The 72,089-nt window shown below is 33.6% G+C and overlaps 3 protein-coding genes across 3 annotated transcripts; 1 reads left to right on the top strand and 2 right to left on the bottom strand.

Annotated features, from left to right (window-relative positions):
- Positions 1 to 7,705: 7,705 nt before the first annotated feature.
- On the bottom strand, positions 7,706 to 9,163 carry LOC123692600. The gene has a single exon (XM_045637363.1). The coding sequence runs from the start codon at positions 9,161 to 9,163 to the stop codon at positions 7,706 to 7,708; it is 1,458 nt and encodes a 485-aa protein (XP_045493319.1).
- Positions 9,164 to 21,573: 12,410 nt separating this feature from the next.
- Positions 21,574 to 27,354, bottom strand: LOC123692601. The gene has a single exon (XM_045637364.1). The coding sequence runs from the start codon at positions 27,352 to 27,354 to the stop codon at positions 21,574 to 21,576; it is 5,781 nt and encodes a 1,926-aa protein (XP_045493320.1).
- A 21,339-nt stretch (positions 27,355 to 48,693) lies between these two features.
- Positions 48,694 to 61,697, top strand: LOC123692476 (netrin receptor unc-5-like). The gene is made up of 10 exons (XM_045637231.1): positions 48,694 to 48,886; positions 49,870 to 50,322; positions 55,789 to 55,967; positions 56,428 to 56,506; positions 56,995 to 57,165; positions 57,644 to 57,784; positions 58,832 to 58,963; positions 59,408 to 59,528; positions 59,983 to 60,083; positions 60,513 to 61,697. The coding sequence occupies exons 1-10, from the start codon at positions 48,802 to 48,804 to the stop codon at positions 60,662 to 60,664; spliced, it is 1,614 nt and encodes a 537-aa protein (XP_045493187.1). The 5' UTR covers positions 48,694 to 48,801; the 3' UTR covers positions 60,665 to 61,697.
- The last annotated feature ends 10,392 nt before the right edge of the window (positions 61,698 to 72,089 follow it).

Genomic DNA, 72,089 nt, shown 5'->3' on the forward strand with positions numbered 1-72,089 from the left:
CTACGTCGTTTATTTTATTTTTGAAGTGAAACTTCTTTAGGCGCGTTGAGAGTAAAATTTTTAGGTCGCGTCATGGCAATACCGTCACATCATGCAGTAAGGCGACGAATTTGATATCTTTGAATCTTGCCAAAGAAGTTTCACTTTTGACACGTGTGGTCGGCACACGCGCTCGTTTTTGTATGTCTCAGGTTATTTTGTTAAGTTAATCTAAATAAATAAATTATAACAATATTGTATTGTATTATAAATGTAATTTAGTGTAAAGTAACCATCGTCTGTTTTACTGAATAGGCAGATGGCGCCCAGCTTCAGAGAATTAAGTCGAATTTATTGCTTCTTATTAACAATTTTATGTATTATTCGAGAAATGCTCAGTTTTCATAAATATTCATTAACTGGATATAATGAACGTATTTTGAGAAATCAATGAAACTCTTCTTCTTATATGCGTTGGTTGGAAGATATTGTTAAAATAATTTTCTAAAATTATAATTACATCTTTTGCTTGACTAATAATTGTACCTACTCAATAAATTTATAAAGAATAGAAAAAAATCGATCACGAGGCGGGATTCGAACCCGCTAATACTCTACGTAATAATTGTAGGTACTCTAGGTACTTTATCTAGTCACTAGTGAATGTACATATTTATAAAGAATTTATAAAGAATAGGAAAAAATCGATCACGAGGCGGGATTCGAACCCGCTAATACTCTACGTAATAATTGTACTCTAGGTACTTTATCTAGTCACTAGTGAATGTACATATTTATATCTTATTTACGATTTCATTAATTTCCATTAATATTTCGAGAAATTTACAATAAAAAAGATGCTAAAATACCTACAAAATATCTACTTGTTTTTTTATATTAATTCCACAAAACACACCGTTACAATTTTGTAACAAAACTGGTAAATAGTTCTGGTGCCTTTGTTAAATATTTCCCGCATTATCCCGTGTAATATGTAAGGATATTACAAAATTATACTAACCCTCAAACAAGGTTATTAATAAGACGGTTTGGAGGAAACAGGCTTAGTTTTCATGTACCTACATTGTGAGGAACAAAAGGTAATAAATACTGTTACGACAAAACTTATATGGATCCGGTGTGCGTAGAAAGGGACCCATCTTTTGTTCAGTAACTATTGTAGCAGGTTAATATAGACTTGTATATTATTTTATTTATATTGTAATATAGAAGTAATGTTAAACGGATGTGTGAGATACTCCATTTGAAGCTATATATAGGTAAATTATGATAAACTTGGTTTGTATTAGTTTTATAGCATACCTAAGTTTTTAATACATAATATAAAAATATTACATACTTTTTTGTGTTTCTATAAAATACAGATTGTATGTAGGTACAACGTTGTTGATAAGGGCTTATAGTTTTTGAATAAACCATTTATTGAAACTCTATATTTTTTTTCTACCAGAATATCGACGGACGAGTTAAATACATTTTTAAAATCACGCTTCAAATATTATGTTTTGTTCCATCTATCCTTCTGTTGAGTTGATCATCAAATTGCTGTTACCGAAATAAAATACAAAGATCATTATCCAAACGAGCATATTTTAGAAAATAAGAGGCAACATATCATACGTTATCAAGCAAATACAAATGTATATTCAAGTAACGTCACATAAAACTGGAGCCGAGATAGGAGTAAAATATCGACACTCGATGGAGCAAAAAGATAGCTGCGGAAAATATGCACGAATGCGAAGCTGTAATTTCTGCGCCAATGCTTTTATGGTATGAAACATATTTTAACTTGATTTTTTGTGCTAACACATTATTCTAAGGTCACAACCTTTAGTAATTACCAAGTAATTTTATAAAGTGCTTGGGCCTGAGGGTATGCAAGGGCATAAACCTTCCGGTAGAATGATCCTAGTTGTTTTATTAAACTCAAAATGTCATTCCCACCATGCACCTAAATAATATATTTTCACAAAAAGATGTGTTGCTGCTTTTGCATGGGATTTGGCTGAAATTTAAGACACAAATTATAATTTGTATCGATGTTAAAATAGAAAACATATGGCACCTACTGATAAAATATTAGAAATTAGAAAACATGAAGGCTTATTTTTTGTATCGTATGAATAAAAATTAAAATATTATGGATTAAAATACACCAATGAAAATGACTTATGCTATTTTAAAGCTCGAGAAAAAATTATATCCCAGAGTGGCAAATATACATATATTTTCACGATTAAAAATACACTTATTGGAGGAAGCTTAATAAATTTGGAGGAGATATCGCAAATACTATAAACAAAAATTGAGTTCAAATTTTCAAATAACAACGCAGTAAAGATCTTCTATTTAGCATATGAATTAAATACAATGAAATATGGTTCAAATTAATATGGATGTATGCCGCCGCTCCGGGTATTATGTCTTATTCTACTTGTAACCCTAAAACTTAAAAATAATAATATACTTAGTTGAATAAAAATAAATATTCGAAATGTACAACTAACTACAATAAATAGTAATCTTTGTTTGTTTTAATTTTTCAAATTTTATTTACGTTTATGGAAAATGGAACTTTTACTTGTGTGTGTGTTTATTTTTGAAGTGAAAACTTCTTTAGCGGCGTTGAGCACTTTTTCTGTAATGGGTATAAAATTCGCGTCAGGAGACGTGACCTGATCGAAAAAGCGTAAGACGGATGGAGAGTAAACTGCTATCCCCTCTCTACTATGCGCGTTTTCACTTCTGCGGGCACTCCCGGAGTGCAACCCGTCTTTTTTTTAATACGAAGGTGGGAACGGCCTAATATAATAATAATAAGTAAATAAAAATAAAAATCATCGAGAATAATATATAGCTTCCTACGGATGAAACAAAATATCATAACTTTCCTCTTTATAATATTAGTGTAGTTGAATTAAAGTACCAAGTAGAACAAACCTTCAAGTACTCGTAAGTCGAAATACAAAGGTAATGAACGGTGCCACCAATATTCAAGGAATATATTATTTTCCCTTACTTTGCACTTTACGTTTAATATGACGAAACAAAACCTGTTTAACTAAATTTTTGTATTAAAAATTACGTAAGCGTCCGTTAACAGTTTTGTATTTAATTACAAGTAAAAAAATAAAGTAGGTACCTAAGTAATTTCATTATGCTGTCTTTTTCGTATAAATTTTAATTCTATAATGTTAGTGAAAAATGAACAAGTTTCGTTCGAACAAGAACGGGAAGGGAACGGGTAGACTGATTCAGTGATTCCTATCACACTTCCTAATTTATAATTTTCTAAGAGACCAGAACATCAAATATCTACCATAAACTAGGCAATACATCTGTCTATATATAAAAAATGCTCATGTCACAATGTGAGTTACCATACTCCTCCGAAACGGTTGGACCGATTCTTTTGAAATATTGTGTGCCTATTGGGTAGAATCGGCCAACATCTATTTTTCATACCCTAAATGATAAGAGTAAGGCGGAACAACGTTTGCTGGGACAGCTAGTTGCATATAATATAAGAACTAAGACAATAAATTGGTACAATATAAGGAATAAGGCAATAAATTACATATAATACATGAAATAAGGCAATAAATTGCTATAATATAAGAAATAAGGCAATAATTCAGCTCGGGCGCGGTCACCGAGACCAATGTTTTCCGTCTGCTTGCCTCGCACATTGTCTTGTGCCCTATGTCGAGCCAGGAAACATTATTAGCCATTGTTTGGAATTAACACATTTCGCTATGTTAGTGTTTTGGCAAGGATTTAATGTAGCTGTTGTAATTTGCATCCTGCTTTTTCATTGGAATAGTACGTTATTTTTCTTTGGAAGAGTCAGGTTCGATTTACCACTTGCTGGTGAAAAAAGCTGAAGATGTTAAATATAACACTTTTTAAGTAATTTTACATAAGCTATATTATGTCATTGTTACTAGAAGAAAAGATAAATAAAACATACCAAGAAGATGTATACCAACCAACACTGCATTTAAAAAAAAATCTGAAACAAATATAGTGTCACTATCACGATATGATTCAAAGAGCTTCACGTCCATATACATTATTAATATGATCGACAAGAAAACATTGAAATACTTTTTCAGTAAAACAAAACTCTATCAGTAACCAAGTTAATTTAATTAACAATTATCTTATAGATCTCACACTAAAATCACTCAAACTCGATATCAACCCCCGCCAAGACAACTAAACGACACACTTAATTCAATCACACCGATCGCTATCAAGCACGCCTGGTTATCTCACCCTCACCTATTTACATACAAATACATACAAATCTCCGCCATAATCGGTTCCGGGTCACGTGCCTAGCGCGTCCAATGTTTCCTTCACGCTTAATAAAGCCACAATCTTCTCACAATACAAAACAGGCTGAAAAGAAAAAAGAGGGTAGCAGATTCCAAATTTGAATTTGATTATCGAAGTGTGCGGACTATTTATCATTTGTAATGACGCAGCGGAGGACGGCGGACGCGTAATATTGTAAATGCGTTCGGATATACATTATTTATGTCTGTGATGGCATTCCAATTGAAAATGTTTAGATTTTGATGGGATTAGTAATGCGGAGATGATTGTAGCGGTGGTCGATATTTTGAAAGTTAATTTCTTTCTCTCTGTTTAAAGAATCACGCTGTTTAGAAACCTAGTCATTATATTTTAATATAGGTATCATAAAATTCTTAGATACATAGATGTAACTTTTATTTACATACCGGAAGTACTAAACTCTGAATTCCTACAGCTTCCATAAAAAACTTTTATAATACATAGTAGTATACGTTTCCCTTACATAAACAGTTTCCAGTGTAAGCAGTGAACAGTGAACAATATTCAAATATATCTCTGTATTACGGAACACATTCGTCAAGAGGAGTTGCAAACATGTTCTCTATGTACAGGGTGTTGTTTTGTGAGCATCTAATCAGATTATATTATAATTAATTTGCAAGATATATATAATTTGAGGACCAGTCAAATTGTGTTCCAATTTCATGCTTTAATATACTTATCCAGAAGTTGTGAAACTGGTTATAAAAGTTATTAGTCGCAACTTCCTGTAGCATCTCTATTCCAATACTGTTGAAAATTCGTTGAATACTCGTAGATTGTTGTTTATACAAACTCCGTAATAGCAAATTTTACTTAATTTTAATTGTCGTTTTACTAACCATCCCCTAATTAGACCAGTTAAAATCTACCCGTATTTTGTAGCCATACAAACATCAAAAAACAGCACCCTGTATCACATAGGGTAGCAGTGTCCCCAATATGAATATTTTCTATTGAATTATTCACAGCTCGGCGAGCCAGCGCGAATATTGTTCGTCTAGCATTTATCGGGACCGCGAACTTTGCCCATTCTCGACTCCGTGACCTGTGTTTATGATTGTACCTGTTTTTCTTTTAAAGTTGTAGCTGTTTTTGTATTTCTTTAAAGTTTTCTTTTCGGTTTCTTCTCGTACCTCAGTCCCTGATATTATATCCCATCTGATAATGTTCTTTCAATGTTCAGTCATCATTTATAAAGTATTTTAATTTTTATCTTCTTTGATGAAAAGAAAATATGTTTTTATGAACGTTGAAGTAGCAATCCGATTGCCTTTCTTCTGTGGAAATTTCCGTCAGTAAGAAGACAAATATTATATAATTTATCTAATAATGTTTGTGACTAGATTTTAAGAAGCTTTTTTTTTCAGAAGTTTATATTTCAATTGTAACTGTTAGTATGTATATAGGTCACATTTCACAAGTAAAACCTTCTTTGGCAATAAAAGTATATAAACCTAACTACACGTATTTCTTTGTACCCATTAGTTATTCTAAATCTAATTACATCATGTACATCCTAAGAATTATCAAATTATATTCACCAACAAATCAGTTCTGCTATATTATTTTCGACTAATCGAATGTATCATAATTGATTCATCCCTACAGCGTATCCAAGGGCATGACGAAAGGCTTGCGAACAAATCTGTTCACAGGATTTGGACTGTAAGGTCCATTTGAGTTTTGGTCGTAGAGAATTGTGGTGGGAAATAGATTATGACCACATATTTATATGTTCATGTTGATTTTTAAACATCTGAATGAAGATTTAAAAGAACCTTCAAATGAAGCATTAGACATGAAAAACTAAATTGATACAATTTTTTGCAAATTGGTGTAAAATAATACGAGCAAGCAAAAGTTTGTTTTATCAGACAGAAGATAGTATCTATACATTACATTTTCTTAAAAATATTATTATAAATTGTGTAGATTCCAAGTCAAATGTCCAACCTATATTATCTTTACTTTTCTACATTACCTATTGGTAGCTATTCTTATATTCCCACCACTTGTCTATCTCATCACATTCGACTTTTGATTAAATCACAAATCAAAATGTTTTAATTAATAACAACTTCTATATTATACTACTTCCTAGTTCCTATGAATCCATCATCGCGTTATTAGTTGATAGATCTCTTTTCAAAGACTCCCTGGGACTATTAGATCCCTTGTTACATTCATAACATATTAGAATTGATATTCTCAACGAGATGATAGCTTCATTCATCCCCTAGTTAATGATTAGCAACGCTACGGTATATTTCTGTTTCTATGGGTGCCTATTAGCGTGCTGAACAGCGTGACGTGTCGTGCCATTGGAGCGTGCCATGCATGGGAAAATGTATGCTAGTTAACGGATTCATCAACATTATGGATGTCAAAGAGATGTTATCGGAGATGGGTGGTTATAGTGTAAAGCGACTTTGGTTTATACTAATATGTATCTACTAATAATGTAGGTGCGAAGATTATGACTCTATCATGCCTGAAACGGCTATTTCAATGATGTTTTCTACTTTGCAATTTTCTATGATTATATGATATTATGTCTAGACTTTAGAACTACTTAGGATTTTTTTTCTAATGAGGCATTCATTAAATTTTAATCTGGTTATCAATTATATAATGATCAGTCTTTATAAGAATTAAATGAGATAGGTAGTAGGAAATAATATTTCACGTTTTGAAGAATCAAAGTTGTCTTTGTAAGTTTGTATTTATTATATCGCATTAATTAAATTTGTAGGTGTGTATATAAAATTATGTTTATCATCTCATCCCGTCCATGACTATAATCACAGTCGAGTCTCGGAGATGAATATTGTTTCAAAATCTAATGAAGTTACTCTATTATAAAAGGAAATGTTGTATAATATCATATAGGTAGATAGAACAATAACCACGTTAATTAATACAAAAATTACAAAACGATTTCAATATTTTTACTTCTGCTACTAACTTTTCTCTTTAGAAAATACCTATATACCTACCTAAATTCGAGAGTTCACTTAAAAAATTAATGTGTCACAAACTTAACCATTGCAATAACTTTTACTGACCTATATAAATATTAAATATCTATTAGGTAATACAAAGGCTGAAGAAAGTCAATGAAAAACAGAAATAATTCATACGATTTATTTATATTCCATCTAAATAAACTATTTACAAAATAAATACTTACAACTAATATTGCACAAGAGTGATTTGATAACAATAACAACACTGACTGATCGATTAACAGGCATCGGAAGAAATCTCGATACGTACTAGAATTGAATTACGAATATCGATTTCAAAATATCATGAAATAACATTGAAATTTGTAACACTACTTCTGGTGAATGCCGTTGTGGGGATAAAACTGTTTGCTCTTCTTGTAAGACTGAGACGGCGATATCTCGTCCATATCTCCCTCCTTGTCCTGGTGCGCTGTCATGTGCCTCGTCAAGTGATGCCGCTCCCGAAAACTCTCGTTACACACAGGACATTTTAACTTTTCCTCCCTCTTTCTTCTATTTGGATCCACGGTCGACTCACTCTTGTGATGTGTTCGCATATGATACACAAGGTCTGAAGTCATTCTAAAACTTATGCTACATTTCGCGCAGACATTTTGCGCTGGCAACGAAAATGCAGCTAACGTTGATGGGAGTAAAGTACTTAATATAGCCGCGGCCGGATTGGCTATTAAAGGATTAACTGGCTCTCGGGGAGGTGCCGAGAATTTCATAAAATCTGGGCTCGGTTGTTGGAAATTCTGAACGCCAAAAGGGTAAGATGAACCTGCGGGGAGGTACGGCAGCTCGGGCCTGAATGGTAGAAAATTCATTTTATTCGGTGACATTTGAAGTTTTGCATCACCTTTGCCGTGAAAATCTACATTCTTAATCGGCACGGTTGGTCTTTGCGGCATATGACTAGATTCCGGATAACTCGGAGATGATGAAGGCATATTTTGCGATTTGAAGAAATTATGTCCATTTAACAGATGAGCGGGAGTCAATAGATTGCTAAATCCAGCTTTATTGAAGTTATTCACCGGCGGCGAAGTAGCCAGCGGTGGACTAATAGAATTTTGATACATTAAACTGTCAGGGCTGACCGATGGATTCGGAATCGGTGATCTTAATCCAAAATTCGATACTTTTGTAAAAGCGCTCTTTGGTGAAACCTCAGGTTGTTTAGCAAAAAATCTATTTTCATACCTTGCTCTTGTTTGCACACTGATTAAAGTCGGATCATCAAAAATCTTATTCTTGTACTCCGGCAAAAATTTCGGCGGGCGTGCGGCACTTTCGTTGGAGTTTGGCCGGCTGCGTGATTTGTCAGATGAATCAGAATCACTTGCATATGTAGTCTTACTTGGGTATTCATCGGTGCCAACATCTATGTTGACGTCGGAACCGAAACCGGGTGATATGTTGTTATTTATTCGAACTCTATCTTCATCCTGGTCTTTGGAGTCAAGCGTATTATCATTGGAACATTCACTGTGTTTGTAAATTTCTGACACTCTTTTTGTAGACTGCTCCCATTCTTCTGTATTGAATAACTGCTTGGATACTCGCAGCTGCTTCTCGGGTGGTGGATGCCGGGGTTTCTCATCAGGCATCATCAAAAAAGCCACATCGAAGGACCTTTTAGCGGCCTTCGCCTTTAACACTGTAGACTGCATGTCGGGTTTTAATTGTGACGTTCGCGCACTTTCTATGTTCAAATTCGATTCTTTTGAATCAGGGGATTGCTCTTTATAACTTTGATAATTATTTTGAATGTCCATTGTCATTGTTTCTTCATTTAATATATGGCACTCGGAACGAAAACTTTGCTCACTTATATCGTAGTCGTGGTATAAAGACGCGTGCGTACTGCCCGCTCGTAACTTTGCGAATGCGAGCGTACATTTAGGGTGAAAAATACGTGAGCGGGGCGCGAACTACCCTTAATGAAGTCTTTGAAGTTGGGAGGCGTGGTTATTTGACCAATGGGAGTAGAGAATGGGGCGGAGCTTCGATTGTTCGACCAATGAGATGCGAGGATTGATAGTGAGCAAGAGAGCTCTATCCGGTTCAAGATAATAATTGCCGCGAATTGTGAGCGCATGGAATTGTGGTAGGGTCAGCTTGACAAAGACAGTATGATGTTGAGAACTGAAAGCCGATTTTGCATCTGTATCTTCTTAGTATCTATAAGAACTTCGTGTTGCAGGTTTTTTGAAATTCAAGTGTTATAAGCTGGATATTATTAGAAAAATTATATGGAAAATCGATCCTATAGATATTTAGAAAGTTTTAAATAAGTTTATACCATAACGGACCAAAATTCATTAAATTAAATATTTTTTTGAAATGAATAATTGTAAAAAAAAACTATTCTTCAAAGTATTAGGTACTTTAATATTATTTATTTGTTATTTTTCTATTCCTATACAAACAAATGCGATAACTTTCAGAACAATATGAAGATAAAACTAAAATATAAGGCACTAAAAGTTACTTTGATCATTATCCTCTGTTTATCTCACAAAACACGGTGCTAGAAAAAACTCCAACGATTATGATTGCAATAAATATGTTTTATATGTGGCATAAAAAATGATACCTTCAGAGTCGGCGTAACCCTCGAGTGTATGGATGAGATTGCGAATAATGCTATTAACACAGACGCTTCTTCTCAAATTGATATCCTTAACGTTGGAACTGGAACTGAAAACGAACTCTATGTACAAGCCAATAAAGTTGCAAATAGAATGAAAACTACAGAAGCTAATACTCCTGCTCGTGGTAAAGAAAAATCTACTTTAGTGGACATGGATAAGGTTGATGTTAGTTTGCAAATAGTGGTTAATAGAAATGAAAAGAAGTCTCAAATGAGGTCTGTTCAGTAGTGGGTAACGATAATAAGATGGGCGCAGACGTTAAAGGAAAGCCATTTGTCAGATTTTTACCATTTTTTTGGCCATTCGTTTTCGCTTCATGAAAATCTGTTCCATTTATTTTCGGCGAGCGTTAATGAGATTCTTTTTTTATTTAATGAGCATAATCCGTAACGAAATTATTGTCTTTAGACTTGTAGGAGGTGAAATGTGATGAATAAATCGTTAAATAATTATTATCTAGTATCATTTGAAAATAATAATGAAAGAATGTTCAATACGTTGAAAGAAAAAAAAATACATAGGTATGAAAAGATTTGAAAACCTTAGAATTGCCTTTATTTTATTGCATTGTTTTGTTTTGTAGGTATTTTTAGGTAAATGGACAACATTAAAAAACGTCTTTCCAATATTACATATCTGTAAAGGTACAAGTCCGAGACGGGCCGCAGACCACAAACTGCAACAGAAAACTGCAAGCGACACCACTTGTTTCTATGAACATCTATGAAATTGATTCAGCGCGGCGACACTGCTGCCTGCAGTCGCAACGCGCAGCGATTCATAGATGTTCATAGAAACAAGTGTTGTCGCTTGCAGTTTGCGGTCTGCGGCCCGTCTCGGAATTGTACCTCTTTATATTCATTCAAAATTATTGATTCTAAGAAATGAATATATTCTAATAGGATTACTTTCAAATTAAAGCAAGCCAATTTATACCACTCATAGTGACTAACGTTACAACCTAATAAGTTCCCAATACATTCTCAACTATTCAAATTTTTAACTCAATTTCAATATAAATCGGTTATCACAATAAATTGTTCTTATCAGTGATGTTTAGTGATAAGTAATTGGTGGCGCGTGTTTCGGTTTATCGAACACGTGACTGAGGGTTGATAATTTCGCAATACTGAGTTATTGGAACGTATTTGGTATAAGTTATCTGTATAAATAGTGTAACATTTAACTATACTTATCCTATATTTGAATAATTACAGAAAGTCCTTATTCATAACATCTTCAAGACCAAAATTCCATCCAAAATTAGCAGTCTCAATACTTCTTTCTTGCAAGGCTCTTACCATTTGTTGTTACTACTAGAACAATAACAATCAGAACAGTCAAAGCTGTAACAAGTTACTCCGTGACTGATGATGCCAAGTCAAGGGTCACATCTGCAACTTTGATTGGCGTGTCTATCGGTTGCCGTGACAACGGAGACAGATTAGTTGCGAGTTAATATTCTTTAGTGTCTGGGGACAGTAGTTGATTGAGTTCCTAGTATGGATGGGTTGGCGTTCACAGTTGTAGTGCTTTGTTTTGTGAAAGTTTGTCTTTTGTGTATTGTGGAAGATTGAAGTTACAGGAGGAACGATAGTGTTAATTAATTTTTATTTTGAATAACAGAGATATTTATGGAGGTATAGTTTTTTGGAAATAATGGAAAAAAAATTGAAAATTCTTGAAAGGCCTATAAATTCCCGTCGCAATTTCCATTCCACGTATAGCTTCCGCTTTATACCTGTTTAATTCCATCTTCCCCCTTATCCTATTCTGGTAGGCAAAAACCATAACTCCTGCTATGGTCAATGGGCGAGGAAAGTGCGGTGCGTGAGCTCGATTGCCTCCCTATAACATAAAAAAAAATAGTTTTACTGCGGCTTAAAATTTCTAACCTACATTACTTATGGCTCCTTTCATTTAGTTTTGTCTATCTGATGTTTCTATCTTAAATTTCGTGTTGTGATAAAGAAGTATTTCTTGTGACTGATAAAAACTAAGACAAAGCATGCATTGCCTCATCATCATGTTTAAATTACATCAGGATCACAGTAGCGTCGATTTTATAAATGATGTTCAAATATTAAAAAATAGAGTGTTTAAAACCAAACTTACGTAGCACGATTAAAATTTTGTGTATCTACACGATACAATAAAACAAATATGTTGCAAACTAACCAAAACTATGTAGGTAGCCCATTTAACATTACATAACATTACATTTTTTTTACAACCAGTAAAGTAACATAGTCAACATCAAAAACCATTATTAATCTGTTAATCCACAATACCACCTGCATTAACATCATATTAAAATATGTTTAGCCTAACCATAAATGTATTGAAAACTAATACCGAAATACCATATGTCGTGTTGATTTTAACAATACTTGTATTGTCCATCTAAATGCCCTTTTATAACGTTTCTTGATTTGCAATTTTTATCTCTATCATCCTTGTCATAGGAATTAAATTCGTCTAACTTTTGCATGGTATTGGTTTGTTGCACTATTGAATTGAGATAATCATTCCCTTTCAATTCTGGATCAGCTATCCAGTTAATCGTTCATAATTGTGCTACACGACATTGGACTTTATGAGATTACTGTCAATGTTCAAAATTGATTTTCATCGCATTTACAATTTTTGTATGTAGTTTGCAATATTTTAAAGTTTGATTCAAATGGATGTAATTCAATTTTAAACTGTATGCTCTGTACATAGAATTTAATTTATATTACAGTGATCATTTTGTATTTGGGGTAGTTCTAGGATTTTGCACCTATTTGCATTGATATACAGTTCAAAGTTATTTATTTAAAGACATGGATAAAGCTGTATTTATATTTTTTTGGTTTTTATGGCATTCAAATGCTTTATAAATATAAATTTATAAAGAATAGAAAAAATTCGATCACGAGGCGGGACTTGAACCCGCATCCTTCGCGCCATTCCGGGGCGGATGCCTAACCAACTCAGCCACTCGTGACCCGCCTGTGCAATCGAATTTATTCTATCCTTTCAGTTTTATGTGTCTTAAGGGACACACCGCGCGCCATCTATTGAGATGATTTAACAACCATTTCAACCAATATGAAGCACTTTTCAGTGAATACAATATTGTAACGATGGAACACGACCTTTTCTTGAATTTATATTTTTTTGGTTTTTATGGCATTCAAATGCTTTATAAATATAAATTTATAAAGAATAGAAAAAATTCGATCACGAGGCGGGACTTGAACCCGCATCCTTCGCGCCATTCCGGGGCGGATGCCTAACCAACTCAGCCACTCGTGACCCGCCTGTGCAATCGAATTTATTCTATCCTTTCAGTTTTATGTGTCTTAAGGGACACACCGCGCGCCATCTATTGAGATGATTTAACAACCATTTCAACCAATATGAAGCACTTTTCAGTGAATACAATATTGTAACGATGGAACACGACCTTTTCTTGAATTTATATTTTTTTGGTTTTTATGGCATTCAAATGCTTTATAAATATAAATTTATAAAGAATAGAAAAAATTCGATCACGAGGCGGGACTTGAACCCGCATCCTTCGCGCCATTCCGGGGCGGATGCCTAACCAACTCAGCCACTCGTGACCCGCCTGTGCAATCGAATTTATTCTATCCTTTCAGTTTTATGTGTCTTAAGGGACACACCGCGCGCCATCTATTGAGATGATTTAACAACCATTTCAACCAATATGAAGCACTTTTCAGTGAATACAATATTGTAACGATGGAACACGACCTTTTCTTGAATTTATATTTTTTTGGTTTTTATGGCATTCAAATGCTTTATAAATATAAATTTATAAAGAATAGAAAAAATTCGATCACGAGGCGGGACTTGAACCCGCATCCTTCGCGCCATTCCGGGGCGGATGCCTAACCAACTCAGCCACTCGTGAACCGTGAACCGAACTCGTAAATCGTGAAAAAAACCAAAAAAATATAAATTCAAGAAAAGGTCGTGTTCCATCGTTACAATATTGTATTCACTGAAAAGTGCTTCATATTGGTTGAAATGGTTGTTAAATCATCTCAATAGATGGCGCGCGGTGTGTCCCTTAAGACACATAAAACTGAAAGGATAGAATAAATTCGATTGCACAGGCGGGTCACGAGTGGCTGAGTTGGTTAGGCATCCGCCCCGGAATGGCGCGAAGGATGCGGGTTCAAGTCCCGCCTCGTGATCGAATTTTTTCTATTCTTTATAAATTTATATTTATAAAGCATTTGAATGCCATAAAAACCAAAAAAATATAAATTCAAGAAAAGGTCGTGTTCCATCGTTACAATATTGTATTCACTGAAAAGTGCTTCATATTGGTTGAAATGGTTGTTAAATCATCTCAATAGATGGCGCGCGGTGTGTCCCTTAAGACACATAAAACTGAAAGGATAGAATAAATTCGATTGCACAGGCGGGTCACGAGTGGCTGAGTTGGTTAGGCATCCGCCCCGGAATGGCGCGAAGGATGCGGGTTCAAGTCCCGCCTCGTGATCGAATTTTTTCTATTCTTTATAAATTTATATTTATAAAGCATTTGAATGCCATAAAAACCAAAAAATATAAATTCAAGAAAAGGTCGTGTTCCATCGTTACAATATTGTATTCACTGAAAAGTGCTTCATATTGGTTGAAATGGTTGTTAAATCATCTCAATAGATGGCGCGCGGTGTGTCCCTTAAGACACATAAAACTGAAAGGATAGAATAAATTCGATTGCACAGGCGGGTCACGAGTGGCTGAGTTGGTTAGGCATCCGCCCCGGAATGGCGCGAAGGATGCGGGTTCAAGTCCCGCCTCGTGATCGAATTTTTTCTATTCTTTATAAATTTATATGGATAAAGCTGTTAGGATTTCTATACATGAACCATTGAGTAAGTACTAAGTCTTTTTTATAAGTGTATCTTCCATCGGCTGATAAATATAAAAAAAGGTTAATTAAACTGCTAACCTAGATATTATAGATAATAATAAATGTAATAATAAATACTTATTTGATTTGATTGATAGACGTTCATAAAATTCCACTATCCCAAAAAAATTTTCCATCACATCATCCACCTTACCAGACACAATATTGCTTTTAACTTTCAACCTATATATTACGAAAATGAAGTCGCGTTCAAACCGTCAATTCATAAACCCCTTACACACTTGTTTATAAAGTTCAGTACCATATGGTATAAAAGCCAGGACAATTCGCCCCCATGCCCCATACTGGCCTATTACCATATGTGACACGTTAAACGCTTTGAATAGAATCGTATTGAAGTAGACACTATTATTTTTATGCAGTCTATTATTTGAAAACTCTAATGGATGAAAAGAGTATTAAAAAGTTTGAAGAAGGAGCGCTCAGAAATCTGAGCGTAGGTACTTACTTAGTAAAGATGGAAATTTAATCTTTCTTAAAAAGTAAGATTAAAAAAAGAGCTGCAAAAAATTTAAAGCTGTATTGGTAAAAGAGGAATACGTTAGAGCGGGTGAATATTCACGCTACTTTATTTGCTCCAAATATTTAAAAACTGATTTGTAGTATTTTGTTAGATAAGTAAGAATAATATTATGTCATGGTCTCATGTCCAAAAAGCTACTTAGCTATCAACTGTTAGGTATGTATACCTAACAGTTGATAGCTAAGTAGCTTTAATAAGTCTACCATTCGGCATAGCATTTCCTATGTTACAGTCTTCTCTTTTATAATAAATTTTCATTCATTCACTATGAAATTTTGACTGACCGGTTGGCTTGGTTGGCAGTGGCCCTGCCTTCCGAGTTCTGACTCGGACCTCTGGGTCATGGGTTCGATTCCCACCCGGGGCAAATATTTCTGTGATGATGTTTGCTCTGTATCTGGGTGTAAATTATCTATATAAGTATTTATTTAAAATTATATATGTATGTTTATCAGCCATCTGGTTACCATAACACAAGCGAAAGCTTAGTATGGGATCAGATCATGCCGTGTGTGAAAATTGTCCTGAAATATATATTCTTCTCATTTGCTATTCATCATCAGGATCATTAGTTTTTTGCCACACTTGTTAAGTTTAATATTTTCTAACATTCTATACTATAAAACATTTCTCGACATAATATAATAATATTATGTCCAATACGCTTTTACATAATATATGGAAAATTCTAAATAGCATAACAATTGGAATTTGTTCCTACATTAACCTGATTAGCTGTTAATATGGTTTTTGGATAAGTACCCAGTTGTCAGCTCGTAATGTTCATTGAGTACTCGCAAATAAATAGTGAGCGAATGCTTCGCTATAATGCATATTGTATTATTTGAGGGGAGAGATTGACATGGCTTGATACTTGGGATCGAAAATTATACTTATGTTTTATAGATAGACCTATTATGTTTCATGTCTATGATTGTTCTATGAAAAATAGATAGGAAGGTAATATGTATTATTATTTAGTCACACAAACTGTTTCTTTAACTTGAACCGAAATATTTATAAAACATAAACTAACCAACAGATCAGTATCAACATAGTAAGTTGATACTTTATTTAAATGTTACAACATTGCACATATTTATCTTTGTATTTTATGAAATATACCGAAATATGTTTTTATTAACTTCTTCCACATCTACGCTATGATACATATTGAAACCAAACAAAAAATTTCACAAAATACAATTTAACTTTGCAACTATCAAGACTATCGATCGTTACTATTCAGCAGAATCACGCAACATATGCGCCCGCGGTTCCAGCATCCGAACAGACGGACAGACGGACAAACTATTATCTGTTTGTAATCAGACCTCCACTTTGATGTGGAGCACTCGCTGCGATTTAATTATTTCATATTGTATGATAAATGTATGGAGATATTCAATATTTTTGTTAGTCTACATTTTGTCTGAAAAAGTAATTTTTTTTGTTGTAATATTTAAATGTGCCTATTTTGCTAGTGTCTATAATAATTTGAATCTAAATAGTTCACTGTAGTTAATTAATAAATGTTTAAAAATTAAATACCAACTATGTAAAAGCCTTAAAAATTTTCGGAGCGTTTTCTTTCTTTTTACTTGTAGTCGTTTTCGTCATTGCAGCATTTAGACACAAGTCTAAATGCTGCAATGACATGTAACATAAAAATAAATCATCACTATTATTTCAAATAGATAGAGTTCATATAAAACACATCACTTAACTAATTAATAATGAAAATTCTTCGCTTTATCTACCAACAAATCTCCCAGAGCCCAGTTCTAACATGTTCTAATAAGACAGTGGTAAGTACTCTGTACTAAAGACAACAATTCCTCTCTCAGTACTGTTCAAATAAAAATACCACTAAAATACATACGCAATTCGATGGGCATTTATTCACCATATGTACCTTTGGGCTTAGCGGCCTCATGGGACAAGGGCACAGCTAATGAAAACGGCTCGTAAGGGTGCATAGATGCATAACAGTTTGTCAAATTGAGCATTGTCTGTATCGATTGCGAAAAAGTATTGAACTATAGTTCACTAGAAACAGTATTATCAACTCAACTCAATCTAAATTACTATCTGTCGCTGCGTACACTGTCACTAATTCACTTTCACGATAATAAAACACCACTGCTGCTGGTAAGGCATTTAATTAAGCAAAAAAAAATTATATATATGACATAGAAAAAACAAATCACAAGCGAGTTACAACTTCGAGATATTCTAACGTGGCGCCATCTAGTTTGCGATAAGGAACTAAACGTAGACGGTATTGAACATCCCGCCCACCAAAAGCACCTAGTGCTTTTCTAAACAAAAATAAACCTATAGAACTATTTAGTTGGAGAGTACATTTTACCTAATAAACACAAAGTAATTCTTATAACATACTTGTAAACTCAACGTTAACAATAGAAACTCTTATAACATAGTCTAAATTCAACGTAAACAATATAAACTTGAGGGTGAACTAAAACAGTATTGACTTCTAAACAACAACCTTTTTCAATGTAAAAAATAGGAACAAAAAAAAAATACATACTGTTACATTAACTTAACTAAGAATTCTACACAATAACTAATAAGCTAGGCCTTTGGTAAAATGCATAACTTATTACAAGGACGTTTACAAAGACCGTTCTTAGTTTTAATTGTTACAACTCGGGTAAGGTTGTCTTTACCCGGATGTTTTTCAACGATTTTCCCTAATAACCATTTAGCTGGAGGAATATTATGGTCCCTTATAATAACAATATCGTCAACGTCAGGATCTGTCTTTTTTTTTTTTTTTTTTTTTTTTTTTTTTTTTTTTTTTATATTTATTTCTTCCTTTTACAATACAAATTATACATACAGGCAACATATACAAGGTGTAGAAAGCTGGTGCCTGTGGTAGGTGTAAAACCTGTAATACAGGTCACCAGGTCTCCACCACTCGGATGAACACAACATTATAATTAAGCCAAAGAAAGAAACTATGTAGCTTAAGAATTAAATTACTTTAGTTACATTAGCAAAAAATATATAAAAATAAAATGATACAAAAAAACTAAAATTAAACATGCAAAAGTCTACCCGGATGAAGTGTGAGTGATTGTGACGAGTGAGTAAGTGTGAGTGAGTTTGAATGCGTGTGGTAAACATCTGAAATCTTAATTTGAACGAATTAGATAAATGAGTCTAAAAAGGTCTCAGTCTCAGCGTATGAAAGTCCCTGTAGCCAGTTATCAAGTAAAATTTTCAGTTTGTGATAGTTTAAAGAATGTACAGATAGAATATTTTGGAGTTTATTATAAATGTAAGGGCCAAGAAATAAAAAGAATCTGTGACTGAAAGAAGTATTTAGTCTAATTGTCGGAGCTAATAAGTAATTGCGACGCTCAGTAAGGGGATTGTAAGGAGTAGAACTGTGTTGTTTTAACGCAGTTTTAAGAATAAATAATTGGCGAACTGTTAGTACTTGAGATAGTTTGTATAATTCTGCTGTTGGATATAAACGAGGCTTATGAAAGCAAACCTTTAAAGCTGCCCTTTGAGCACGTTCAAGCTGAATTAGATAAGATTTATATGTACCACCCCAAGATTCAATTCCATACAATATAACAGACTGGCACAGCGCTATATATACCATTTTCATAATTGAAATGTCAGCTGATGAGCGTAGTTGCCTAAAAATGTACAAAAGTTTTCGTATCCTATTACCAACAGTTTCTATATGCTCCTTAAAAGCTAGCGAAGAGTCAACAATGATGCCGAGATATTTGATAGATGATACTCTTTCGATAACAGCTGGACTCGATGGATTCATGATAGAAGGAACTAAAATTTGGAGGTGATTAATATCAGATTTGTCATTGCGTATTGCAAAATTTACTAATTTTGTCTTTTTGACATTTAAGGTCAGCACATTTTTATCTAACCAATGTAAAACAGAATTGAAGCCTTGCTGTGCAAGATTATAAGTTTCGAGCCAGGTTTTAGACGAGAAAGCCAATGCCGTATCATCTGCATAAGAGAATATAGCACCATTTTGCAATTTAATATCACACAAATCGTTCACATAAATTAAAAATAGACTCGGGCCGAGGATGCTGCCTTGTGGCACGCCATAAGAAATAGGGTGCTCGGAGCTTGTAAGAGATCCAATTTTAACACATTGAGTTCTGTTAGTGAGATACGACTCAAACAGCGATAATTGAAGATCTCTTATTCCAAGGGCCTCCAATTTCGTCAGTAAGATTGGGATCGAAACTGTGTCGAAAGCTTTAGCAAGATCCAAAAACAAAACCATACATTTATTATTTTTGTCCATTTGTGAAACAAGGTGATTAACTAAGTTGTGAACGGCGTCTGTGGAAGACCGATTTTTACGAAAACCATATTGATTAGGCGAAAGAAGTTTGCGACATTCTAAATAATTTACGAGTCTATTGTTTATAATCTTTTCTAAAATTTTGGACATAGCTGGAAGAATGGAAATAGGTCTATAATTTTCGACACAGTTCCGGTCCCCAGACTTGAAAATCGGAAGCACAAGGGCTTTTTTGAAAGCGTTAGGGAAAGTACCGGTAGTAAGGCATAGATTGAAAATATGGGTAAGTGGGGCAAGAAGAACCTTAACATGTTTTTTTAAAAAAGCAGACGAGATACCATCCCATCCAGGGCAGGAGTCACTCTTGATACAATTAATGATATTCTGGACTTCATTGTCATCCGTCGCTAAGAGAACAAAAGATTCAGAGTGGTGAGCAGGAGCAACGTAGCTATGTTGAGAAGACGGGATTGCTTCCGCTAAGTTTTTTCCAACATTGGCAAAATAATTATTAATGGCGCAGATAGAGGTATATTCATTTTTAGATATTAGATTGTGAGCTGTAGGTTGCGGTTTATTAGAATCAATAACAGATTTAATGACCTTCCACAATTGTTTACAGTTTTTGCCTGCCTTAGCAAATTCAAGTTTCTCATAATCTATCTTAGCTTTACGTAATAACGCGTTACAAAAGTTGCGATATCTCTTATAGGTCAGCTTTATTAAATCATCATTTGGGGATTTTTTATGTTTTTTGAAAAGATTATCTCTATGACGCATGCATCTCAATAATCCTGGAGTTACCCACGGTTTGAGAGGCCTACGTCTACGGGGTAATGAAAGGACAATAGAGCAGGATAAAATAACAGAGGTGAATAATAATTTGGACATAAAATTAAGTTATTCGAGTAAGATGAATAAATACTCACAAACAGGTCCAATAACTTAGATCGATAGATTTTTAACATAAACTGTTTCAAGTTATAAGTATAGTTTAAGTCATTTTCTGGTACCAAAAATCTAGTGAAACGACATTTATCTTTATGTAACTGAGCTTTGAATAAAAAATGATAAATGAGGTTATAACTTGACTTACCAGAAATATCATGATTTATAAAATTAAATCTCAAGGCCCCGTAACCGTCGAACACACATGATGAAGTAGACTGAATTTTAATTTCCACCAAACACAAAGCAATTGAAAAATCTATAATTATTGTATTTAGTATCAAATAAAAATCCATAATTAACTTCGTTGATTTTTTGCCAAACATATTATACCACAGTATTAGTGAAGACGAAGAGACCGAAATCTGTTTTAGATGTTTAACAAACTGCAATTCAAATAAATGATTTAATAAGACTTTAGTGTAATATATTATATGTAATGTCACCACAAAACTATTGAGGGCTACAAAGGCTACAAATAATATTATAATGCACTCAAACTGTAATGTTAAACGCTTGTTTTGAATGATGAAGAAATTTATAATTTTACGATTTGTGTAGTTAAACATGGTAATTGTATCTTCTGTAATTGCAATAGGGTACAGAATGTAATAAGTAACTATGTGAGTTAGTGCGGGTAGATGTAAAATACTTTTACAATGTTGAAAGATTGTGGTTAGGATTTGGATACACTGAGAAAAGTACATTAAAAATATATCAAAGACTTTAAAATACATTATTGGAAAACTAAACACTACAAATGTAAATTGGCACAAGTGATATAGTCAGGTTGACTTTAACTTTAACAAATCAGAGTCCGTTTTAATTTCATAGCGAGGGTTACCTTCAGATTTACGCACAAAAATTCTTCCCTTATTAGTCCAACAGAATTTGAAACCTAATTCTTTACTTTTGTTACGCGCTACAGCAAATAGCCTTCTGTCTTTGTCTGTTAAACTCTCAGATACAAATATTGGTGAGCTTGGACCAGGTAGTCCTATAGACGAGGAGGTTAATTTTTGTGAGTTATCTTTGTTATACTGTTTCACTGCACTTAGAATGTTATTTCTAGTTAACACAGATGTAAAGTCTGCAATAATTGTTGAATTACCAGATTTTCCCTTAATTCGAAAGATATCCTTTATGTCATATTTTTGTAATTCGATATTTAATGCATTACTCATTCTTTGAACAATATCAAATAAATCTTGTTGTGTCTCAGACTTTATTTGTTGTGCTTGAGGTAAGTTACGAAACTCCAAAACTGTGAACTTCGCCTTTTTTTGCATATCATCAATTCTATTATCTAAAGTAGAAATGTGTAGCAATTGTTCACGCCTTTCTTTATCCATACAAGAGAGTTTTTCTTTGATATCTTCATACTGTTGTGACAAAAAATTGATAGACTTTTCTAATTCTATATTTTGGTTTTGTATACCAGTTAACTGTTGTTTCAACTCAGCAATTTCAGTTCTCATAGCTTGGAATGTCGTATCTTGATCCTTTTTCCAAGTAGTAAGCATAGCAAGTAGTTCTTCTTTCAAAGATTTCTCCTCGGAGGAGTGAACATCGGTACGAAGCCTCTTTTGCCTTCTTCCAATTAAGGTATTTTCGGGATCAAGTCTAGTAATATCATTTTCAGACGAGACATGGTGCACTTTGTTTCCGGGTGGAGATCTTTGTACTTTAGACATTTTTGACAAAAGTCCGTAGTTTAAGTAGTCAAGGTAAACCGGTTTTATAGAAGCGGCGCAGCAAAAAACACGTCTGAACACTAACACAATCCGAGCGAAAGAGGACCGGTGGAGCGAGGAGGAGAGGTTTTTTGAAAACCATTTGTACCTATTATTTAACGTCACCAAATACTCTTTTGACCATGTCTTCCAAAAATTATTAACCATCCGTTGAGTAAGCTTCCACCTTTGAAGGCCTGTGAGAGAGGTCTTTGAATAATCGCTATCAGGAATTAAAACTAATGGTTCACCGACTAGGAAGTGCCCAGGTGTGAGGGGCATCTCATCATCTGGATTATCGCTAATTGCTGAAATTGGACGGGAGTTTAAGCACGCCTCTACTTGGGTCAACACAGTTGTCAGTTCTTCGAAGGTAAGTATTGCGTCTCCTATAATTCTTTTCAGGTGTGTTTTCACTGAACGAACACCAGCTTCCCAGAGCCCTCCAAAGTTAGGCGCGTGTGGTGGTATAAAATGCCAAGTGGTTCCGTCCTCGGTAAGTAAATTAGCAATTTCGTCGGCCAACTCTGATTTTGCTTGACCTAACATTTTACGTAGCTCTTTATCCGCACCAACGAAATTAGTCCCATTGTCGCTGTACAGATCGCGGCAGTGCCCTCTTCGAGACACAAAGCGTTTGAATGCAGCTATAAATCCAGAACTGGTAAGATCTGACACAGCCTCTAAGTGGATCGCCTTAGTCGCCATACATACAAATAGACAAATATAGCCTTTATAGGATTTCGATCCTCTACCAGGCGAAAACCTAATATCTATGTACCCGGTAAAATCAACACCTGATGACCTAAATGGTTTATCTGGAGTCAATCTAACCTTAGGTAACTGGCCCATTAATTGGTTGTTATCCTGACGAGAATAACGTAGGCAAGTCATGCACTCTCTGTAGCACTTCTTCACCTTTTCTCTAAGTCGTAGGATCCAAAATTTATTTCTCAAGAAGTTTATCATAAGCTGTGGACCCCCGTGAAGTGTTCTCTGGTGCGCATCCAATATTAATAACCTAGTGAGATGAGACTCACTGGGCAAAATTAGAGGATGTTTCTTATTAAACTGCACAGAAGACAGTTGTATTCGACCGCCCACCCTTAGCAACCCTTTTTCATCAAGAAAGGGTGCAAGAGTGTGCAGTGGACTTCCTTTAGTAACACTTCCGGTTCGAGACATTAACTTATTAATTTCATCTTCAAAATATAGTCTTTGGGTAGCTTTTACAATTATATCTAATATAGTGTTCATTTCATTGGTCGTAATTCTTTTATTAACATCTCTTAACTCTTTAGGTTCCCTTAGTTTTAGAAATTTTCTACAGTAAGATAAAACTCGTAACATTCTAGTTAAATTTGAAAACCGCTCCCATATAAATTCTTCATCAGATCGCATCGTATTGGTAAGTACTTTTAAAGGTCGTAATTCAACATCAGTGTCAACATCTAAATGTGTACTATAAACATGGTTTTCGCGTAAACTCTTAGGACCATGCCACCAAAGATCATAATGGATTAGTTCTCGAGAGGATATACCCCTAGAGGCACAATCGGCTGGATTTTGATCAGTGGCAACATGGTTCCATTGATCACTATCTAGAACAGTCAAAATCTCGGAGACCCTGTTGCTTACAAACGTCGTCCAACGGCTGGGTTCTCCACGGAGCCATGCAAGCACTATGGTCGAGTCAGACCAGGCAAACAACTTATCTTTAGGTACCTGCAGTACTTGTGCAACCTCAGAAATTAATTTGGCAGCCAGTAACGCCGCGCATAGCTCCATTCTTGGGATGGATATCTCCTTCTGAATTGGGGCGACTTTAGTTTTGGATGTGACTACATTTACGTAAGTATTACCTTCGGTGTCCACGGTTTTCAGGTAGACGACAGCAGCATAAGCTACCTGAGAAGCGTCAGCAAATACGTGAAGCTCAACTGGATTATCTTTCGTTGTAGAGAGCCACCTAGGAACAGCTATTCCTCGAATACCATCTAACTCTTTTCTAAAGTGTAGCCATTGGTTTAATAATTCTGTCGAAAGATTTTCATCCCAATTCAATCCAGATTTCCACAGTGTTTGCATAAAGATCTTCGCCGTAATCAGGACAGGAGCAACCCAACCCAAAGGGTCGTAAAGTCGCGCAATATCAGACAACACTTTCCGTTTGGTTACAGGCTCATCTAACTCCGGTAAATTGTAAGTATACTCAAATTTATCTATGTTTTTATTCCAGGAAATACCCAACACTTTAATTGTATCATTGATCTTAAAAATAAATGTATCCTTTGAAGATTGATTCTCATTTTCGATATAACTCAGTAATTTGGGACAATTACTGCACCACTTTTGGAGCTTAAACCCACCTCTTGACATTAATTGATTCATCTCTGTATAAATATCTATCGCTTCCTCTTCTGAATTACAACCGGTCAGCAAATCGTCCATATAAAAATCTTCAAGTGTAATTTTTGCGGCAAGTGGATATTTCGACTCTTCATCTCGAGCCAATTGTTGGAGTGATTTAACCGCCAAATACGGTGCACAAGCAGTACCGAAGGTAAGTCGCGATAGCTTAAAATGTTGTATGGGTTGCGATGGATCAGCTCGCCATAAAATTCTTTGGAAATTTGAATCATCTTCATGTACCACTATTTGTCTATACATCTGTACGATGTCTGCCACAATACAATAAATATGCGTTCGCCACCTCATTAAAATGTGGCGCAAATCTTGTTGAATTTTAGGTCCAACGAGTAACGTGTCATTCAATGATACGTTATTATTCCCCTTGCACGACGCATCAAAAACAACACGAAGTTTGGTAGTTTCCTTGTCTTCCCTTATCACGGCGTGATGAGGAAGATAAAAGGAAAACGGATACTCAATATCCTCCTTACTTAGAATCGGCTTCATGTGTTTCTGGTTCTGGTAGTCGACTATAACCTTCTCATATTCAGCGTGCAAGTCAGAATTCTTTTTAAACTTTCTTTCTAATACCTTAAATCTCTTCAAAGCAACTTCCTTGGAATTTCCGTACACACACTTTGGATCTGGCTCCTTAAATGGCAATCTCACTACGTAACGACCTTCTTCATTTCTTGTGGTAGTACTCTCATAAATTTCTTCACATCTGATTTCTTCCTTCGTAAGTTTCTTTCCTATTAAATCTGGTTCTCTTTCAATTTCCCAAAACTGTGTCAAAATATTATCTTCTCTAACCTGTAAATGTAAATTTACTACTCTAGGATTTGATTCTTCATTTTCGCCTATTCTTCCAGACAAGATCCAGCCAAGATGAGTATTCTGTGCAATAGGACCGTCATGTATAGGATGTTTCAAGAAACCACTCAACATTATTTGACTGAAAATATCAACTCCCAAAATAATATCTATCTTACCAGGTGAACCATATTTGGGATCTGCTAAAGGTAGATTACTGAGCTCTGGCCAATCAAAAATGGAAACCTTACTCGACGGAAGAAACGATGTTAAAGATGGTAACACAAATGCATTTACTGAAACAGAAAATTCATGATTATGTAGAGATTCTAACTCAAAAGAAACAATGTGCTTAGATCTAAGTTTACCATCACCTACGCCAGTTATTAAACCGTTTATTGGTGTACGCTTAAGACATAAATATTGTACAGTACTTTCGGTAATAAAAGAAGCCTCAGAGCCTTGATCGATTAATATTCGCGCGGTTTGGACGCAACCATTTGCGGATTTAATCCTAGCTAATGCTGTAGCTAATAGCACCTTAACCTGATGTTTATCTTTCGCAAAATGAGCTACCACTTTCTTATCATAATGACGATTCTCATCTAAACTCGTCGGTTGGTGGCCTTTACTCGTACATGGTTCCCCAGACACAGGGGGAGGATCTCTTTCTATATGCAGCAGGGTGTGGTGTCTTCTGCCACAACGCCGGCAACACGTCGACTGGTGACAGCTCCTCACGTTGTGGTTGGATGAAAAACAATTGAAGCAAAGTCTCTTGGCTTGAATGAACTCATATCTCTCTTCGGGAGACTTGCCTCCAAATTGTTTACATTGGTATAATAAATGAGCATCTGAACAGCATACGCAGACTTTACTATTTTCTTTGTAAGTATCTTTTTTATTATCTTGTATTATATGAAACGATTTTTGTCTTGTTTGCTTAGGGCTTATACTATTCTTCATGTTTTGTTTAAATTCTCCTACTAGCATCTCCAATGTTCTAAATCTACTTTCCAGGAAGGTTACGAGCTCACTCCATTTTGGGATGCTGTCGGTTTGGGATCGGCCAGCCTCTGTTTCCCACTGGCGGCGGGACTCTAAATCTAATTTTGACACTATTAAAAAATTAATGATCGCATCCCACGAAGACACGTCAATATCTAAATTCTTTAGAGCCTTCAAACATGCCTCCGTGGTATCGATAAGATGCTTGATTGCTGTAGCCGACTCGCTAGACATAGGCTTTTGACCGAATAAACGTTTTAGAATTTCGTTGACGTTGAATCTCTTGTTATTATACCTGCGCTTTAATCTGTCCCACGCCTCTTCATAATTTGTATCGGTAGTCGATAAGCTCCTTAATAAATTCTCAGGTTCGCCTTTTAAACTACATTTCAGGTAATGCAACTTCTGAACCTGGCTTAATGATGGATTTCTATCGATCAAAGAGACAAACATGTCATGGAAGCTCTGCCACTCTTCATAATTACCGGAGAATGTGGGTAACTGTATTTGTGGGAGCTTCACCTCACTGCTTACACAGGTGACGTTCGATGGACTGACTTTAGAAGAACTCGCTGAGCTGGAACCAAGATCAACTTTCATTTTTGATTTGTAACTAATATAAATTTCTTCTAGGTTATCATAGATCTCTTCGGTAAAATAGGGAGTTTTTTCGCGTTCCCTTTTTGATGCAACTGATATAATATTCAAATGATTCTCGGTAAACTTCTTCCAACTTGCCTCTAAACATTCTAATTTTATTTCTATGTAAACGTTTGTCAGTCTCTCTTTTGGAGTTTTTTTATAATTTGAAAAACTTTTATTTATTTGCTCATGTATTTCCACTTGCTGAGCAACTAATGGATCCATTTCTTCTATCTTTAATGTTATTGAAATTTTTCTAAGTTCAAAATATTTGAAATTTTTCTAAGTCCAAAATGTTTGAAATTTTTCTAAGTCCAAAATGTATAATAATTTTTATCAAATTTTTCTAAGTCCAGTGTGCATAAATTTTTCTAAGTCCCATATGCATACTAATTTTTAGCCAATTTTTTCTAAGTCCATGAATACTAATTTTTAGCGAATTTTTTCTAAGTCCAAGTTATCTACTTTTAAGCGAATTTTTTCTAAGTCCCAGTTATCACTACACTGAATTTTTACAAGTCTTTATTGTCCACTTAGTTCACTTTACTCACGGTTTTACAAGTCCTTTATTCCCGGGTTTCGGCACCAGATGTCGCTGCGTACACTGTCACTAATTCACTTTCACGATAATAAAACACCACTGCTGCTGGTAAGGCATTTAATTAAGCCAAAAAAAAATTATATATATGACATAGAAAAAACAAATCACAAGCGAGTTACAACTTCGAGATATTCTAACGTGGCGCCATCTAGTTTGCGATAAGGAACTAAACGTAGACGGTATTGAACACTATCAATGCTTCAATTGTCTTGAAATTGAAACTCCAATAGGCATGCATTCTACGAGATTTCTTTTTAGCGCCTCTAGAATCGTTATCTAATATGGCAATTACTAATTAGATATTTTCCGTCGGGAAAGCAGGTTCTATTAAGAAGAGCTGGCATGAAAATTGTGTAGTGACTCTTTCCACATCATAGGTACCTTTGTATGTCAAATCAAAAATTGTATATAAACAAAGTTTGGTCAATTTTTTATAACTAATAAGTACCAGACTGAGCAGCTGTTAAATAAAAAAGACAAAACTGCATTTTTCGTGGCTAACGTTTTCCTTAAAAACGGCCCCAAAAACGATAGTATTTTCGTTCGACTTGAAACCGCATTCAACCCTAAGCTCGTAACCAGTGCTCTATCGGCCATATGTCGCGAAAAATTTCGCTGTAATTGCATTAACTTACCCTAAGCTGAGTGCCCCAACTTTTAATTACGACGTCCCACTTAGACATATGTGGTGCAAGAATAGGGGCTCCAGTGTCAAACGTTTTAAAAACATCCACCGGTTTATATTTTTTAGAGCTTCCTGGTCGTGCATGATCATGTTCACGAGATTGGAATTTTTTGCTATTGTCTGTAAAGTAACTGGCAATATACCTAACAATTTTTTGTAATTTCTTTTGCTATGAAAAGCTCTGTGAAAACACGGAAAATTTTGTAAATTTCTACGGTTTAAATGAAAATATGATTAAGTGTAATTTTACACGTTTAATATTTGAATGGACTCTAAGGAATGGACTGATGTCATTTCTACTTATTCAACACATCCAATTACTTGTTTTTACAATTTCATCAAAATTTCCAAAACCGTTGTTAGGACACTACTAACTAATTAAAGCAATGCTTTGATGGTTAGTTATCACGCGAAAAGTCTCATTAGTCATTTGATTCTTACGTTCAAAAATAACACAACGAAAACACTTTCATTTAAAGTACAACACCATAATCAAGGTAATCGACCCTCCAACAAAACGCCACTACGTACCTAGATACACATCCTGTAATCCCAAATTTATAAAGCAAAAAATTAAAAGAAAACACCCTCGTTGCTACAATGGCCGGCACTTACTCACGGCTTCCTTCCCAGTTATGCCATTGTTTGTTTTTTCCACAACTTTTTCTCTCTTCATTTGTTTCGAACAATTTTTCAGAAGCAGGATTTCTTGAACCCATATTTCAAACTCATATTGTCCGCTATTCCCATTTGTTGAAAGAATCTTTTACATTTTTAGGTACGATTTTAAAGGTACGGTTAATTTATTCTTAGAAAGTTTGTTTCTCTGGAACACGATTAAGTTAAGAACAAAAATAATTTTTTGGTTTATAATTTATATTATATATAACAAAATAATGTATTTTTCATAGATTTATTTTAATAAAAATTGTAAATCTTTCAATCTTCTGCTCCTTAGAAGCAATGTTCATATTTTTCAGGGCAATTCAATTTTCTCACTCTTGTGAATCTATTGTAAAATATGTACTTACGTAAATTAGCTGAATCGCAATATCGAAGCTTAAAAAATACAGCAAAAAGCTTGAAGCACGGAACACACAAACAAAAAAATGATCAATATATCTTGCGAGACCCATTGACTACAAATGCACAGATTCAAATTAATTCCCGAACACAAAACGTACAAAGGAATAACCCTCAAATGAATGGTGGTTCATTTCATATTCAGAATCTAGTCGGTCGGTCCGTCTGGCCGCTATGATTTATGAACTATTTTTTTGTTAATTTCGCCTCAAATTTCGCCACTGCCAAGATTCTTTCGTAGCCAAGTTTATAACGGAGCATATTGGTAAATTTTAGTTTGCTTCGGCATTCTGCTGGTGTGACTTGAATTATGATTATTCTTGTTTATATTAAATTATTTTGATATCAAACAACGAATAGAATTCATTAAATATAATTTTACATCACAATACGTTACATACCAAATAATGAAAACAATATAATAAATTCACTATTAACCTGTTACACAATACAGTATACACTGCATCTAATAATAATACATCTACATACATCCAAATTAAGATACCCTTCACAAACCACTTCTAAAAAAGCTCCATCATTCACCCAAACCATGTCGCTAAAAAGCGAGAAACATTTGACATTTAAAAGATAATTTAGCGCGGAACATTAGCGGCGCACTAAATGTTAAATGTTTCAATGTTACGACCTCGCTGGCGGCTCTGAAGGGTTAATTCGACGGAAATGTTTGGGACAGTGGTTGAAGAAAAATATTCATTTAGTTTTAGGGTTAGGATTCTGGATTTTGGTCGTACAAATGTGTTGATGGAAAATAAGTTAATTTTTGTGAGATGTATGAACATACCTACATACTTTTATGAAATTAGGGATATTTTAATTGGGTTCTCATAATATTTATATGATAAATGTGGACGAAGAGAAAACTTATTGTACATAATGTTTATAACGTTTAATGTTTCATCTATTTAGTTTCGATATACTAAAAACCTAGAAAACAGCACATCCCATTCTGCATATTATGTGCTAGCATTACATAAATCACACAATACTTAGTACACAAACAGTGGGAACAATGACAAACCCTTCACCGCTGACTGACTATCTCAAACATAACGCGAACAAATCGTCCACTGTCCTTTACCACTAATTAAACTAAATGGCCTAGAAACAAGATTGCATTATTGTCTCAAAACGACTACCCCTCTCTTTCTACCCTGTAGCATAACTAATACACCCATCTCTTTCTCGCTAAACGTCAAGCGACTCATTATGCTAAATATCCGTTTTGCTCCGTAGTGGAAAGATCTCGGATAAGGCGGTTTTTTCATTCCATTCTTTTACTTGACAGTTGGTATATGGACTTAGATTGAGATTACGGAATTAGGTCGTTATAATTACGGGAGATTTTTAAATAGGTTTTTTCTATTTTACGCCTGAGCATTATTATGCTATTATCGACATAAGGCAGGTACTCAAAATTGGAGAATGCGAAAAATATTGAATTGCATGAGCATCATATTGAGTAGGTAATTTTATGTGATAATAAATGGTATAGAAATCAATGTTGATACCTAACGAATTAAAATTTTCATGAAAAATTTAAAGAACTCATGTTATTTTAACAAATTTTAAAATGGCAAATGGTGAAATTTTTACGCATTGCAGGCTGAAATCTGAAATCTATGACAATATTTTAATTTAACCTGTAGGTACCTTTCAAAACAACTATTTAATTATAAAATGCTGATTCAAAACTAAACTAAAAGTTCTCAACTCCAACCATTCATCGATTGCACTCACATATTGGAATACCGCCATTTTAATAAATCGCGCGGGAAAAATAGCTATATTACCTTCCTGACTCTCCATTATTTGGATATGAATTGTTTTAAACATATCGTATGAAGCACGAAAGCGCTGTAATAAAATGATTAATCAAATTAATATGTAGGCAAAAGCTATGTGTGTGTACCATTTGTGTAATAACTACCATTTATTTCAGCGAAATAAAAAAAATGTATTATAAGTTAATATAAATAATTAGAATGTTAAACTTGTCTGTTAAAAATAGACATGAAAAACTTGGACTTTAATAACTCAGGCCCCGGAATCACAGACACAATAGAAAATCTATTGTGTCGTGGACCGATCGGGCCGCTCGGCTCGGGGCTCAATGGGTTAAAATAGATGAACTTTTAAACCATGTAGGTTTTGTATTTGTTAATATTATGAATAATTCAAATTATTTTTTGAAACATGTAATTGAATAGGGTTTTTGGCCGTAGACTTAATAATTTACATAAATATAGGCAGAGAATTGATAAAGTCTGAAAAACACAATTTGAGCATTATTTTTTTTGAATCGTAATGAATCAATCATACTTTTAAAATAACGCATTTTCCTAATAAAATACGCATATGCATCCCCAAACAACAGAATCTATGGCACACAAAGCACAATAAGCAAAAAGCGTTCGAAAACATTGAAACGAAAGGGTGCTTCTAATTTAAATTTATGTAATGTTAGATCGGATCGCGCTTAGCTGAATGCCTTTAGCGATAGAGATTTTTCAATGATTTATACTGCAGGGGTACTAATGATTTCGTTTAGAAGATTGGTTAATGTTTAAAATCTAAATGTAAATAGATTTGTTTTCTGCGGCTTTGTGTGATCAGGAGCTGCGAGGATCTTTGGTGCAAAAGTAAGTTTTTAGCCGGATAAAAATAGATTCTTTACTTAGGTACTAATCTATTCATGATGTGTGTAGTGATGACGAATAGAGGATGGGTGGATGGGTGAATGGTTGTAACCATTGCATAACATACATTTCATTTTGTAAAACATTCGTAACGAAAAATCATTAATTAAGCTTATTTTAAGCTTTTTACCGACATTTAAAAATGATATACAAGTATTTAGGTACCTACTCCAAGTTTTGTCGTATGGAACCTACGGAACCTACATACTGACAACTACTACCTAGTTACTACAGTCATTTTCATCCAATAAGTATACACATTATAATCCTTAAAAACATTTATATCAATATCTGCCATTTTAAAATTAAATTATAACCGCACAATAACAATAATTCAAGGAATCAATCACAAGAATAAATATATGAGGCTATTCGAGTGGAAACTGTTCTCGAATCGATATCGAGTTTAAATCGAAATCGAATGCAAATCGATCCATAACGTTTATTATATTTACAACTGTTCTGTTTTGAAAAGGAATTTTATAATAGCTGCAATTGTTGTAGTGAAACTAGTTAACGTTAATGGTATCATTAAACTAAAATTCTAAAGGGAAATAATATATAAGAATTGTTTTTTAATATTTCAGGAGCAAATGCTTTTCTTATTATCAGGGCGTTGTTACTTAATGTAACTGGCATTGCTCAAGAATCATGCGATCTGAAATAAAACGGGTTTAAGCGAATGAAGCAATCATTTACTTTAACTTGATGAAAACTGCATGAAAATCTAATTCTTGGCTTTGGAAACAGAGGATGAAAATTGAGACAAGAATTAAAATTTACAAACAGGGACAGGCAATTGACCCTTTTAATTTGGAAAATTTAAAATAAGAGTATCTGCATTCAGTGTACTATGTAAAAGTAAACTTTTACTCGTGTATTCAGTGAAACTCGTAACATAAAACAAATTAATTGTATCTTCACGTAGTTAATTTTAGTATAGTCCGCAATAAATACCAAATCTTGGTACTAAAGCCAGCTGCAAATCTGCTAATTCGCGACCGTCAGGTGTAAGACCGCATGTGGTTCCCACTGTCTTGGACTAGTTTACATAACCCCGATACTGTTATACAAGGTGTTTTAATTCTATGCAGTTTTAATTTGAATAAAATTATAAGTATGGACTGCTACTAACAGATTTCTTTGGAGCTTTTAAGTTTGGGTGGGATAAGAGCTTGGCTTGTATGGCTTCTATGTAGTAAAGTTCATCTAAATCGGTTTAGTCGTTTGCATAAACCAAAGATCTGTGAGCAAGAGAGGCAGATGTTATTGTTGCATGAACCATTAAATAGTTCAGATTATAATATAATATAGATTATGCGAATTTCTGAAAGAAAACATAAATTATACAATTCAACATTTGCTGTGATCTTGAATGCTCAAGTAGTAGTTGATTACGAGATGACTTCTTCTATTTTCATACATAGCCTTACTAAAAATAATAGAAAAGGCTTTGGTTTAAAACAGTAGGTACTTATATAGTTTTGGCAACTATGTATTCAGATGTCACGCTATTACAAACGTCAAACATATTATAATTAACTAATAACACCCTCCAATATAATTTTAAATGTTACTTTTTTCGTTGGTCACTGGAGTACGGTCACTGCTGTTTCTGTGCATAACTATTATATTGTAATTTAATAAACTATAATTTAATCAAATAAAAATCTTCTTACTTGGATAGCATGAAAAGATTATCAATAAATGATTAGTGTTGTTCGTTTATAGCAAGTCGTATTAAATAATTATTACTTATTATAAAAGGAACACGCTGTATATCACATAAATATTGAAGTGTGTTATGCAAGATATACATAGCGCAACTTAATTCAATCTCGGATTAACTGACACTAGGTTCGTACACAAATATACATTCTGGCATAATACCGACCCCATTTGACTAAGACGATCATATGATAGGTAAGGGATGAGAATAATCAATTTGTATTAGATTTATATATTTGGTTAATTTGTATCATTAACCGTGATATCTACACTATTATCATTGATTATCAAGTCCAATAAACTCGGGAAATTTATCATTTATAATACCCACGATAAAAAAAATGAATTGTGAAAAAAAATCTTATTTTGACACACCTACCCTCATGAATTACAATGAGATGAGTCTTAATCAATGCGTTAAATATTGACGTTTTAAATAGCATCAAACAATTAGCCCCTTTTTCCTTAAAAAGGCTAATATGTTCAATGAAATTTCGATAAAGTCGTCCACACGGTAATAAATAACGGTAACAAATCCGCACTTTTGTTACAACACTATCTGGCGGGCGCACGCCTTCCGCGCCTCTAACTGAATACGCTCCTCGGCGGGTAGCGACAGCAACAACATTGCTGGGCAATAAAATTGTTTTTTTTTTTCACATTAATCTATAAATTTAAGATATTGTTGGTATGATTTGTTAATTTGGCAAAGCAGTTTTAAGCTAAAAATTTGTATTATTTTATATACGTTATAGACGCGATTAACTTTAACAGACATTGATTATGGTTAGCAGTAAGTATCGATTTATAGAATAGGTGGTTCTATAATCTTTTTAAGGGGTGCATTCATTACGGATAGGTATTGTCAAAAAAATAATGATGGGCTATATTGAAAATAACAACCATTATAAATGTACAATATTCCTGAAAAGACAATTACATCATAAACATCTCATCATGCTATTTTGTCAAATCCATTGTCCGCGACTGGTCGGTTTAAATTGAACATTTATTTAGTTTTATTTGCTGACCGTACGGTTCGTCCACAGCGCCATTAATCACGGTTTATCGAGTGCTAATCCAGGTTTAAATAGATAACTAGTGCCCGCCATTGTTGTGTGGATCCCTGAAATAGGGTTGGCATAAATTACTTTTAAAATATAATTGTTATGCGTAAAATTTTGTAAAGCATCTGGAAATTAATATATTTGTTAGAAATTGTGATAACCGATTGTAGATTTAATAGGCTGATTATTAATTGTAAAATAACATTTTGAACCCTTTTAGTACATAATATATCGAAATTGATTGAAGTTATTTAGTAGGATTTAGGCTATTTTTTGTCTTTTATCGACAGACTTGAAATCGCTGTTAATATAATTGCCGGATATAACGAAAATCATAAGCCTTTTTTGAATTTTTTCTTTTATTGTTTACGATAAAGTTATGTCATTGTCTCGGTTAAGATATCAACATAGACATCTGAAAATTTATTCTGTACTTAGTCATAATAAGTAAACTCTAGCCAGCCCTATGCATGAACAAAAACGTTGACATGTGACATTTATATACAATTCAGTTTCTATTTTATGCCAAAGCTAAGTGGATTCACTTGGGATTCACTAATTATTTTTTAGTAGATTTCATAGTAGCAGGTATACATAGAAACCTGTATAATTATTATAATATACCGTAGTAATAATAGCTCAATGTAATATGTAACAGGTTTTAATTAAAATTAATTAATTTTACCAACTTTTCTTCTTATTTAACCAACAATGTGGAAGAAATTTTTCTTTATTCATCCTACGTCTTTATCTCATCAAGTCCTTTTTAAAATATACCGGATCATACAAATTTATTCTTATGAGTTGCAGAACATGACATATATTTTGAAAATTATTAAGTACTCTATTACTCCGTCAGTCGACAAACAATATGTTTAATGTTTATTATGTAGATAGGTATACCTATTAATAGAAATTACACGCGAGACTGGGTTAAATATTAGTTTGAAATGTACCTAATTAGAATGTACTGCGATTCCACACAGCTACATATACTATAATATTCATGTATGTGATAGAATGCGCGTCCTCCGAACATTCTGGAACAATATCTAGAATCTATATAGACCTGTGATATAGACTGATTGCTCCAAATCGGTACAAAACGAATGCGTTTAGAAACCACAATTACTTTAAGCACAAAAATTTGCATGAAACAAATTACGTCATATTTCGAGCAATCCGCTGAAAATCAAGAAAACACATTTGCGGTAAGCAGCTTATCGGCGGCCATTTTGTGACTATAACAAAATGGCGCTCGTTCAATTTGAATATAACAGCATACGTCGGCCGCGCTCCCGGGCGATAACTCATCGGATCCACTAAGATGGCGTGGAAATCGTAAAAGTATATTATTTTTATAAGAACAATAAGTCGGTTGGAGTCGCATCGCATCGAATAGATAGCACGCGAGAGGAAACTGAAAATGGAGCCTAGGTTTTACTAATTTCTCTGTTTTGTTGTCGCCTTGACAGGATCTCTATGGACTATAGTGATGGTTGAAGTTGATGTTAATGGTTTCTCAAACGATTCTTCAAACTATGTACCTATAGTAAAATTATGTACCTATCGTTGATTAGCTACGGTCTACTCTCACTTAAGTTCCATATGTATAACTTATGTGCAAAGGAAACTCTACATCGTATAAATAAATAAAATAAAATTAGTATTAGCTACTGTTTAGACAGCGATCTAGTACTAGGACTTTGGAGAAGAAATAAAACGTTAAGAATATACTTTACTTACAAAATCATAATGGAAAAAATAATAATAAAACACGACTCCACAGCATCTGTAGTCTCTGCAAAGATGGCACATAAGAATATGTCGGTCAGAGCACGGTGGAGTGAGATAGCGCAAATCTCTTTGGAAAAGTGTCCAAGATGGGCGCCGATTTTATGAGTATCACTCGGTACTCTATGGTTTTCTATTAGTCAATGGTATTTTATTTTATATGAAAAACGTAAAGACTGTGGGAAAAGTGATGATAGCAATTCGCTTGGTTTTGCTCCGGCTTGGTTTAGAACAAATAAAGTATTTTGTTGTATGTATTTTTGTGTGTAGGTAACAATAGAATGTTTCGAAAAGTAATTATTTAAACAATTTATAGGTACCCACATAAATCACTAATCACTATAATAACAAAGTGTAGATCACAGGCAAAGTAGGTAGGTACATAAATGTAATAACAATAATTTTATAAAATCACACAAAAGATTTTATTAGTTATTATTTTTTACAAGTATGTCGCGCAAAATCTACAATATAAATCAAATAATGGAAACCGATCCCCATTAAATAAAAGTTAAAACTACTTACAAACTACGATACTTCACTCAATTATATTTCGATAACCACTCAAATCCCTTATATTTATTCTTTCATTAACTTCACCCCTAATCCTATGGTTATAGAGCTTATTTTAACTTTAGCCAGTTATGTGGACAATGTTGTAAATGCTCGCTTGAAACGTGATAGCCACTTGACGCATTACACGGTCAAAACAATAAAGAAACACGTCAAGAGACACCGGCTCGGTGATTTTTCGAGATTCGCAATTGTTTTTCGACTCATACCAAGATTCCCCGCTGTGCTCTAGTGGCCGGTTATTATGCGGTTTTCCTGTGAGAATATGTATGTACTTCATAATTATTGTGGTTGTGTGAAAAATTTGTTGTTCGCTTTATTGGTTTTTTGGTGACGGATTTGAATAGATTTTCTTGATAGTTAAGTTGTCTTAAGAATGCTGGATAAACGCTACATGAACAGATCTACGTAAAATAATATCTATGTCCTGCAATTAAGTGAATTATAAATTAATAATTACTGTGATTTTTTTCTTTAATTAAAACCTAAAGTGGCGCCATTTTGGCGCTAATAAAAAAATATAAGTGACAAGAACCCTTCCGCAGTTGTACAGTCTGCAGCATAAATCTCTTGGGGCACAAAAAGTGACGCTAAAAACGTCTCTCATTCGGCGGAATCATATTCTGTTAAACTCGTTATGTGCCCACGGCTTGTTGCGCTGACCTGGCAAGTGTTGGGATTATGTGGATGTGATAAAAAAATCTATTTAAAAGGGGTTTTAATTAATTAACGTACCGTGTAACGGTGTAACACACTTACGCTATAGTATCGGCATTATGAATTTGATTTAGGCTTTTTTTGCTCCCTGATCGTGGCTAATAAATAATATTGTAAAGTGCTACTGGTAATAGAGTCCCTTGAGTCTACAACGCGTGTAAACTGCCTAATGCAGCATAGAGAGATTAATGTAATTCCACTAATACAACTAAGCAATAACCTTTCAACCGAAACACTTAACATTTGTTAGATACTGTTTAAAATTATTAATTTTTATAAATACCTGTTTTTTTTTCAACTAGCCTTATCCACACCATCCTCGCGTAGCCACTTCGCTGTGAAAGCAATACTGTATTGAGTTTTTAGCGGCCGCAGGACTGTCGTCGCACGAAATATTGAGTTGCCGACCTTTTACCGGCCAATGTGGGTGTCGATTGATTTTTTATTGAATTTAACTACTTGCCTCACATTTTTATTAAAGGACTTTCGAAGTATGGAGTGCTAGGAGAGTAACTCATTACAACATTACGATTATCTTTACGTCGGTTTAATAACAGAAATTATATGCAGTGGTACTTAAATGTTAAAACCTCCGACTGTAAATAAGACAAAAAACAACGTATACCTAAATTTTTCATTTATCATCACAACTCTACCTGTTTGTAAAGAAAACACATAGCAAGCATACAATTTTTGATAAGATGACATGCTAATAATTCTTCGTTGGGCCTGCGCGGGGATTTACGGCCTGAATCCTTATAGACCTGCAATAAAATTATGATGAAAGGAAATGAATTACAGTTTAAGTGTATTGTGTTTATTGGGTGTGAAAATAATATAGGTATGCCGTGTCTATTAATCTCGGGAAAAAATCATGTTTATTTTACACTCTATGATAATTAATAACTGGATTTTTACTTATTTTGTTACAAAAACACATAAGAAATCGAGACATTTTAAGTGATTATTTTTTATATTTTTATCCCTACACTAACACTAGAATTGTCTCGTAATAGTTCGCAAGTGTGATAGCACCCTCGTGTGACCCATAATTGATTTAGAGCCGCTTTCAAATCAATACTGACACCCTGCTACAGTAAACTATTATTCACTACCTATTGTATTATCGATACGTTTTTGTTTCAGAATTGAAATGTTGACTTTGCCCGGGTAAAACTAGAAGGACCTAACTTTTTATTATCCTTATTGTCATAAATGACGTGTATGCGATAGTAAAATTAGGGATAAGGATTTGAAATATGTACATAGTTACATTTCAAATATTAGAAAAATTAGCTCGAAGTCGGTTCAAGATTATACAAACGATCAACTATGCGGCGCAATATACCTACGTCATGTTCTAGATATACAGCTTTTGTGATAAAATTAAATATTTAAATAAGTAGTTAAATAATTTGTTATTCAAAAGAAGTTTCGTTCTTTCTCTATTTTCATGATTCAAAGGTGCTTCTCAAAGTTGCAGATAAGGGAATTTTAGTGTTGTTACCTCTAGACAACTTGTCCGTTGCTAGTAATACTTATTTTATTTGGTGTCATCATTCAGAAATATTATATTTGCAAAACTGTCTTCACAGTTCACGGTCTCCAAAAGGACTGAAACTACTCTCATATAAAACCAACATTCCTACAACTCCCCAGAAATAACCGCAGACCTTTAAACAATAAAGCATCATTTAATTAAAATAATTTAAAGCCCTGTTCTCAAAATATGAACGGAAGCACCTGCGCCATACTTAGTGATAATCGGAATAACACGGAGATTTAGTCTTAAGCTGTTAATTTGGACGGGCGTCAAATACAATTTTACGGTGCGAGCACTGAGCCGATTGTGGCCGACACGACGAGCCTGCGACCGGGAAAAATGGACAAGGCTTATAAAATGTTAATAAAAAAGTTTCTGAAGAAGAAGAGTTTTTATAACAGGAGAATTAATATAGACATATAAATAGTAATAATGAGAACGTTACTGAAAAAGCGATTGAGGTAGAAAGCAGTGTTTTATTACTGAAACGGAAGTCATTTTTTTACCTTGAAAAAACTACATATTTCATTTTCTTGAATTGATAGGAAATGTTTGTTATTGATAGCCGATAGGATGGCCATGGCTGGATACCAGTGATAATATCTGTTACTCACTTATATGAAAAAGAATTTTTATGAAGTAGACACGGTCAATTGATACACAAAATAATTTGAGAAGAAAATTGTAGAATTTATATTTTTGGTTTTATGGCATTCAAATGCTTTATAAATAATTATAAATTTATAAAGAATAGAAAAAATTCGATCACGAGGCGGGCGGTGTGTCCCTTAGAGTTTAGACACATAAAACTGAAAGAATAGAATTATAAATTCGATTGCTCTGGCGGGTCACGACTCACGAGTGGTTGATTTGGTCAGACATCCGCCCCTGAATGGCGCGAAAGGATGCGGGTTCGAGTCCCGCCTCGTGATCGAATTTTTTCTATTCTTTATAAATTTATATAAGAAAACTAGCTTACCGCCCGCGGCTTCGCCCGCTTTCACTAAAACGATTTGAGATTTAAACTATCCTATCTCTCAAGTTGGATCGAACTGCACATGGTGCGCCAATTTTATTATAATCGGTTAAGTGGTTTAGGAGTCCATTGGAGACAAACATTGTGACACGAGATTTATATATATTAAGATTGTATTTCTTGAAATTAGTTTGACATTTTATTTTACACTAGCTGCGCTCCACTGTTTTACCCGCGTGGCTCCACAGTCAACTCCTGTTGGTCTTAACGTGATGATATAATATTATAGCCTTCCTCGATGAGTGGGCTCTCTAACACTGAAATAATTTTTCAAATCGGACCGGTAGTAGTTCCTGAGATTAGCACGTTCAAAGAAACAAACTCTTCAGATTTTGATTTTTTAGATTCCTAAACAAACAAAGTAATAATTCCTTGCCACATCCACAATTCGTTGATCCAAACCCAAAATACAAGTGGTCACGTATTGGTTAAAGGGGAGAGCATTCACAGATTATACAGCGGTTTGCGATCATATCACCGCCGAGATTGTCTTGTGATAATGTTTCACAAGTTTAGGTATATAGTCTGTGGAAGCTATGGTGATAGAATTATTGATAATCTGTGGTTGTAGAGCAATGTATTAGAATTAGAATTATAATATGAAGAACTGTAAAAATATCATCTAAACAGTTTTCAGTGATATTTTATACTTTAAAGTAAAATATGTTCTTAACTTAAATTAACTTCTTAAATTAACTTTTAGTAGATAATAAATTCATAAATGATTGTTAAGAATTTATACTTTATTTAAACACTGTGGGAGGCAAGTGTCAGCAACTACATTTTTTTTTATTTAGTTGAAAAAAATTCTCGAGGTAATAACACAGTCAATGAAATAACGATAAGCGATCGCTCTAACAGATACTTACTAAAGTTGTTATTATAATGAGTTGAATAAAAAATCAAATTGTCAAGGGTAAAAAACAACAAATGATACGCCGTCAAAAATAACAACGCATCGAAGCGTACAAACGAATCGGCTTAAATCACAACAATATCACAATGAAATTATTTTCGATACAGATAATCATATAAACTGATGAAAAAGTATAAAAAATAGCCAAGTGTCCGGTGGGAAGAGAACACTTGTGTCAAATAAGTTAGATAGAATTTGCGGTTCAGTGCCGCTAATGCAATAAGTTTTAAGCTTTCGATGTACTTTTGACATTAGTCGGTTAATCGTATGAGGGCGGTAACACAGATAAGTAATAGGTACCACAGATAGTAAATTACTGGCTATAGTTTTGAAACGAGTAGTGTAAATTTTGGTTTGTGAAAATGGAGATGATGTTAGGTTTTTAGAAAAGTACCTACCTATATCTAGACTTCCTAACAAACTGTAACGTTTTTAATATGAATTATATGCATGAGATTTCAGTATCACATTGAATCCAGTTCTTTATCGATCAATGAAAAACTAATAAAATTAACAGCGTCTCTTGCGAAGGCGGCGCGGCATAGTAAAATTTAATTAAAATTTAAATAGGTAGGCCGTAGGTAAGTCATCATTAGGTATAATATATCATGGTAATCATAAATTATTGTAAAAAATGCATCAGACCATGGCATTACACAATTACAATACAATACAAGATAACTTACCTTCATAATATTAATTATTAAAACAACGTAACATATTCAAAATTCAGAATTCATTTATTTATTGCTTGAACACGTATCTAATATTATATTCCGTACAACTTATACCAAATTATTATAAATACGGTATTAATGAACTAATCGAGCAATATTATCGTAAGCAGTTTATCGCTAAGCAACGATTCGAGTGGATTGTCCAAGATTCGAACAATTGGAAAGAAGATTTGGACCGCAGCACTTGTTTGAGGACGTGCTGGGAAAACAAAGTCGTTTGTGAGGACTTTTAGGGGTTACGATATTATATCGTAGGGAGAATCATTTCTTTATTTATCGGTCTACATTGTGATCGCAGAACGTTTGTTGAAATTGAAACATATATCTGGATAGTTATTAAAAAATCATCATAAATTCGGAATACCATGTCCTCAAAATTCTTATACTTCACACAGTTTTTAGAATGTTACAGAAATGCATTTACGCATCCCCCTCCGCAGTTTTCCTGCGTGAGGAGGTATGTGGGACTCGCGAAAAGCCATACCCACTAAAACCCAACGGTGGCCACCGATCACCTTCGGCGGCAGGGGTTAACAGCCAGGCCTTGTACCCCCGCCGCCTACGTGATGAATGCCGCAGCTTGGCGACTCGCCCGCGCCCATAAGGTGGCAATAGACGTCGGTATCCTAGAATAACGCCGCCCTATTGCCGGGCTATCCACCTCCTGTCGCAGGGGGGGCCGGTTTACTTGCAGCGAGCATAGCTACAATATGCTAGTTTCTACGTAAACCTCCCCCTGCGCTAGTTCGTCCAAAAAGTATTTTAGGGCTGATGCTGGGCAAAAATGCGCCTGCGTCTGCCGGGTCTGCGTTGGCGCAGAGGATCCGCCGATGGGTCATTCTCCCGGGCCCTCTCTGCAACTTCCTTTGCTTTCATCACAGCCTCGCAAAAGGCCACGACCGACTTCCAATGAGTGTCCCCACTGACCATTATTTTGGCGAGACCCTGTAGAGTCAGCTCTTCCTCTCGCAGCAGGGCTTCAAGAGGCCCTCGCTCCACCGTCCAGGCCGGGCATTCGACCAGTGTGTGTTGAGCCGTGTCCAGCTGATCGCCGCAGTGATGGCAGGAGGGGGTCGGTTCCCGACCTATCCTGTGCAGGTAGCTGCCAAAGCATCCGTGGCCAGACAGGACCTGCACAAGCCGGTAACTGAGTGACCCCCACCTTCTCTCGGCCCACTCTCTGAGCACAGGGCTAAGCGCGCTGAGAGTCCAGGCCCCCACGCAAGATGAATCGAGTTCCTGGCGCCATTTGTGGAACACCACGTCGCGAGCCTCTCGCTTCCAACCTTCGAGCGTTTCAGTAGGCAGCTCTTCGTCTCTCTCTCTCTTGCCTCCGCTCTGCGCCAATAGACTTCCGCCAGGGCGGCCGCTTCGAGGTGCCATGGTGCAGTACCGGCTATAACGCATACCGCATCGTAAGATACGGTGCGATACGCCCTTGCGACCCTGATAGCTATAACCCGCTGCGAGTTGCATCATCGTCGGAAAGTAATGTATTAAAAATTCTCCGAAAATGCATTAATTAAAACATTTTTGGAATAAAATTACACATTTATTTAAAATCGTAACATGTAAAAATCATTTATCAAGTGTAGCAAATTGAACGAAGTGAGGTACAGTCCTGTGAATTCGCTCGAATACGGATTTAGTCAAGTTCCCTCTAATCTTATCTATTATCAGGTGTTTGCTTGCTTTTATAAAGGGGTGGACTTATAACTAATCTTCTGAAAAGTACAAAGTAGGGACAGGTTGCTTTTCTTTCTATATTAGGTATTGTTGCTAGTTAATGAGTTCACCGCTGTGAACATTGATACAAATAAGTATATTTTAATACATAACGTATTAAAATGTTTAGTGCAGAAAAGGAGGGAAAAGTAATTTAAGTTCAAATATGCTGCAAACATAAATAACCTAATTATTAATGTGTCACAAAAATTTATAAACCTTTTCAATATTAAAAGTCATATCATTTAACAATTAATTTTAATATCATAATATTCTGTAATACTTGCGCTTGTCAAAATAAAGGAACTCGATGAAAAAAATTGCTGTGGACGAAATATTTTTCTCCATTCCAATACTTATCATAATATTTATAGGAAAATCGCAATTTCACCTTTACCATTGATTGCACAACCTTTAAGGGCTGATTATACTTCGAAATCGGCGGAAAGGCCAACCCGCCAAATTTGAATTTCCGTACCTCCAATAGAAAGAAATAGCAATATAAATTTCCGCTTACATGATAGAGATGGAGATATAATTTTGAATGTAAAAATGTGACTGACGATTTCGGTTACTTACATATTTTGACGCTTCAAAAGGAATCGTTGGCTTTGGAATAATTTTGAATTGAAAATACGCTTTGGCTCGCCTTTTGTGCAATCAATATTCAATGTTGGCGCGGTCGTTTGAATTTCTTCGGTTCTAAATCTTTTTTTTTTATAATCGTACATTATGATTTGCATGCTATTTTTCGGTCTTTTAAATAGCGAATTTATCAGCAGTCTGAAATTAAATGCGTCTATGACTGTAAGTTTATAATAATTATTAATAATCTTTCTTTTTTTAATGTTTTTTTGATTTGATCTGCATAATATTGCATAGGTATTCTTGCAAAAGTTTTATTTATTAAAAATGATCTGACTTTTTTCATGTTCACATACATATATTAATAGAAATAATAAACTATTGGCTTTCCAAGTCCAACTAATTCCTGATAATATAATATGAAATATATGTATTAGAGTCTAAAATAGCTAATTCGTAATTATTTTGAATTTTTTAGTAATAAGTAATAACATTCCCGAATTTTAATGCGTCATCTGTGAATCTTGCATTGCAAAAACAATACATATTAAAAACTATAATAATTTCTTAGTACCTATATAGCGACATCTGTGAAATATTAAAATTAAAATGATAAGTTTTAATCTGCCATCTAGCGGAAATTATTATAAATAAAATAAGGGTTGGGCATTTTCACAAAAATGTACCCCCTGCTTGAAAAATACATTTTTTAATAAAGTATTATATTTTAAACTTTTTTTGGTCTCTTTAAAACGGAAATTCAATATACTTCAAGAAAAAATATAATACAATGGGTTTAAAATGAGAAATCTGTAAAAATAATAGGACACAATGGAAAGACTCGCAATTTTATATCAGTTTTGTGACTATATTCAGTAGCTGGAAAAACAGTGCAAAATATAAGAATTTTTAGATATTGGTTATTTATTAACTTAAAATCGTTATTTTGTATATTTTAAACACTCACTATTCCCAACTTTTGGATCTAAGCTAATTAAAAAAAATAATAGTACATTCAGTATTGTGACTCTGGTACTTTAACTGTCATTATTATCTTTACATTTAAAATGTTAGATACTTTTTTAGAGAAAAGGCAACAAATATAACACTTATGTATTATTCTCCATTAAAGGGACTGATTTGAAGGGCATTAAATGTAAAATCTACTGAAATATTTAAAAAATTCAGCTCCGTATTATAGGGACAGTCACACAACCGAATACCTAAAAAGGGAAAGGGTGCGTTTACATGGCGAAAAAAAAGTACGCAGGCACATAATAAATATACCTAATTATAAACTTAACTTAACTTCAACCTAAATTATCACAATCAGTTCGGACTAAGCCATCACATTATTATTATTTATCTAAAGGGTTAATTACTATCAAGATTCAAGAATAAGAAGTCTTTTTTATGTTTTATATTGGCACTAATCAAATTAATCAGTCGATAATCAGTCTTCGTGATTCGTTTATTATTAACCTTAAATAAATAATCTCAATCACCATATTGGATAAAAAATCTTGTTTCAGTGGACGCTGCAAACACGAAGGTTAATCTGTAAATAAAAAAAAAACCAATGAAAAATATCGTAAAAAAAATTAAGATTTTTGTTTCATTATTACCTTTCGTAGTTAAACAAGGCACATTGTCTAGATTCTTAGTTCTGCTGGATTATTTTGTTTCTTTTTATGCATACTGCTTCTTTTTTTCCTCTAAAAAAAAATTTACTTCCTCATGCAAAATGATCAATCAGCTGTTGCGATCTGTATGGGGAAATTATTTTTATTTTTGAAATCTACTTTTGGAACTCAGTCAAAAATGTCTTAGAAAAATATTTTTATAGCTCAAGAAAATCGCCATGTAAACATTGCTTTATGTGTTCAGGCATGTTGTGACTTTTCGTTCAGCGTATATGTGACCGCTCAAATAGTCACACAGCGGAAGTCACATTTGATAATCCTCTCGTAATAAAAACGGTTTAAAATATAACCACAACACTTATATTCATCAAAACTTTTGATCAACTTACATATAAAAACATTTAAAACAAAATTAACTAAATACTACAAGATAAATAGATAGAAATAAGCCAAAATATGGTCACATACCTGAATGAAGAATTTGGTCCCTGCGGCTTGCAAACACGCGTGCACTCCTTCTAAGCAGTTTTTGGACCCTGAAGGCTTCTAACCTGATAAGTTGCATAGCAGTAGCTATGGTGTTGACAGTAATGCAAAACTATTTGAACCACAGTAATTTCTTTTTTAGAAAATCGGTGACAAAACTGAACGTTCCGGGAAGGACAATTTTTTTGATTTTCTTTTTTATTTTTTTATATTTTATTTTTGTTATATAAGGTTATTATATTTTAACTATTATCACAGTAACTGATTATCCTGGACCAAATAAAACCTTAAAAGATGGTACCTTTCTAACAAAAAAGTTAAGAAATGATTTAATAAACGCGTAAGAGTAAGCAGGGGACAGCGTAAAATTACACATTTTTCAATGGTTATTTATAATTAACTTAACTTTATTTTAGATTATGTCATAGTTTTTGTTAAAAAAACAAAATATTGTATACGTTTCTTCACTTTGATAGCATATATAAATAATTCTGGCAACTACTTCATTATATAGAATTTAATGAATTCGAGGGACAGGTGAAAATCAGGGGGTATACATTTTTGTGAAAATGCCCGGTTGCATGATTTGAAATAAGCGCCATCTATGACAACAAAAGTAAAACGTATCAAATTATACAGATTGAATAGCCTGCCATCTATGTGTAAAGCTGTGAAATATTTAAATTAAAATAAAATATGATTGATCTGCCATCTAGCGGAAAAACTTGTAAATAAAATAAGGCCTTGCATGATTTGAAATAAGCGCCATCTGTGATAACAAGAATATAACTTTTCAAATTCTTCGTATTGAATAGCCCGCCATCTATGTGTAAAACTAAAAATGACATACTCAAGTTAACTACAATAACTTGTAATTTTCTGTTTTAAAAATATACAAAGATGTGAATCATAGATGGCATTAGTAGTATTACACATACAGAAAAATTGCATAAATTATGTACAAACAAAAATGTAGCTGAACACGGTAGGAATCTAAATAATAGGTAATTATGTTTTATTACAAAAGTTTCTACAGAATTATTTAACGATAATAATTTTCCAATTTGTAACCATCATGTTGTAAATATTATTTTATGTGTAGGTTATTTTATGGATGCAAAAATTTATAGCCTATTTAATATCTAAAGAGGTATTTAAGGTAAAGTATATCAGTATGTAGGTATTATTTAATCTGTGACCTGATATTATTTTACAAATTACAATACAATATTTAAAGTGCTAAGTTTGACTATGTTTTAGAACTCTCGACGGATATGAAAAGTGAAAACGAAACATTTTTATTCGTGCATAATGAATTATAAAAAATAATATTAACAAAGTAGGTAAGTACTTGATACATTGTTTTTGAGATAATCAATAGCCTACTTATAATTTATAAGCCATTAAGTATTAAACTGTACAAAAACAAGAAACTCAAGAGAATAAATTGATATACCATTAGTGATATAAACTGATCGTAATCCGATAAAGCTTATAAAGTTTTTAGTGTAATAATTACTTCAAATTCCTTCCAGTATAAAATTAGGATGCCATGATTACGCACACGTATGCACCATGATGCTACACACACACAACAATGGGATCAATGAGGAATCAGGAATGAATGAAATGATAAATAAAAATTTAGTACGCCTCGGGCTCTCAAGGGGGATGGACGTGTTGTCGTTTTAGTATTTCACGCCGAAATACGTTATCGGATTTAGGTGATAGGATGTCATAGTGTTTGTGTTGTTTTTGTTTGTGTATGTATGTCTATAGTGATGTGTGTTGAAAGATATGTGTTTAGAATTATACTTGTAATGAGTGTTTCTATTGGAAAAGTTACAAATGGAGGTAAGACTCTTGTTTTGATTTATCTTTTGCTGTTTCAATTACCTCTAGAAACTCGGAGACTTGAAATAATAATTAATTATAATATTATTATTATAAGCTTCTCTGTTCCGTTCGAGAGCTTTTATTCAATCCTTGCTTTAATTAAACATTTAACAATTTTGGAGCATTTTTGAATTTTTATAAGAAAAAGATTTGCAACGCTGTTGTTGATTAGTCTATTACCTATAATATGTAGAGTTCTATACATTTATATGTTCATGGAAAACAAAGCTCTATTTACCTATGCTTATCAATCTTAAAATTGCTTGCTAGTTGCTTAGGTTCATTTTCATTATAATTTTTCTTTATTAGGTAAGGAGGCAGGTAGGTAGATACCTAATATTTTTACTTTATTTAGCTACACAGGTATTTCCATTTACACAAGTGGTAGGTACCTATGCTTAAAAAATAAAGTATCATCCTACCTAAGAACCTATTATCATATGGAACTGTAGGTAGGTACCTAACCTACCACAAAAATTTACACCAAAACAAACATAATACCTAGGTACCAGGGATATTCGTGATTGATAGAATGGTTGGCGAACGATGTACCTAGTTAAACCTAGTACCTACCTAGTACCTAGTACCTAGTACCTACCTACCTACCTAGGTATTTTTATTTTTATTAATTTTCTGAAAATAAATAAATGAATCGAAACGGTTAACAAATGAACACTTTTCTCATAATTTTTAACGACTAAATCCCCTACGACCCCCATTGCCAATATTTTTGGGTGGTAAGATCAAAATCAATCAATTTGTGTGTAGGTAGGTATATTTCGTACCTAGTAGGCTAGTAGGTAGCAATAATATAATAATGCAATTTCTGAATAGTCGCTTAAATAATTAATACCTATAACCATGCAGGTTTAAAAGACGATAACTAGGGTAGGTACCTACCTAGGTAGTTGTTAAAAATTTTGTATATTTAATTGTTCCAGGTTCCGAAGAAACGACGGAAAAAGAAACGCGGCCGGAGTACATCCACCCAGACGGTCTACTTAACTTTGACCCCTACCTCTCAGATTTCAAGCACGATGTCGGAGAGGATGATTACATCCCCATACCTGAGAACGACGAAACGACAGACGGCCGACCCATATTCCTTCTAGAACCAAAAAACTCCTACGTGTTGCGTACAAAACCAGCGACCCTCCTGTGCAGGGCTGCCAACGCGCTCCAAGTCTACTTCAAATGTAACGACGTTAGGGTCGAGAAAACAGTGCAATTGGAACACGTGGACCCGCATAATGGAGTCAGGGTAGTCGAGGCTGAGTTAAATGTGACGAGGAATGAGATTGACGATTATTTCGGCGGGAAATTCGGGTGCGAGTGTTACGCGTGGAATAGCAAAGGCAGGATACGGAGCCAGGCTGCGTTTATTGAGTATGCCTGTGAGTATTTATCTTGAATATATTATAGTAGCTGCTCCGCACGGTTTCACCCCTGTGGCTCCACCCCTGTTGGTCGTAGCGTGATGATAAAACAAATATAGCCTATAACCTTCCTCGATAAATGGGCTATCTAACACCGAAAGAATTTTTCAAATCGGACCAGTAGTTCCCGAGATTAGCGCGTTCAAACAAACAAATAAACTCTTCAGCTTTATAATATTAAGTACCTATAGATTAATGCGCTAAATTATTCATAAAAACTCATGTTACTTTTATTACCTACATACCGAAATTATCTAACTAATGAACCTACGTAAGTACGTATACCTAATATAATTCTAAGTCTTGACCTTGTAATTGCGATCAAATACTAACCTGAACCTAACGTGTAATAGTTACCCAGTAACTTTCATAGCTATTATCCAAAGGGATTTCAAAAGTTGGCTTACGAATACCGCAATATATCTATTGAACGTGTTACATATATAATATATATAACCTTAACAAAGTATAGGTAGGTACATACACTTAATCCCCAATCACATCACACTATAAATCGAAATCAATTTAAAACAATCCCGCCATCATCCCACGTATTTTATGTACATATTCAATACATGAGCACACTAACGTACAGAAAGGGAGCAAAAAAGACAATTATGCTATTGTCTATGCCAAGTAACAATGAATATTAAAAGGGCAAGTTTTTCTTGGGCGCTACCTACTGAGTTGCTATTGATAGAATGTTATTTTTAACCAACTGAGACTAATGTGTTAATGACATTCTTTGTTATTATTGTTGCTACTGTATTGAGTGTTATAGAGGTTTTATGACTGGTTTTAAACAAAAAAAGTTCAACTGTGTTTAGTAGTACGACATTATGAATACATATATATTATTTCAACGATTTAAACAATTCTAACGATATTATATATCTATCTTATAAATGAAACCCTGGTCAAAGGAAATTCCTATGGGAATGTAATGTTCATCGTAGTTGAAATTAGTCTAGCTATCACTTTAATGTACCTCTTAACTATCCAGGCACAAATACATAAAATCACACACACGATCCTACTTAAAATCACTCGGGTTAATTGTGAAAGAAAAACATACACACTTTTCCATTTATAATGTTCGTAAGGATAAATATAGAATAAAAGAATTAAACCCCTTTTGGGAAACCTTGTATAAAATGCAAAATACAATATGCCTGAATACGATTTAAATCACTGCCAGTCAAGACAGCTCAGTCCGGCCTACGTGATTAGTAATTAAGTTCCCTTTTGGTTCTTTGTATTTTTGTTTGTTTTGGAATAAAAGGATGTCTTTGTAAAATATTGGCAGAATTTTGTATGTGCCTATTTTTTACCTTAAACCTTGCAATAGACGAATTTTGTTTTGTTTTACGGTTTATGTAATTACTATTTTTTTATATATAATATTTTCTGATTATCTACTTTAATATTATAATTTTTTGCACTTACACATATACTTTTTTGTCTGTACATTGACAAATAAACAGAAACTGATAGGCTGTAGAATTTAAATTTATGAAAATACCTTCGTCCCATACCCCAAAAGAGGACATGGGCCATAATTTCTTAATAAACACATAGCAACTCGAAGTAAAAATCAGTCCTACATCCCCTTTATGATAAAAAGAGGGGTCTTTGTAAGAAAAGAAAAGAAACTTGATTCTTCGAGCAGCTGCGATCCTCATCTCATAATGAGATCGATATCTATACGAAATCTTTTATTATGGCGGATTATGTATCTTGTTACTTAAAACGGATTTAAAGCGCTTTTAATTTATAGGATAATGAAAGACAATATAATCGAAATAGGTGTTGAGAAGGTCTACTGTGCTCAAGTCTCAGTTTTTATCTTTTTATTTATAATTTTGTAGAACTTACATTATAATTCTTAATCATCATTATCGGTCTAACCTTTTACCGCTGTATATATATGTATAAACCTTCAAATTCCACGTTAATATCCTTATCATCATACGTATTCTGTCCAATATTGGAAACAGATCGTAGTCCTTCTGAATTTCGACAATGGCCGCTAATCCCGATTCAGACTTAACAAGTAAATACACATTTATAGTTATTATATTATGCTGTATGCTTACAAAAACAACTGCAAAGTAACATATTTACAAATAAACACCACGTTGTCCGCAAATCAAACCCTTTAAAACTCGTTTAAAATCCGTTAATTCAACAATATTATACTTATTAGTGTAACTTGATTCTGCAGCTGCGGATCACGTCCTATATAATGCAAAGATCACTATCACGATCGTATAGGCGTGAAATTCGATACATATCTCTTTCATTATTAACGAAAACTTGTATGAAGCTTGTTTGTATGTGTTTGGGATTCGCAAGAATTCTTAGGAAGCATTATTTAGCCTACTTTTTCTGGAATGATATTATGATCTATCGATAGATTTGTCTAGTGTTGCTACTGTATAAGTAATCTATGATCTTTACGGTTTAAACCATGTTTAAACAATTTCTATGGATATTAAGTATGTCAATAGGGTTAATTGTTGAAACGCAACATTTGTCAGAACATTTGTCAGAATGCCGCTTCTCTCAAGAAGAATCAGCAACAAACTCGATGGTTACTCTACAAACTTCACAGTCATTTTTCGTATAGATAGCTGTGTAAATAATACTAATTTTTGTACAATATTACATAAAAAATTTACCTCTTTTTTGTAAAAGTGGTTTAATTTACCAAATTATAGTTTCCTAACATCATCAAAGTAAACGTTTTACAACCTTCAACTAATACATATATCAAGCTTTCCAATTACAAGAAGCTTATGCATTATAATGCATACAAATGAATATTGTAAGCAATCAATATTAAACATCTTACGGTACTTTATAACAGGGGGTTGGTTTGGCGGTTAAACCTGTATTGCAAGTTAACTGTGACTCGATAATTTTATTAAAATATGCATTTATGAATCTTGCGATGTGTTAATGCCTTTTATGGTGGTTTGATTGAACATTCTATTTTTTAATGGGATAAAGCTCTCTCTCTCTCTGTTTTTTTTCTCGTCGCTGACCAGCTGTTCTGACCAAGTTGCACTGAAATAATTTTTGGTGATCTTAAATTTATGACGGACGTCCCACGGCTAAAACGAACTAATAAGTTTATTATATCCTGACTAGACGGCGATATAATAGTTACTATAATTCAGGGACGGTTTTAATCGATTTATCAAATAAATACTAGATACTGTAGCATACTTGCGATTCTAAAATAAAACGAACATATCTAACATAAAACGCTGCGTAATGATAACTGCGTTAAAAACAACCGACTTCAAACTTGCACTTGCAAAATTTACAAATACCTACAGACAAAAATGCTCATAAAATAAAAACTACTGGGCCTATCCGAATAAAATTTTTATGTGACCAATTCGACACCATCCCGCATCGAACAAAAAAAGAATCACGTAAATCGGTTCAGAAACCTCGGAGTAATCGGTGTACATACATAAAAAAAAAAAAAAATATACCGGCCGAATTGATAACCTCCTCCTTTTTTTTGAAGTCGGTTAAAAAGGATTATAACCTCAAACACACACAAGCAAAGTATCGGAACAAGACGGCTAAAACACTGTCTTAAAATTTTAGCCGTTACTTAAAACAACCCCTAGTAGGGTGAGACGGAACCATTAAATGAAGGAAACATGATTTCCGCTCGTTAAATCGAGCACTTTGCTGGTTGATGGATGTTCCGAGTCACCAGACGGGGTTCCGCTATTTTGGATGACGACTAAAAAATAGTGATGCTATTATATCTTAAGTAGATATTAGAAATTGTTGGAAAAGGTTTTCAGTCAATTGATAACAATAAATTTAATTGAAATGGGAATGGAAAGGTATATAATTGGAAATCCTCTGTTTTTTCCGCCTGTTGATGCTACATTTGCAAGCGTTGGAGCAGATTTAACAAAACCGTTTTAGATAGATTACTAATTACTATCTATCGCTATTGGTGTTACACATAAAAATGACCCCAGAATGTTAAGAGCCGTAGCACTAGTACACCTTTAGTATTCATTCTATGGTAGCGCGCGAAAAGCTCCTATAAGCTGAAGACTACTATTAGAAAATAATCATCATAAGAATGACGGTGACTGCATGCTTTCTTTACCTCGTATAGTTATAGATAGGGAGGCGAGGTAGCTAAATGGCGTAATTCAACGGCGTCGTCGAGACTTATCAAAATCGAAAGATAAAATAATTTCGAAAAGAAAAGCTTCTATGCTAAAAACCATTTTAGCGGTGGGTTTGGCGTGTACGGATTTTCAAAAATGTAAAAAAAAAACAGTTAATTGGGCATTCTCGAGCGCGTCAGATATTCATACTACGTATGCCCCAAGTGCCTCTGATAACAACGGTATACTAATCTGCCGGTTTGCGTGGTGGGGCTAGGCATATAAATTAGTCAAAAATGCACAAAAAAAAAATTTACTCGAGCGCGTCAGATTTTCGGAAGGGGTGTTAAGTAGGCCCCAAAAAAGCTCCCCTTAAAAAAACTGACGATTACGGCATGACGATAAGTTACGATGAATTTTTGAAAATGCAGAAAAAAAAAGTCCTTTTGAAATACTCGAGCGCGTCAGATTTTCATAGTGGAGGTTTATCACGGTATCCTGAAAGCATATTTTCTTAATCTGACAAAAATGTTGGTGGGTTCTCTTAATCTGACCGAAAAAGGTTTGTGGGTTTCTTTTTTTTAATCATCGTTATTTCATATCAATTTTTCTTAACACACTCAGTTTTCGAGATATACTCAAAAAACCGGGAGTTTGAGTTTCTTGATGCTTCAAGTAAAAAAAGTTTTAACTTTGGACAAAAATTAAAAGAGACCTTTTTTGTAAAATAAAATTATCTTTTTTGTTTATTTAAACTATTTTTTTGGAAAAAGTAAAGTTCGCGACTTATATGCTACAACACGTTTTTCGGAAGACGAAATGGCTCCTCCAGACTTCCGGTCATGCGGAAACTGGCAGATTTTGTATTTTTAGTAATTTTTAGATTATATTCTTCAAAATAGAAATAATAAAAATCGCGCTCGAGAATGCCGGATTAACGTTTTTTTTTTACAAGTTCGCGACCCTATAACTCGGCGGCGTCAAGGACTTATGGTCAGATTAGTTAAAATTAGCCTTAAAACACTAAAATCAACCCCCAATATCTTAATCTGACGCGCTCGAGTATTTCAGACTATCGTTTTTTTTTACTAATCTGATCGTCTATCCTAGGCGCGCGTCACTACATATAGAGCTAAATAGTTAACATGGTTGTTCTATTAGGTCTAAGGTATCTCTCATATCTTAAACTGCCACGCTCGAGTATTACAGAAAATTCCCCTCTTCGCCTCCCTATCTATTACTCATCCCATTAAAATTGAACTCTAACCCACAGACATTAAGAAGCAATTCGTGCAGTACCCCCAATCACTGACCCTGGAAGCTGGCAGACAAGCCACCTTCCGCTGCATTCCACCACCAGCCGCTCCTCCAGCCACTATAAAGTGGATGAGGAATAACGTCCCGGTGGATGCAACTGATGAAATGTTGGTACTGCCGAAGGTTAAATTACAGGTAAGAGATTAATTAGTTCGCGTATTTCACGTTTATGTGTGAACGCTTTTCTACATACACATTTCACACGCTTAAGTAACAAAGAGTTCTATGTTCTTAGAAATTCGATACTCGTAATTTTCGTAAAACGGTTTATATGGTTTTTGCCCTGGAATTAATATAAAGATGTGTGAAGTGTTATATTATTATTATATTATTGAAAAGAGCTTTTATTGTAACTGCCCCGGTTAATGACAATTACCATATTAAAAATCCAGAGTCTTCGACTTAACTCTGGGTATAAAAAATATATGAATTCCCAAAAATTTCATCACAATATCGGCATTCTGTTAGTTGATAATTGTATGTGCTTTATTAACACCAAACCTTTTATTACTAAACTAAAGATATTCTACATGTTTTTCATCTTTTCATAAAGACAATTCTCTCAATGTTCCATTAAAGCAGTCTATATCTACAGGATATGGCGAACTACACATGTATAGCGGAAAACATCGCCGGCCGAAGGGAGTCAGACACGGCTGTTTTGTCTGTCTACGGTAAGTTTTCATAACTCCAGCTATTGTATATGACAATGTAAGCTGTTGTTTTTAATACTGTGCTGTTTTTGCGTTCTTTCGTTCATTGGTATTGTGATTGAAATAAAGATATAAGATGCATTGGCGATGTAGGGATCCGGATGTAATTATAATTGGCTATTATTGAAGTTATAAATTTTTAACATTGCCAAAATGGGATTTTTGGTCTTGCTGAATATAATATGTATATCATTATTTTGATTTCAAATTATTATTATTATTTACTCGTACTATGTCTGTATCGCTAAAAGATGCATTTGCCTTTGATTGATCAATCTTAAAATAATATCCAAGACACTTAAATATATAAATTCACAGCAGCCTAATCCCATTTAAAGCTGAAGTACTCACAAATATGCTAAATACATTTTCTTAGACACATGATCAAAAGGTGAACATACTTTAAATACTGCTACAGCACCTGTTCTCACAAGCAACTTTATACACAGTAAACGGAGGCTGGTCAGAATGGTCTCCCTGGGTACCATGTCGGTGTGGGGCCCAGAGCAGCGGCAGACGACGGACCAGGGTCTGTTCGGAGCCAGCACCGGCTAATGGTGGAGCTCCATGTAGAGGACCAGCTTCACAGAACGATGATGACTGTGTTAGGTGTCAGAATGGTAAGGAACATTTGCTGGTTTTTTTTTCAGGAACGATGACAAAGTACTATACAAAGGGTGTTTGCATGCTCCGCTAAGAAAAAAATTAAATTCTGAATGTTCATTCGATTTATATTTTAATCAGGTAATAATTAGAATATTATAAACGGTAGAATATATTTCGTTTCCAAAACAAATTGAATTATAAGTAGGTAATGTGGTGTGCAAATCTAAAATATGCAGCCAAATATTAAATTCTTTAGGATGATACAAATATGTACTCCTATACTTATCCGCTAGACAGTAGTCTGTAAGATTATTAATTCATATAAGGCTTGCTTATAATAACCCCGAAAGCCTATTTAAAACTTTTAGATGTAAACTTTCTAACTTTTTCTGTCACTCTACGGATAGATAGACTTTATCAGAAGCTACAAGAAAATCGAAAAATTATCAAACCTATATTGTCCTAGATTTGAATCTTAAGGTCTATCTGTAGGATCCTGGTCACCCTGGAGTGCCTGGTCCTCATGTGGGGAGGATTGTGTGCGAGTACGACGGAGACAATGTATCGGGTCCTGTACAGGGTCCACATTGCAACACGCCGCGTGTGTGGATGGGTTATGTTCTAGTGGTATACGTGAGTATTCTTATTATTTACTAGCTGTGCTCCGCGGTTTTGCCCGCAGTGCTCCACTCCCGTTGGTCTTAGGGAGATTTTATATAGCCTATAGCTTTTCTCGATAAATGGGCTATCTAACACCGAAAGAATTTTTCAAATCGGACCAGTAGTTCCCGAGATTAGCGTCACTTCACGTATGTTTGTATGTAACCGACTTCTTAAGACTCGATTTTTATCCACCACTGTTCAAACTTTGTACAATATTAATCATTTTTTAACATAAACTGTCATAATATTGACTTAAAATTAAGAATTTACATCAAAATAATAATTTGAAAATGCATCATACTTTACTCCAAATTGTTGCATAATTTAATTCGTATATGACGGCTCGAGATTTTTTTCGAAGAGAGACTTTCATTGCAGATATAGATAAATTCTAAATTTATTTTCATAATTATTTGCCCATGATCGGTATTTACATTGTAGCGATTTAAAATAAACAGTATACAATTCTCAAATTTTTTAGTTGAACAAGAAAACTTCTAAGTATTCAATAATTATGCGAGTTTATTAAACTGCATATGAAATGCAATAATTAATTATTCATTCTGTGGGAAACGAAAACCATTATACCTTCCCGCGCATTTCTAAGATAATAGCCAATTAAGAGTCGGTGTGAAAAACTAAAAAGCACGTTAGAGCTTTTAATTAGAATAGTAACGGTTTTTGTATTTTCTACTTTTTTCTAGTTCTTTCCCACATTCAGCTATTTTATAAAAAAGCGTGTGTGATGACCACACGTGTCAGGAGTGAAACTTATTTTGGCAAGATTCAAAGAATACCAAAATCGTCGCTTTACTCCATGACGCGACCTTGAAAGTATTTTCTTAAAAAATACACTTCTTTCAGTCTTTTGAAATAAGGACTTAATTTAATTTATAGTTAGTTTAACAGACTAACGAATTAAAAACAAACATTTTTTTTCTTAAATTCAGAAACTTTTCAATGTTACGAATTGAAGTCTATTGATCAGAATACACATTGATATAGGTATATTTTCAGATCTATACAAGAACAACCTTACTCTCTATGTGGGCATCGGGATCACGGTGGCCATGTTAGCAGCGGGTGCCGTCATTTTATACGTATGGTGTAAATATAGGAACAGGCCGGGATACACAGCCGCAAGAACCGGTAAGATTTTAATATATGGATGTGTTTCGTGGTTAATTACTTTTAAGAGTTAATGTTTTTCTTGAAGATTTGTCACTTGTTTTCGAATAAGTCTCGCGGTAACATTAAACGAAAAAGAGAATTTGCTTATCATACTTGTGATAAAACCGGTATTATAAAAGTAACAGTTTTGGTAAAGTGCGATTATTAAAACTAAATCTCTGAATGAGTGTTAGGTTATCCTGGAATATCACTTTATATATGTGGGTGTCTTACAGGGCTATGTCATAGGTCCATTGTTGTTTCTGATTCATGTATGTGATAAACAAAACATGACGATTAGAATTACACATAGAAAAAGTCCTTTTACAATTTTAAATGACTGGTATCTTTAGATAATTGATAACAATAATGACTAACGTATAATATTACTTACTTACTTATCTACATTTAAATATGATACAGGTATGCCCAAAACATATTCCCGAGATAAAGGCAGTACGGGGCCGGACTTAACCCGCACTTGCAATGAGTATTGGATGCAAGCTCCAGACAATCAGTATGATATGCCTCAAGTTAGGAACAGGTAAGATTACCCCCAGGAAAGGGGATTTATTTTGTTCTTAGAATTACATTGCAAAAAGGGGATTTATTAAGTGGTGATTAAATGTTTTAAATTATGTCTATTGTTTACTGTTGTCAATTATTTTTAATTATTAAAGGTCTAGTTTTGGCCAGCGACTACACTCTTCTTTCTTTCATTGCAAATTGTAGTCAAATGAGGCAGGTTCATTAATCAGCTTTTTTTTAGGATAAAATTTTAAAATCTTATTTAGGAAAAAAATTGAAGTTTTTTTGAACTCGTAAAATAATAAAAATATTTTTAAGTTGGTACAAAAGTATATTAGCATTGTTCGTTTTAAGTATATGACTTAATGAAAGTTCCTAAAATGTTAACGTCTTTTTCAAATATATCACGTCTATCATTAACTACCCTTGTATTTTTAAGTATTTATCTAAAACCGGTTCCACTTGTCCAGCTATTCGTCCCCATTCGGTAACCGAACCCACTCCAGTAACCACTACGAGATGAAGCCCTACAGCCCCTCCGGGGATTCCGCTTCCAGCTGCTATACGAATTGTAAGTGATACTGTTTTGTGGTTTTGTCTTGTGTTTTCTTGTGTTTTCTAAGCGTCTTGATCTTTTTTTTATTTAAGATGTCCTTAATATTATTCATTTTTTAATTACTTAAGTAATCGTTTTTGAAATTTTCCTTTGATGATATTGTTTTTTGAGTTTCGTATGTAATATTTAACAACCTTTTAACTTATAAGTTCTTATTTATTAGCGTAGCCTACATCGTAATACCTAATGCTTATATCAATAAATAGATTAATTAAAAAAATCATTGTTTTCTACAATATGTCTACTTTACATTATGAAATTTACTGTAACAGACTAATGACTAAACATAAAATATAATAACGTTATTATTTCTACCACTATTATTATTTTTCTATAATTATGCCCTATTAGTTTCCCTATATAATTTTACATTTCACCCCGTAGCGCGAACAATGACGTCACACTCGAGCGAATGCTCGCAGCTCGCAGAATTAGTGACGTCATCACGCTCGCCGTCAAAGGTCGACGTCGCTGTCAGCTTGCCGCCCGGCGCTGATACTTATCGCGATAGAATATGTCTGACTATTGTTAAATAAATAAAAATAAAAAAGTTTTTTTACATTGTCTTTTTTTTCGAACGTTCAAATGTTGTTGAATTGTGTTTTTAGTATGCCCGATAAACATGGTTCTGTTGAAATTGTATGGAAGTAGGTATTTGTGTTTAAGATTTCAGTTCTAGGAAAAATTGAACGAAAAATAGTGGTAAATACTTTTTTGTATAAATAGCCAATTGCTTCTTGTAAGTTTACCAACAATGCGTGGTTCAATATTAATAGAAAGTCACTTAACAATTTAGTTTTTTTTTATTTGCTTACATTATACATTTATATGTTGTACGAAAATGAAATAGGTAAATGGGTAGATAGAGTACAACACATTGATATACAGAGATTAGAATATTTAAAAAAATCAAATTATTATTACCTAACTATACAAAATTCTTGGTCAGTCTTGAATATTGATGTAAGCTTCTAAAAAACTGTTAATAAAATAAACTGAAAAATATGTTAAAAGTATAAATAAATCGAATGTCTAGATTTTTAAGACGAATTCGTTGTAAATGGATACACTTAAAAATATAGGTTGCAAATGTACTGCCAAACTGCATATTATTTATTAGCCTTTTTCACTTCTGTGAACTTAATGTGTTAGTATGAAAGAGAATATTAAATAATTGTTCTGTTGAATTTAAATAGTGTAATAAAAATTATCTTATTGTATAATTTGCATTTTAACATCAACGTGGCATTTATAAAGATTGTAACATCCCATCAAAAAATCACAACATTAAATTTTATTTACTAATTTATTGTTACTTATAAACTAACTTTATTAAAATTGTTCTAGTTTTAATTTGGGATAATTAATTGAATTGTAAATTAAGACGCTTTTCGCTTAATATAAAATTAATGTTCTTCACGCAGTTAATTTATTTAAGACTGAAAAAATGAGCTGATGCCAATTAAATGTTTTGTCTTATATACAAATATTGTTCTTTGTAGTGATTTTGTACATAATGTATTTAAACCTGTGATATATTTTATATGAAATAAATGTGTACAAAGAAAAGCTTTCGTTTATTTTAAACCTTCATCCCTTACCTATGTAGTAATCTAAGTATTTGTTATATAATATTTTGGTTGGTTATGAACATTATTTAATCTCATATAAGAATCATAACATGTTGAGTTAACAAATATATAATATGTAAAATGTATATAATGCAGGCTTTTATCTAATGAAATGCTTTTTTTTCGATAATCAAAACTTGCGATAAATTGGTTATTTTTCTATCTAGGATTACCTATACATTATTTTTATAAGTACATATAGGTAACCTGTATCAAGTATACTTATAAAATTTTAAACTACGTAATTTCAAAGATAATCAAGAAATGTAAAATCAATTTGATACATGGAAACAGAAAATTAGTTTTAGCATACATGGAAGCATATCAAATTTCAACCAAATTGGTTGAGTAGTTTGAGCATGATTGAGCAACAAACTTACACTTTGAGTATTAAATTACTGCTCTGAATGTGGAGCAAAAAACTTATAGTAAAAGTATAGAATTACATACTTATTTCTCTGAGTGAAATAATTGACATGGATCCCACGTATTAAGACAATGTTAAAAAAAAAAACCTTTAGTTAGCTAAGTAGGTATACATATAAAAATAAGACTCAAAAAAAATAAAGTAATTTTTTGTGTAAGTTCTATTTCGAAAGAATTCCCGAAATATAACACCAATAAGTATTTGACGTAACCCCATAAATCAAGTAGCTTATCAAAAATATCGTTACGATATCGTAACCAGAACATCCGATCCTTGACCTAACGAGCGTCAAGTGTGAGTGAAAATAAAATGCATTACAGTCTTTAAATCCGACCACCCAATAAATGTAATCTCAAACCTTTGAGTCTGTATAAGTCATCGGGGAGACATTTATACGATACGATGTGTCGTGTGTCCGACGATTCGGCTGCCTTTAAATTGTTTTGATAATCACGAATTTTATTTTTTATGGGAACGATATGAGTTAGAATGACTAAATTTTTTATGAATCATAACTTTACCTGTCTGCGACAAGTAAATTTTCTTTGAAAAATAACACTAAGCATTTCATAGAAAATCAGGGTATTGAGAAACATCCTCGAAGACCGATCCGATCCGTATAAAAACACAACTCATCATTCTCAAAATGCACCTGCCCGCCAGCTGCACTGCTTACAATCTTCACTAAACCATTCATTACGATCTTCGATGTTATAATTTGAATATCGCAAAGCGCTCACTATCATATCGTGTCGTATGGTATAAACACATCTAAGCTGGAAGTAACAAATCAAAATGTTATTTCTGTAACACGGCGTACCATTAGTCAAACATACAGACTTATTTATGTGCCATGCTCAACTTATTTTAATTAAGTAACTATATCGGCTTGAAATGCTTAAATAGATATTAAAATTATCTAGTCATAAAAAGTTATCTAGTCAAGTGGAAATTATACTCGAATGGATGTGTGTTTGTGTGTGTAGCTGATAACATCTAATCTGATATTGTAAGAGATGTAGGTAATTACTAGTATAATAAATTGTTTCTTACCTTCTCTTCTTGTTTCCATAAATTTCACACTTATTTAGCCTAAAATAATTCAGTTCTTTATTGATTTCTCAAATACGATATTATATGAGTAAAAAAACCCATATTTTTATAGTTCGATTGTTTGTCTTCCTACATAATATTTGTAGATACAATAAAAACATTTTTTACATTTGCTATCAGTAAAAATGTGCACCCAATCGAGCAAAATATGCTGATGGATGCATATTTTATATCAAAATAAATAATAAACAAGGCAATTTAAATATTCCAAAACCTAGACAACTATGCCCATGTTTTTATATGATACTAGGTTTCCGCCCGCGGCTTCGCCCGCGCAGTCAAAGTAAAACCCGCATAGTTCCCGTTCCCGTGGGATTTCCGGAAATGCGTCATTTTCCCGGGTTAAAAAGTAGCCTATGTCCTTTCTCGGGTATCAAAATATCTCCATACCAAATTTCATGAAAATTGGTTCAGTAGTTTAGGCGTGATTGAGTAGCAGACACACAGACAGTGTTACTTTCGCATTTATAATATTAGTATGGAGCTTTTTGAGCTTTTGTTTTCTTTACTTCGTACTTCGTATTAAAATAATTTAATTGACATAGTTATAATATATATTTGGTAAATAGGTGCAATACACTCTTGTTTTCTCTTTACATACATTTGTTACTTCAGTAATTTCATGTTAATTGTCACTAGGAGGCAAAATCACAAAGTTTCGTCATTCTAGCTTCAAATTAAGTTAATGGATGCACAAACTGACAGAACAATTATCCTAATGAATATGCAGACTGTGTAAATGTTGTCCGTCTGTCTATAGAGTTTCATTATTTTTGTTAGTCAGGTAATTAGAGAAGATAAGATATGTAAGGTAGAAAGTGAGGAGAATCGTTTTGATACTATAGTAAAACATAGGATCAGAAAGGGCATATATCTATATCTAAAATACATAACACACGTAGTAACTAGGTACATATTTAGTATTATGTGGTACCCTAACCATTGATCATCTTGCAAGGGTTTTCAAATTAAATGCAAAGAAAGTTACCTACATATTGTGAACTACATTTTTGTCTTGTGAGTAGTCATAGATTTTATGTAAATTTAAAATTAAAAAGTTGAATTATGTCCAAATTAACATGTTTTTATTTTAATGTAAGTTATATAAATCACTTATTTCTTGTATTAGAAATAAACAGTATCAAAATACTTACTCGGTAAAGATATACCTACCTAACTTTCAAGTTTCAAATCGGAGTAGGTATTTTTTGAGTTAATCATTCTAAACCAAAAATCTTTCATCCCTATTAATTAACATAACACACAAAAATTTAGTACATAATATAATCTAAATCCAATACATACCCAATTATTTGGTATTGGACGCAAAGCTATGTCCAATGTCCATAATTGCTTAATTGATTGATTGGTGGCTGCCAACTGGAAGTCGCTTTGACAACCGCCGCGTAATTAGAGACCTGATAATAACACCTTAATTATGTCCTGGGTTGGTTTAGCGTGGTTTAATGTGGGTTTTTAGTTTTTACATAATACTTGCTGCGCTTCGCGGTTTCACCCGCGTGGCTCCGCTCCTGTTGGTCTTAGCGTAATGCTTAGCCTTCCTTGATAACACTGAAATATTTTTTCAAATCGGACCAGTAGTTTCTGAGATTAGCGCGTTCAAACAAAGTCTTCAGCTTTATAATATTACTTTAAATTTGATTTAGATAAATGAACTTCCAATGAAAGTATGTATCTCTATATGTTTTCGTGTGTAGAGTCATGTTATTTCAAGCGAGTATGCTTTTAGATAGCATAAAGGCTGTATTTTAGATCCCACATTACGAATATTTCAATTATTTTAATTATTAGAATCACCTTATACTCTATACACAAACATTTGTACACATCTGTAAAAAGTACAAATCAATATTTGATAGTACCTTTTTTTTATAGTGGGGAAATCTTCCAAAGATACCCACGGCCCCCGGGGAAGGAGCCGTGGGTTATGTCGGATTCTTACCGACTAAAACCCCACTGTGTTCCGTCGAGCCGCTTTAATGAGGGGGCCGCGGGTATTTGTTAGAATTCTTCCACAACCCCCTCGGCGGCAGCCCATCTCCAGGCCAGGCGCAAGCCAAGAACAGGAAAGGTGGTTTGCCTGCTCTTCCCTCCCGTTGGCGGCATGAGCGGAACACGTCTCAAGTCGCCTCACCGCACCGGACGAACCTACTTTATGTAATATTTGAAAGTAGAAACATTTTAAACGCGATTTATTGCTTATTTGAATAAGCAATAAATCAATGAGGGAGCGTGATTGCACATTATCAAATGTATCTAAGCAAATTTTTTGTTTTGATTGTAGGTATTTTGTGTGCAATTTTCTCGTAAGGTAACAAACAAGGATACAATCATTCTAACATTCTAGCACTAAATCTATTAGTACGTATAAGCATTATGTAAATCAAGTTGTAATGTTAGCTAAAGCTGTGTCCGACATTCGGCATGCGACACGCAGAATGCTCTCGGTACACTTGTGACGTACCTGCGCGCGGGGAGCTGTAAAATGGCGCTATTTGTGTTTGGGTAAGATATAATATAGCTTTAAATTAAAGGATAAGAAAGAATCAAAGTTATTGCAATCAGAGTTAACTTAATAGGATTGCATTGTGAGGTAAGTAAAGAGTAAGTTTATCTGGAGTTGTATATTTGTGTATCTGTAAAAATCGTATTACGTGAGCTTTTTTCACAACAATTTGGTGACGTATGACCTACCCCTAATTGTATTTGTTAAGTCTGTGAAACTTGAAAATATCCTTTCAAGTTTCTACGTTACATTTTCTAGTTTCAGTATCAATCTCATTTATTTAGTGAGTAATTATTGATATCTTACAATAATTATCTAGTCCTTAGAAGCTTACTAAAACTACAAAATATTTTGTTCCATGATCATAAGTGCAGTCCGATAAGTAGTAGATGATAATCTCAAGAAAATTAATTAAATTTAAACACCAATGAGCGCCATTTTAGCCCCACATTTTGCGAAGCTCCAAACATCCGTATTCTGTATGACTGGGAATGTGAGACAGACAGGTATACAAGACCGCGCTGCTACCGACTTACATAATATACATAGACTTAGTTTAGCATTATTAGTTTACACTAAAATTATATGTATACTCATTCGAAAGTTTGAGAGGATTGATGGATGGATAGATGGATCATGAATGTTTGTTCATATTTCATGAAAAAGCTGCTGGACGGATTTGGATGAAACTTGAAGTATGTATGATAAGCTACAAATATAAAATAATCTATACATAGGTAGTTAATAAATCTGTAGAAGGGTCAATTCTGTACATTGAAAATATTGAAAAAATAAATAGCAACTGGATAAAATAAATAGTTACTGGATCGATACCAAACCCAAATAGGTATGTGATTAAAAAAATTTTTGTCTGTCTGTATGTGAAGACATCACGTGAAAACTTACGGTCGATTTCGATGTAACTTGGTATAATTATACCTTATTATCCTGGGCGTCAAATAGGACTTTTTATCCTGGAAAAATATTATGTAGAAAAAAATATTTCGGTTTTATCCATAGACTTTGTTCTGTAGAACTGCGAACACACGTTGCGTATTATTATAGGCCTAGCCGTATTTGGGTCCAATAGATATTTATAAGATGTCATTGTCAGAGTTACTCTAAATGGAGAAATAAACCATCCACGCGAAGACCGACATCCGCGTGGACGGAGTCGCGGGCGGAAGCTAGTACATATTATATAAATATAAAATATATAAATACCTACTTGATTTTTTTCGAATCAACTTAGTCAACAACTCAAACAATATTGTAATTCATAATTATTTATTTACAACTTGAAAAATGAAAATTTATTTTTATTTTCAGCCTATTCTTTAACAACAATTTATCTTTTTGAAAAACTTGAATAAAAAGAAAGGTGAGAAATAAAAGACGACCATATATTTTGTGAGCGTCGATTTTACGACGGAAGTTCCCTTTATTCAGAACAAGAAGCACATGTATCAAAAATTAATTAACGTAGTTATGTCACGATGAAAACAATTGACAATTAACAAGTCAAGCAAAACCAGGAAATTGTTATAAAAAATAATTATAAAAATCTACTTGTAGATTTAATGATCCCTGTCGATAGTCATATATTATTGCCATCCAATTTATACTTTAATTGGATAGTTTTATTTTGAAAGGGGATAGATACTTAATTATGTTTGTAGAAATTAATCGACATAAATGTTGACTATCGAGTCGTAAGTTTTAACAATATGGATAGAAACAAAACAGGTGTGTTTTAAATTTAAAGAAGGCCTAAGACTTTATTGCACACATACCTACTAAATATGGGTATATGGACATTAAAATTTTATATTTCATTCAGAATAGGTAAATTTTCAGGAAGGTATAGGACAGACATATTAACTATAAATTATAATAATTTTGTATAATAATATGATGTTCAATAATTTTATGGTTAGTGAACAATTTAATGTGCCAATAATTTTGGAATAAAAAAATGCTTATGGGGTCTATTATGGGGTTGAAACTTACTCTTCTTTATTATTTTTATGGCACAATGGAAATTTTTTAATAATTATGGACTGCTACTGAAATTTTTATTTAAAACCTAACGAACAAAAACAGAAAGATTTATAAAGTATTTCTATACTTAGGTGTTAATCTGGTACATTAACAAACATCTCACATACTTTTGCTTTTAATAATATTATGATATGATATTAGTAGGATAGATATATCTGCTGTAGAATGAAATAATTAAGCAATTAAAATGTCGTTTCACAGTCCTTAGAATAGTTAAAATATTTATTGTTATATTAAATTCGAGATCATTCCACCATATATCCGTAATCCGAATTAATAGCGGCCATAATGTAGACACAACGTAAATGAGGGCGATGCATCGTGTGACATCGCCTAATGGAACACATTTCAAAATTGAAATTCGATATATTTGAATTTGACGTTTAGAAATTCGCGCTCATTGATACTTATTGCACGTCAATTCCATTGCGTTCTAGATTATCTGTGCGAATATGCTGGCTGGCGATAATTGAAATGTCAACTTTGAATTAATAGATGTGACTTGCGGAAAATTGATATGTTTTAATGGAAAATTATACGGATGTTTTGTTTTTCATCTTATATTTACTTATTTTTTACGATTTACGATACATTCGAAAACGTAGTCATAATATTTTGTAAGTATGTTAGTAGGTAAATAATAAATATTATAGAAATCTAATTTATGATTATGGATATCTTCGTAGCATGTCTGTGCTTCGTAGAAATTCAACTTCAACCAATATGTGATCATAAATCTATATTTTATTGCAAAGCTTTTTTCTGCAGATGCTCCTGTCTTAAAGTTATTGGCAATAAGTATATTTGAAACAAGTACCATCATTCTTAATATAGAACGCAAACATTTTTAACTCATTGGTTACTGTAGAAAAAAATAACGTTTCAAACCTTCAAGGTCAATACTGGAATTTCCAAGAATCTTTTTTTTACACAGCTGAAAAATTTACCATCCAAAAATTCATTGTGCAATTTTAAAACCTGCAATATCACATCACTGTGAACTGTATTGTACATAATAAACAGTTTACGCTCCCATAAACGTCAACTGACGGCCATCTTTTATTCCAAATTGCAAATGAGCGCGTAAATTAAAGTTTTATGTGTCGTTTATAAAGATGTTCAGTGATCTCCATCTTAACATACTTTAGGTGTTATATATTTTAATGTTCACATGATTTGTAGCGCCTATTTCTTGTTAATAGTTTTATGTATGGATATGAAAATATACGGTACAATTTTGGTATAACATGTAGCTTATTTAGAATCATAATTGTCGAAATTAGTAATATTTCGAGAGAGTAACGAAGAGATATCGATATTGATAAGGATTTAAGACTCTACAATGTATATTAAAACAGAATGAATTAAAATGAAATAAAACTAATCTCAAAATACATTAAAGAATACGTTTCTAGATGATAATTAATTCAAAATACATACGCAAAATACGTCAGAAGGATAATAATTATGAATAGACTATACTAAATAGCTAATTTAAAGGACCCTCTAAAAATGCAAAAGAACCTCAAAAGACCGTCAAACTAGTACCCTCAAATTATCCTGTAATCCAGTAAGCATGAAAAGCACAATTTTCATTAAGTCTACACAGAAGCAATCACGCCCATTGATACTTTTTCTGATAGAGGGGTGCTCAGTGGATTTGCGACTTAAAGATACGTTATAATTATCGTATTATGTGACGTCATTATAACATTCAATTAGGCTATTGTTATTCTGTACTATGCTATTTCTATAAAGTGTTATTTTAATCAGATGCTTTATAGAGGGCTTTCTTTGCTATAAAAAAAAACAAATTTCAATTGCATGCATCAGTAGAGCTTACGCCTCATGAAGTCTTGATAGTAAATGGGCGACAGCTAGTATACATAGGTGCAGGAACATTCTTTATGAATTATATGGTATGAAGCAATATAATAAAGACCCATCTTTTCTTAGTTATGTTAGAAATTACTCAAAAATTTTTAAAAAAGTTTGTTTTACTGCAAAGCGTTTGTATATCAAAGAAAAAATACGCGACTCTGATAATAAAGTTAAAACAGTTTGGTCTATTATTAATGGTGAAATGGGTAAAAGCAAATCAAGTAATACCATAAAACTTGTAAATAATGACAGGGTTATTGACAAAAGTGCTGATGTTGCGCTTGCTTTTGAAGAATTCTTCAGTAGTGTCCCTGCTACTATTACTAATAGTTTAAATTCGTCTTCAGCACTTGCAGAAACCTTTTTGAGAGACCATGTTGCGGGGTGCAGTACATTATTTGAATTACGACACGTAACTGCTAGTGATATTGTTACTGCCTTTAAGACGCTTAATCTAAAAAATACTTGTGATCTTTGGGGAATGTCCGTAAATTTAGTTAATAATATAATAGAAAATATTGCGAAAAATTTAGCTTTCATATTTAATAAGTGTTGTGACTATGGTACATTTCCTAATTTACTAAAGCTTAGTAAAGTTATACCTCTATTTAAGAAGGGCGATCAAGAAGACTGTAACAATTATAGACCTATCTCTATTTTACCAACATTAAGTAAGGTATTCGAGAAGTTAATATTAAACCAATTGAGTAGTCATTTTGCATCTAATAATTTACTGCACACCAAACAGTTTGGTTTCACAAAGGGGCGCTCAACCACAGATGCTGGAGTTGCACTTCTAACACATATTTATAAAGCATGGGAAAACTCAAAAAATGCTCTGGGGATATTTTGTGACCTCTCCAAGGCATTTGACTGCGTTGAACATTGTACTTTGTTACGTAAACTTAATCACTATGGAATTACAGGAAAAGCCCAGAACCTCATAGCGTCATACCTGCATGATAGGATACAGACTGTAGTTGTTAATGGAGAACGTTCTAGCGGTGCGTCAATTAACATTGGTGTTCCACAGGGGTCCATTTTAGGTCCCTTCTTGTTCTTGGTATATATCAATGATTTTCCCTATTATTTGCAGGATAGGTGTGAAATAGTTCTGTTTGCAGATGATACCTCATTAATTTTTAATGTTGATAGGCATGACCCAAATGTTGACGAAGTGAACAGTGCTCTTTCACACATATCTGAATGGTTTACTGCCAATAATTTATTATTAAATGCCAAAAAAACCACTTGTGTTGAATTTTTACTTCCTAATGTAAAAAAGTTGAACAGAGATATTACCTTGAACGGGGAGGTATTGCATCCTACTGAGTCTACTGTATTTCTAGGGTTAACATTGGACGAGAAACTACAGTGGGGAGCCCATGTCAACACCGCTGCAGGTAAGCTCAGTTCAGCTGCATATGCAGTCCGAAAAATAAGGCATCTCACCGATGAAGATACGGCTAGATTGGTTTATTTCAGCTACTTTCATAGCATTATGTCCTATGGAATTCTACTGTGGGGCAAGGCTGCAGATATAGAAACTATATTTATCTTACAGAAAAGAGCCATTCGCTCTATATATAATTTGCGTGCTCGGGACTCACTAAGAGATCATTTTAAGAATACTGGTATCCTTACTGTACCATCACAGTATATATTTAATAATATTTTGCATGTTCACAAAAACGCCGACTTACACACAAGAGTAGGAGATAGACACGATTATGGCACAAGGAACAGGAATAGAATTGAAATGCCGTTTTTCCGATTAGCTAAAGTTAAAAATTCATTTATGGGTCAAGGTATACGCTTATACAATAGAATTCCTCTCAATATTAAAGAGTTTAGTAGTTCTAAATTTAAAACTTATATAAAAGGTGTACTAGTTCAGAGAGCGTACTACAGTATTCAGGAATATATGGACGATAAAGACCCATGGAGGGTTGTCGCGTAAAAGCCACAGGACAGTTCTTTGGCATATTATGATATATTATGTATAAGTTAGATATAAGTTACATATTATGTAATATTGACATGATTTTAAAAGAGCAACTATGGAGTTTCTTGCCGATTCTTCTCCATAGATACTGCTTTCCGAATCGGTGGTAAATGTTAAAATACTTATGTAATGACGATTCGAAAGTGCTACTAAATAGTAGTCTAATTGAATAAATGAATGTTTGAGTTTGAGTTTGAGTTTGATACTTTTAAATATATAGCGTTATGAAGTGAAAAATATGTCGGTATAATTCAAACATTCTTATGTCACATTAAAATGTACAGTGACATTTAAGTATTATTATACTGAACCGTGA

The sequence above is a fragment of the Colias croceus genome, chromosome 6 (assembly GCF_905220415.1).
Source record: "Colias croceus chromosome 6, ilColCroc2.1".
NCBI lineage: Eukaryota > Metazoa > Arthropoda > Insecta > Lepidoptera > Pieridae > Colias > Colias croceus.

What these genes read in the sequence shown, in the direction of transcription:
- LOC123692600 (XM_045637363.1), bottom strand. Translation starts at nt 9,163, where the DNA reads ATGACAATGGACATTCAAAATAATTATCAAAGTTATAAAGAGCAATCC.
- LOC123692601 (XM_045637364.1), bottom strand. Translation starts at nt 27,354, where the DNA reads ATGAAAGTTGATCTTGGTTCCAGCTCAGCGAGTTCTTCTAAAGTCAGT.
- LOC123692476 (XM_045637231.1), top strand. Translation starts at nt 48,802, where the DNA reads ATGTCTATAGTGATGTGTGTTGAAAGATATGTGTTTAGAATTATACTT. An exon ending in TGGAAAAGTTACAAATGGAG is followed by an intron (nt 48,887 to 49,869) that starts GTAAGACTCTTG and finishes TAATTGTTCCAG; the next exon opens with GTTCCGAAGAAACGACGGAA. An exon ending in CTGTGTTAGGTGTCAGAATG is followed by an intron (nt 57,166 to 57,643) that starts GTAAGGAACATT and finishes GTCTATCTGTAG; the next exon opens with GATCCTGGTCACCCTGGAGT.